Raw genomic sequence first — 70,671 nt, forward strand, 5'->3', positions numbered from 1 at the left:
CAAGGGTCCCTTTCCACGTGCCACAGGAATCCTGGGACTCCTATCAAGTTTCAGAAGGAGTCAGGCATCAACTCCTTTGGAGGCACTGATCTCTGCGTCCCTCTGGAGTTTTCAAAGAATGTGAGGCCTCCGGTCGCGATGAGGTGGGGAACTAGGTCTTTCTCTGTGGTCTCCACAGGGGATTCAGACATCCTTTCGACTTGGGAGATGCAAGATGAGCCTGCATTCAAGTCACTGCAGGGATATCCGGCCTTATTTCGAGTCAGGGCATCGCGGTGTCCATTCCACTTGAGGCCACAAACTCAGGGTCCCTCTCACATACCTAGAGCTGAGAGAAGCCTCCTCTTGAGGTGCTTGTGGTAAGGTGGTATTCCTCTGGAGTCGAAGCCAGGGACTAACCTCTCATCTCGAGTTGATTTTTGGTCCACGGAGCTCTTTCGTGTTGCTACAGCGACCTCAGGATCACTCTAGCCTTGAAACAGTGTTCTTGGGCTTTCTCTGGAGTGCCATCAAGGAAATCAAGGCTCCTTTCCTGTGTGATGTGCAACACGGCATTGCTCTGCACGCACTGCAGGGGAATCGGGCCTCATCTCGCGGCGAGGGGGAAGTCTCATGGTTTTTCCCAAGTTGCGGCGGGAACATGGGGTATATTCTCGAGTTATGACGGGGATGGCCCTTCCACACTCGTGTTTGTTCAGCGACCTCAGGACTCCGGCCTAGTTGCGAGGGACAACTCGGGATTCTCCTCGAGGCTTGGCAGGGCAATTGGGACGCCTCTCCAGCTGAGGCGGAAGACCAAGGGTCCCTTTCCATGTGCCACAGGAATCCTGGGTCTCCTATCAAGTTTCACGAGGAGTCAGGCATCGTCTCCTTAGGAGGCACTCATCTCCGCGTCCCTGTGAAATTTTCAAAGGATGTGAGGCCTCGGGTCTTGATGAGGTGGGGAACTAGGTCTTTCTCTGTGGTCTCCACAGGGGATTCAGACATCCTTAAGTCTTGGGAGATGCAAGACGAGCCTGCATTCAAGTCACTGCAGGGATATCCGGCCTTATTTCGAGTCAGGGCATCGCGGTGTCCATTCCACTTGAGGCCACAAACTCAGGGTCCCTCTCACATACCTAGAGCTGAGAGAAGCCTCCTCTTGAAGTGCTTGTGGTAAGGTGGTATGCCTCTGGAGTCGAAGAAAGGGACTAACCTCTCACCTCGAGTTGATTTTTGGTCCACGGAGCTCTTTCATGTTGCTACAGTGACCTCAGGATCCCTCTAACCTTGAAACAGTGTTCTTGGGGTTTCTCTGGAGTGCCATCAAGGAAATCTCGGCTCCTTTCCTGTGTGTTGTGCAACACGGCATTGCTCTGCACGCAGTGCAGGGGAATCGGGCCTCATCTCGCAGCGAGGGGGAAGTCTCATGGTTTTTCTCGAGTTGCGGCGGGAACCTGGGGTATATTCTCGAGTTACGACGGGGATGGCCCTTCCACACACGTGTTTGTTCAGCGACGTCAGGACTCCTGCCTAGTTGCGAGGGACAACTCGGGATTCTCCTCAAGGCTTGGCAGGGCAATTGGGACGCCTCTCCAGCTGAGGTGGGAGACCAAGGGTCCCTTTCCACGTGCCACAGGAATCCTGGGACTCCCATCACGTTTCACGAGGAGTCAGGCTTCGTCTCCTATGGAGGCACTGATCTCCGCTTCCTTCTGGAGTTTTCAAAGGATGTGAGGCCTCCGGTCGCGATGAGGTGGGGAACTAGGTCTTTCTCTGTGGTCTCCACAGGGGATTCAGACATCCTTTCGTCTTGGGAGATGCAATACGAGCCTGCATTCAAGTCACTGCAGGGATATCCGGCCTTATTTCGAGTCAGGGCATCGCGGTGTCCATTCCACTTGAGGCCGCAAACTCACGGTTCCTCTCACATATCTAGAGCTGAGAGAAGCCTCCTCTTGAAGTGCTTGTGGTAAGGTGGTATTCCTCTGGAGTCGAAGCCAGGGACTAACCTCTCATCTCGAGTTGATTTTTGATCCACGGAGCTCTTTCGTGTTGCTACAGTGACCTCAGGATCCCTCTAGCCTTGAAACAGTGTTCTTGGGCTTTCTCTGGAGTGCCATCAAGGAAATCAAGGCTCCTTTCCTGTGTGATGTGCAACACGGCATTGCTCTGCACACAGTGCAGGGGAATTGGGCCTCATCTCGCGGCGAGGGGGAAGTCTCATGGTTTTTCTCGAGTTGCGGCGGGAACCTGGGGTATATTCCCGAGTTACGACGGGGATGGCCCTTCCACACACGTGTTTGTTCAGCGACATGAGGACTCCTGCCTAGTTGCGAGGGACAACTCGGGATTCTCCTCGAGGCTTGGCAGGGCAATTGGGACGCCTCTCCAGCTGAGGCGGGAGACCAAGTGTCCCTTTCCACGTGCCACAGGAATCCTGGAACTCCTATCAAGTTTCACGAGAAGTCAGGCATCGTCTCCTTTGGAGGCACTGATCTCCGCGTCCCTCTGGAGTTTTCAAAGATGTGAGGCCTCCGTTCACAATGAGGTGGGGAACTAGGTCTTTCTCTGTGGTCTCCACAGGGGATTCAGACATCCTTTCATCTTGGGAGTTGCAGGACGAGCCTGCATTCAAGTCACTGCAGGCATATCCGGCCTTATTTCGAGTCAGGGCATCGCGGTATCCATTCCACTTGAGGCCGAAAACTCAGGGTCCCTCTCACATACCTGGAGCTGAGAGAAGCCTCCTGTTGAGGTGCTTGTGGTAAGGTGGTATGCCTCTGGAGTCGAAGAAAGGGACTAACCTCTCACCTCGAGTTGATTTTTGGTCCACGGAGCTCTTTCGTGTTGCTACAGTTACCTCAGGATCCCTCTAGCCTTAAAACAGTGTTCTTGGGCTTTCTCTGGAGTGCCATTAAGGAAATCAAGGTTCCTTTCCTGTGTGATGTGCAACACGGCATTGCTCTGCACGCAGTGCGGGGGATCGGGCCTCATCTCGCAGAGAGAGGGAAATCTCATGGTTTTTCTCGAGTTGCGGCGGGAACCTGGGGTATATTCTCGAGTTACGACGGGGATGGCCCTTCCACACACGTGTTTGTTCAGCGACGTCAGGACTCCTGCCTAGTTGCGAGGGACAACTCGGGATTCTCCTCGAGGCTTGGCAGGGCAATTGGGACGCCTCTCCAGCTGAGGCGGGAGACCAAGGGTCCCTTTCCACGTGCCACAGGAATCCTGGGACTCCTATCGAGTTTCACGAGGAGTCAGGCATCGTCTCCTTTGGAGGCACTGATCTCCGCATCCCGCTGGAGTTTTCCAAGGATGTGAGGCCTCCGGTCGCGATGAGGTGGGGAACTAGGTCTTTCTCTGTGGTCTCCACAGGGGATTCAGACATCCTTTCGTCTTGGGAGATGCAAGACGAGCCTGCATTCAAGTCACTGCAGAGATATCCGGCCTTATTTCGAGTCAGGGCATCGCGGTGTCCATTCCACTTGAGGCCGCAAACTCAGGGTCCCTCTCACATACCTAGAGCTGAGAGAAGCCTCCTCTTGAGGTGCTTGTGGTAAGGTGGTATTCCTCTGGAGTCGAAGCCAGGGACTAACCTCTCATCTCGAGTTGATTTTTGGTCCTCGGAGCTCTTTCGTGTTGCTACAGTGATCTCAGGATCCCTCTAGCCTTGAAACAGTGTTCTTGGGCTTTCTCTGGAGTGCCATCAAGGAAATCAAGGCTCCTTTCCTGTGTGATGTGCAACACGGCATTGCTCTGTACGCAGTGCAGGGGAATCGGGCCTCATCTCGCGGCGAGGGGGAAGTCTCATGGTTTTTCCCAAGTTGCGGCGGGAACATGGGGTATATTCTCGAGTTATGACGGGGATGGCCCTTCCACACTCGTGTTTGTTCAGCGACGTCAGGACTCCTGCCTAGTTGCGAGGGACAACTAGGGATTCTCCTCGAGGCTTGGCAGGGCAATTGGGACGCCTCTCCAGCTGAGGAGGAAGACCAAGGGTCCCTTTCCATGTGCCACAGGAATGCTGGGACTCCTATCAAGTTTCACGAGGAGTCAGGCATCGTCTCCTTTGCAGGCACTGATCTCCGCGTCCCAGTGGAATTTTCAAAGGATGTGAGGCCTCGGGTCTTGATGAGATGGGGAACTAGGTCTTTCTCTGTGGTCTCCACATAGGATTCAGACATCCTAAAGTCTTGGGAGTGGCAAGACGAGCCTGCATTCAAGTCACTGCAGGGATATCCGGCCTTATTTCGAGTCAGGGCATCTCGGTGTCCATTCCACTTGAGGCCACAAACTCAGGGTCCCTCTCACATACCTAGAGCTGAGAGAAGCCTCCTGTTGAGGTGCTTGTGGTAAGGTGGTATGCCTCTGGAGTCGAAGAAAGGGACTAACCTCTCACCTCGAGTTGATTTTTGGTCCACGGAGCTCTTTCGTGTTGCTACAGTGACCTCAAGATCCCTCTAACCTTGAAACAGTGTTCTTGGGGTTTCTCTGGAGTGCCATCAAGGAAATCTCGGCTCCTTTCCTGTGTGATGTGCAACACGGCATTCCTCTGCACGCAGTGCAGGGGAATCGGGCCTCATCTCGCAGCGAGGGGGAAGTCTCATGGTTTTTCTCGAGTTGCGGCGGGAACCTGGGGTATATTCTCGAGTTAAGACGGGGATGGCCCTTCCACACACGTGTTTGTTCAGCGACGTCAGGACTCCTGCCTAGTTGCGAGGGACAACTCGGGATTCTCCTCGAGGCTTGGCAGGGCAATTGGGACGCCTCTCCAGCTGAGGCGGGAGACCAAGGGTCCCTTTCCACGTGCCACAGGAATCCTGGGACTCCTATCAAGTTTCACGAGGAGTCAGGCATCGTCTCCTATGAAGGCACTGATCTCCGCTTCCTTCTGTAATTTTCAAAGGATGTGAGGCCTCCGGTCGCGATGAGGTGGGGAACTACGTCTTTCTCTGTGGTCTCCACAGGGGATTCAGACATCCTTTCGTCTTGGGAGATGCAAGACGAGCCTGCATTCAAGTCACTGCAGGGATATCCGGCCTTATTTCGAGTCAGGGCATCGCGGTATCCATTCCACTTGAGGCCGCAAACTCACGGTTCCTCTCACATACCTAGAGCTGAGAGAAGCCTCCTCTTGAAGTGCTTGTGGTAAGGTGGTATTCCTCTGGAGTCGAAGCCAGGGACTAACCTCTCATCTCGAGTTGATTTTTGGTCCACGGAGCTCTTTCGTGTTGCTACAGTGACCTCAGGATCCCTCTAGCCTTGAAACAGTGTTCTTGGGCTTTCTCTGGAGTGCCATCAAGGAAATCAAGGCTCCTTTCCTGTGTGATGTGCAACACGGCATTGCTCTGCACGCAGTGCAGGGGAATCGGGCCTCATCTCGCGGCGAGGGGGAAGTCTCATGGTTTTTCTCGAGTTGCGGCGGGAACATGGGGTATATTCTCGAGTTATGACGGGGATGGCCCTTCCACACTCGTGTTTGTTCAGCGACCTAAGGACTCCTGCCTAGTTGCGAGGGACAACTCGGGATTCTCCTCGAGGCTTGGCAGGGCAATTGGGACGCCTCTCCAGCTGAGGCGGGAGACCAAGGGTCCCTTTCCACGTGCCACAGGAATCCTGGAACTCCTATCAAGTTTCACGAGGAGTCAGGCATCGTCTCCTTTGGAGGCACTGATCTCCGCGTCCCTCTGGTGTTTTCAAAGGATGTGAGGCCTCCGTTCACAATGAGGTGGGGAACTAGGTCTTTCTCTGTGGTCTCCACAGGGGATTCAGACATCCTTTCGTCTTGGGAGTTGCAGGACGAGCCTGCATTCAAGTCACTGCAGGCATATCCGGCCTTATTTCGAGTCAGGGCATCGCGGTATCCATTCCACTTGAGGCCGAAAACTCAGGGTCCCTCTCACATACCAAGATCTGAGAGAAGCCTCCTCTTGAGGTGCTTGTGGTAAGGTGGTATTCCTCTGGAGTCGAAGCCAGGGACTAACCTCTCATCTCGAGTTGATTTGTGGTCCACGGAGCTCTTTCGTGTTGCTACAGTGAACTACGATCCCTCTAGCCTTGATAGAGTGTTCTTGGGGTTTCTCTGGAGTGCCATCAAGGAAATCAAGGCTCCTTTCCTGTGTGATGTGCAACACGGCATTGCTCTGCACGCAGTGCAGGGGAATCAGGCCTCATCTCGCGGCGAGGGGGAAGTCTCATGGGTTTTCTCGAGTTGCGGCGGGAACCTGGGGTATATTCTCAAGTTACGACGGGGATGGCCCTTCCACACACGTGTTTGTTCAGCCACGTCAGGACTCCTGCCTAGTTGCGAGGGACAACTCGGGATTCTCCTCGAGGCTTGGCAGGGCAATTGGGACGCCTCTCCAGCTGAGGCGGGAGACCAAGGGTCCCTTTCCACGTGCCACAGGAATCCTGGGACTCCTATCAAGTTTCACGAGGAGTCAGGCATCGTCTCCTTTGGAGGCACTGATCTCCGCGTCCCTCTGGAGTTTTCAAAGGATGTGAGGCCTCCGGTCGCGATGAGGTGGGGAACTAGGTCTTTCTCTGTGGTCTCCACAGGGGATTCAGACATCCTTTCGTCTTGGGAGATGCAAGACGAGCCTGCATTCAAGTCACTGCAGGGATATCCGGCCTTATTTCGAGTCAGGGCATCGCGGTCTCCATTCCACTTGAGGCCGCAAACTCAGGGTCCCTCTCACATACCTAGAGCTGAGAGAAGCCTCCTCTTGAGGTGCTTTTGGTAAGGTGGTATTCCTCTGGAGTCGAAGCCAGGGACTAACCTCTCATCTCGAGTTGATTTTTGGTCCAAGGATCGCTTTCGTATTGCTACAGTGACTTCAGGATCCCTCTAGCCATGAAACAGTGTTCTTGGGCTTTCTCTGGAGTGCCATCAAGGAAATCAAGGCTCCTTTCCTGTGTGATGTGCAACACAGCATTTCTCTGCACGCAGTGCAGGGGAATCAGGCCCCATTTCACGGCGAGGGGAAGTCTCATGGTTTTTCTCGAGTTAAGGCGGGAACCTGGGGTATATTCTCGAGTTACGACGGGGATGGCCCTTCCACACACGTGTTTGTTCAGCGACGTCAGGACTCCTGCCTAGTTGCGAGGGACAACTCGGGATACTCCTCGAGGCTTGGCAGGGCAATTGGGACGCCTCTCCAGCTGAGGCGGGAGACCAAGGGTCCCTTTCCACGTGCCACAGGAATCCTGGGACTCCTATCGAGTTTCACGAGGAGTCAGGCATCGTCTCCTTTGGAGGCACTGATCTCCGCATCCCGCTGGAGTTTTCCAAGGATGTGAAGCCTCCGGTCGCGATGAGGTGGGGAACTAGGTCTTTCTCTGTGGTCTCCACAGGGGATTCAGACATCCTTTCGTCTTGGGAGATGCAAGACGAGCCTGCATTCAAGTTACTGCAGGGATATCCGGCCTTATTTCGAGTCAGGGCATCGCGGTGTCCATTCCACTTGAGGCCGCAAACTCATGGTCCCTCTCACATACCTAGAGCTGAGAGAAGCCTCCTCTTGAGGTGCTTGTGGTAAGGTGGTATTCCTCTGGAGTCGAAGCCAGGGACTAACCTCTCATCTCGAGTTGATTTTTGGTCCACGGAACTCTTTCGTGTTGCTACAGTGACCTCAGGATCCCTCTAGCCTTGAAACAGTGTTCTTGGGCTTTCTCTGGAGTGCCATTAAGGAAATCAAGGCTCCTTTCCACTGTGATGTGCAACACAGCATTGCTCTGCACGCAGTGCAGGGGAATCGGGCTTCATCTCGCGGCGAGGGGGAAGTCTCATGGTTTTTCTCGAGTTGCGGCGGGAACGTGGGGTATATTCTCGAATTACGACGGGGATGGCCCTTCCACACTCGTGTTTGTTCAGCGACCTCAGGACTCCTGCCTAGTTGCGAGGGACAACTCGGGATTCTCCTCGAGGCTTGGCAGGGCAATTGGGACGCCTCTCCAGCTGAGGCGGAAGACCAAGGGTCCCTTTCCATGTGCCACAGGAATCCTGGGACTCCTATCAAGTTTCACGAGGAGTCAGGCATCGTCTCCTTAGGAGGCACTCATCTCCGCGTCCCTGTGAAATTTTCAAAGGATGTGAGGCTTCGGGTCTTGATGAGGTGGGGAACTAGGTCTTTCTCTGTGGTCTCCACAGGGGATTCAGACATCCTTAAGTCTTGGGAGTGGCAAGACGAGCCTGCATTCAAGTCACTGCAGGGATATCCGGCCTTATTTCGAGTCAGGGCATCGCGGTGTCCATTCCACTTGAGGCCACAAACTCAGGGTCCCTCTCACATACCTAGAGCTGAGAGAAGCCTCCTCTTGAAGTGCTTGTGGTAAGGTGGTATGCCTCTGGAGTCGAAGAAAGGGACTAACCTCTCACCTCGAGTTGATTTTTGGTCCACGGAGTTCTTTCATGTTACTACAGTGACTTCAGGTTCCCTCTAACCTTGAAACAGTGTTCTTGGGGTTTCTCTGGAGTGCCATCAAGGAAATCTCGGCTCCTTTCCTGTGTGTTGTGCAACACGGCATTGCTCTGCACGCAGTGCAGGGGAATCGGGCCTCATCTCGCAGCGAGGGGGAAGTCTCATGGTTTTTCTCGAGTTGCGGCGGGAACCTGGGGTATATTCTCGAGTTACGACGGGGATGGCCCTTCCACACACGTGTTTCTTCAGCGACGTCAGGACTCCGGCCTAGTTGCGAGTGACAACTCGGGATTCTCCTCGAGGCTTGGCAGGGCAATTGGGACGCCTCTCCAGCTGAGGCGGGAGACCAAGGGTCCCTTTCCACGTGCCACAGGAATCCTGGGACTCCTATCACGTTTCACGAGGAGTCAGGCTTCGTCCCCTATGGAGGCACTGATCTCCGCTTCCTTCTGGAGTTTTCAAAGGATGTGAGGCCTCCGGTCGCGATGAGGTGGGGAACTAGGTCTTTCTCTGTGGTCTCCACAGGGGATTCAGACATCCTTTCGTCTTGGGAGATGCAATACGAGCCTGCATTCAAGTCACTGCAGGGATATCCGGCCTTATTTCGAGTCAGGGCATCGCAGTGTCCATTCCACTTGAGGCCGCAAACTCACGGTTCCTCTCACATATCTAGAGCTGAGAGAAGCCTCCTCTTGAAGTGCTTGTGGTAAGGTGGTATTCCTCTGGAGTCGAAGCCAGGGACTAACCTCTCATCTCGAGTTGATTTTTGATCCACGAAGCTCTTTCGTGTTGCTACAGTGACCTCAGGATCCCTCTAGCCTTGAAACAGTGTTCTTGGGCTTTCTCTGGAGTGCCATCAAGGAAATCAAGGCTCCTTTCCTGTGTGATGTGCAACACGGCATTGCTCTGCACACAGTGCAGGGGAATCGGGCCTCATCTCGCGGCGAGGGGAAGTCTCATGGTTTTTCTCGAGTTGCGGCGGGAACCTGGGGTATATTCTCGAGTTACGACGGGGATGACCCTTTCACACACGTGTTTGTTCAGCGACATGAGGACTCCTGCCTAGTTGCGAGGGACAACTCGGGATTCTCCTCGAGGCTTGGCAGGGCAATTGGGACGCCTCTCCAGCTGAGGCGGGAGACCAAGGGTCCCTTTCCACGTGCCACAGGAATCCTGGGACTCCTATCAAGTTTCACGAGCAGTCAGGCATCGTCTCCTTTGGAGGCACTGATCTCCGCGTCCCTCTGGAGTTTTCAAAGATGTGAGGCCTCCGTTCACAATGAGGTGGGAAACTAGGTCTTTCTCTGTGGTCTCCACAGGGGATTCAGACATCCTTTCGTCTTGGGAGTTGCAGAACGAGCCTGCATTCAAGTCACTGCAGGCATATCCGGCCTTATTTCGAGTCAGGGCATCGCGGTATCCATTCCACTTGAGGCCGAAAACTCAGGGTCCCTCTCACATACCAAGAACTGAGAGAAGCCTCCTCTTGAGGTGCTTGTGGTAAGGTGGTATGCCTCTGGAGTCGAAGCCAGGGACTAACCTCTCATCTCGGGTTGATTTTTGGTCCACGGAGCACTTTCGTGTTGCTACAGTTACCTCAGATCCCTCTAACCTTGAAACAGTGTTCTTGGGGTTTCTCTGGAGTGCCATTAAGGAAATCACGGCTCCTTTCCTGTGTGATGTGCAACACGGAATTGCTCTGCACGCAGTGCAGGGGAATCGGGCCTCAACTCGTGGCGAGGGGGAAGTCTCATGGTTTTTCTCGAGTTGCAGCGGGAACATGGGGTATATTCTCGAGTTACGACGGGGATGGCCCTTCCACACACGTGTTTGTTCAGCGACGTCAGGACTCCGGCCTAGTTGCGAGGGACAACTCGGGATTTTCCTCGAGGCTTGGCAGGGCAATTGGGACGCCTCTCCAGCTGAGGCAGGAGACCAAGTGTCCCTTTCCACGTGCCACAGGAATCCTGGGACTCCTATCAAGTTTCACGAGGAGTCAGGCATCGTCTCCTTTTGAGGCAGTGATCTCCGCGTCCCTCTGGAGTTTTCAAAGGATGTGAGGCCTCCGGTCGCGATGAGGTGGGGAAATAGGTCTTTCTCTGTGGTCTCCACAGGGGATTCAGATATCCTTTCGTCTTGGGAGATGCAAGACGAGCCTGAATTCAAGTCACTGCAGGGATATCCGGCCTTATTTCGAGTCAGGGCATCGCGGTGTCCATTCCACTTGAGGCCGCAAACTCATGGTCCCTCTCACATACCTATATCTGAGAGAAGCCTCCTCTTGAGGTGCTTGTGGTAAGGTGGTATTCCTCTGGAGTCGAAGCCAGGGACTAACCTCTCATCTCGAGTTGATTTGTGGTCCACGGAGCTCTTTCGTGTTGCTACAGTGAACTACGATCCCTCTAGCCTTGATAGAGTGTTCTTGGGGTTTCTCTGGAGTGCCATCAAGGAAATCAAGGCTCCTTTCCTGTGTGATGTGCAACACGGCATTGCTCTGCACGCAGTGCAGGGGAATCGGGCCTCATCTCGCGGCGAGGGGGAAGTCTCATTGTTTTTCTCGAGTTGCGGCGGGAACCTGGGGTATATTCTCAAGTTAGGCGGGAATGGCCCTTCCACACACGTCTTTGTTCAGCGACGTCAGGACTCCTGCCTAGTTGCGAGGGACAACTCGGGATTCTCCTCGAGGCTTGGCAGGGCAATTGGGACGCCTCTCCAGCTGAGGCGGGAGACCAAGGCTCCCTTTCCACGTGGCACAGGAATCCTGGGACTCCTATCAAGTTTCACGAGGAGTCAGGCATCGTCTCCTTTGCAGTCACTGATCTTCGTGTCCCTCTGGAGTTTTCAAAGGATGTGAGGCCTCCGGTCGCGAAGAGGTGGGGAACAAGGTCTTTCTCTGTGGTTTCCACAGGGGATTCAGACATCCTTTCGTCTTGGGAGATGCAAGACGAGCCTGCATTGAAGTCACTGCAGGGATATCCGGCCTTATTTCGAGTCAGGGCATCGCAGTGTTCATTCCACTTGAGGCCGCAAACTCAGAGTCCCTCTCACATACCTAGAGCTGAGAGAAGCCTCCTCTTGAGGTGCTTGTGGTAAGGTGGTATTCCTCTGGAGTCGAATCCAGGGACTAACCTCTCATCTCGAGTTGATTTGTGGTCCACGGAGCTCTTTCGTGTTGCTACAGTGACCTCAGGAACCCTCTAGCCTTGAAACAGTGTTCTTGGGCTTTCTCTTGCGTGCCATCAAGGAAATCAAGGCTCCTTTCCTGTGTGATGTGCAACAAGGCATTGCTCTGCATGCAGTGCAGGGGAATCGGGCCTCATCTCGCGGCGAGGGGGAAGTCTCATGGTTTTTCTCGAGTTGCGGCGGGAACCTGGGGTATAATCTCGAGTTACGACGGGGATGGCCCTTCCACACACGTGTTTGTTCAGCATGTCAGGACTCCTGCCTAGTTGCGAGGGACAATTCGGGATTCTCCTCGAGGCTTGGCAGGGCAATTGGGACGCCTCTCCAGCTGAGGCGGGAGACCAAGGGTCCCTTTCCACGTGCCACAGGAATCCTGGGACTCCTATCAAGTTTCACGAGGAGTCAGGCATGGTCTCCTTTTTAGGCACTGATCTTCGTGTTCCTATGGAGTTTTCAAAGATGTGAGGCCTCCGGTCGCGATGAGGTGGGGAACTAGGTCTTTCTCTGTGGTCTCCACAGGGGATTCAGACATCCTTTCGTCTTGGGAGATGCAAGACGAGCCTGCATTCAAGTCACTGCAGGGATATCCGGCCTTATTTCGAGTCAGGGCATCGCGGTGTCCATTCCACTTGAGGCCGCAAACTCAGGGTCCCTCTCACATACCTAGAGCTGAGAGAAGCCTCCTCTTGAAATGCTTGTGGTAAGGTGGTATTCCTCTGGAGTCGAAGCCAGGGACTAACCTCTCATCTCGAGTTGATTTTTGGTCCACGGAGCTCTTTCGTGTTGCTACAGTGACCTCAGATTCCCTCTAGCCTTGAAACAGTGTTCTTGGGCTTTCTCTGGAGTGCCATCAAGGAAATCAAGGCTCCTTTCCTGTGTGATGTGCAACACGGCATTGCTCTGCACACAGTGCAGGGGAATCGGGCCTCATCTCGCGGCGAGGGGGAAGTCTCATGGTTTTTCTCGAGTTGCGGCGGGAACCTGGGGTATATTCTCGAGTTACGACGGGGATGGCCCTTCCACCCACGTGTTTGTTCAGCGACGTCAGGACTCCTGCCTAGTTCTAAGGGTCAACTCAGGATTCTCCTCGAGGCTTGGCAGGGCAATTGGGACGCCTCTCCAGCTGAGGCGGGAGACCAAGTGTCCCTTTCCACGTGCCACAGGAAACCTGGGACTCCTATCAAGTTTCACGAGGAGTCAGGCATCGTCTCCTTTGGAGGCACTGATCTCCGCTTCGCTCTGGAGTTTTCAAAGGATGTGAGGCCTCCGGTCGCGATGAGGTGGGGAACTAGGTCTTTCTCTGTGATCTCCACAGGGGATGCAGACATCCTTTCGTCTTGGGAGTTGCAAGACGAGCCTGCATTCAAGTTACTGCAGGGATATCCGGTCTTAATTCGAGTCAGGGCATCGCAGTGTCCATTCCACTAGAGGCCGCAAACTCAGGGTCCCTCTCACATACCTAGAGCTGAGAGAAGCCTCCTCTTGAGGTGCTTGTGGTAAGGTGGTATTCCTCTGGAGTCGAAGCCAGGGACTAACCTCTCATCTCGAGTTGATTTGTGGTCCACGGAGCTCTTTCGTGTTGCTACAGTGACCTCAGGATCCCTCTAGCCTTGAAACAGTGTTCTTGGGGTTTCTCTGGAGTGCCATCAAGGAAATCAAGGCTCCTTTCCTGTGTGATGTGCAACAAGGCATTGCTCTGCATGCAGTTCAGAGGAATCGGGCCTCATCTCGCGGCGAGGGGGAAGTCTCATGGTTTTTCTCGAGTTGCGGCGGGAACCTGGGGTATATTCTCGAGTTACGACGGGGATGGCCCTTCCACACACGTGTTTGTTCAGCAATGTCAGGACTCCTGCCTAGTTGCGAGGGACAATTCGGGATTCTCCTCGAGGCTTGGCAGGGCAATTGGGACGCCTCTCCAGCTGAGGCGGGAGACCAAGGGTCCCTTTCCACGTGCCACAGGAATCCTGGGACTCCTATCAAGTTTCACGAGGAGTCAGGCATGGTCTCCTTTTTAGGCACTGAGCTCTGCGTCCCTCTGGAGTTTTCAAAGGATGTGAGGCCTCCGGTCGCGATGAGGTGGGGAACTAGGTCTTTCTCTGTGGTCTCCACATGGGATTCAGACATACTTTCGTCTTGGGAGATGCAAGACGAGCCTGCATTCAAATCACTGCATGAATATCAGGCCTTAGTTCGAGTCAGGGCATCGCGGTGTCCATTTCACTTGAGGCCGCTAACTCAGTGTCCCTCTCACATACCTAGAGCTGAGAGAAGCCTCCTCTTGAGGTGCTTGTGGTAAGGTGGTATTCCTCTGGAGTCGAAGCCAGGGACTAACCTCTCATCTCGAGTTTATTTTTGGTCCACGGAGCTCTTTCATGTTGCTACAGTGACCTCAGGATCCCTCTAACCTTGAAACAGTGTTCTTGGGCTTTCTCTGGAGTGCCATCAAGGAAATCAAGGCTCCTTTCCTCTGTGATGTGCAACACAGCATTGCTCTGCACGCAGTGCAGGGGAATCGGGCTTCATCTCGCGGCGAGGGGGAAGTCTCTTGGTTTTTCTTGAGTTGCGGCGGGAACGTGGGGTATATTCTCGAGTTACGACGGGGGTGGCCGTTCCACACACGTGTTTGTTCAGCGACGTCAGGACTCCTGCCTAGTTGCGAGGGACAACTCGGGATTCTCCTCGAGGCTTGGCAGGGCAATTGGGACGCCTCTCCAGGTGAGGCGGGAGACCAAGGGTCCCTTTCCACGTGCCACAGGAATCCTGGGACTCCTATCAAGTTTCAGAAGGAGTCAGGCATCAACTCCTTTGGAGGCACTGATCTCTGCGTCCCTCTGGAGTTTTCACAGGATGTGAGGCCTCCGGTCGCGATGAGGTGGGGAACTAGGTCTTTCTCTGTGGTCTCCACAGGGGATTCAGACATCCTTTCGTCTTGGGAGATGCAAGACGAGCCTGCATTCAAGTCACTGCAGGGATATCCGGCCTTATTTCGAGTCAGGGCATTGCGGTGTCCATTCCACTTGAGGCCGCAAACTCAGGGTCCCTCTCACATACCTAGAGCTGAGAGAAGCCTCCTCTTGAGGTGCTTGTGGTAAGGTGGTATTCCTCTGGAGTCGAAGCCAGGGACTAACCTCTCATCTCGAGTTGATTTTTGGTCCAAGGATCGCTTTCGTATTGCTACAGTGACTTCAGGATCCCTCTGGCCATGAAACAGTGTTCTTGGGCTTTCTCTGGAGTTCCATCAAGGAAATCAAGGCTCCTTTCCTGTGTGATGTGCAACACAGCATTTCTCTGCACGCAGTGCAGGGGAATCAGGCCCCATTTCACGGCGAGGGGAAGTCTCATGGTTTTTCTCGAGTTGGGGCGGGAACCTGGGGTATATTCTCGAGTTACGACGGGGATGACCCTTCCACACTCGTGTTTGTTCAGCGACGTCAGGACTCCGGCCTAGTTGCGAGGGACAACTCGGGATTCTCCTCGAGGCTTGGCAGGGCAATTGGGACGCCTCTCCAGCTGAGACGGGAGAGGAGGGGCCCTTTCCACGTGCCACAGGAAACCTGGGACTCCTATCAAGTTTCACGAGGAGTCAGGCATCGTCTCCTTTGGAGGCACTGATCTCCGCTTCGCTCTGGAGTTTTCAAAGGATGTGAGGCCTCCGGTCGCGAAGAGGTGGGGAACTAGGTCTTTCTCTGTGATCTCCACAGGGGATGCAGACATCCTTTCGTCTTGGGAGTTGCAAGACGAGCCTGCATTCAAGTTACTGCAGGGATATCCGGTCTTAATTCGAGTCAGGGCATCGCAGTGTCCATTCCACTTGAGGCCGCAAACTCAGGGTCCCTCTCACATACCTAGAGCTGAGAGAAGCCTCCTCTTGAGGTGCTTGTGGTAAGGTGGTATTCCTCTGGAGTCGAAGCCAGGGACTAACCTCTCATCTCGAGTTGATTTGTGGTCCACGGAGCTCTTTCGTGTTGCTACAGTGACCTCAGGATCCCTCTAGCCTTGAAACAGTGTTCTTGGGCTTTCTCTTGAGTGCCATCAAGGAAATCAAGGCTCCTTTCCTGTGTGATGTGCAACAAGGCATTGCTCTGCATGCAGTGCAGGGGAATCGGGCCTCATCTCGCGGCGAGGGGGAAGTCTCATGGTTTTTCTCGAGTTGCGGCGGGAACCTGGGGTATATTCTCGATTTACGACGGGGATGGCCCTTCCACACACGTGTTTGTTCAGCAATGTCAGGACTCCTGCCTAGTTGCGAGGGACAATTCGGGATTCTCCTCGAGGCTTGGCAGGGCAATTGGGACGCCTCTCCAGCTGAGGCGGGAGACCAAGGGTCCCTTTCCACGTGCCACAGGAATCCTGGAACTCCTATCAAGTTTCACGAGCAGTCAGGCATCGTCTCCTTTGGAGGCACTGATCTCCGCGTCCCTCTGGTGTTTTCAAAGGATGTGAGGCCTCCGTTCACAATGAGGTGGGGAACTAGGTCTTTCTCTGTGGTCTCCACAGGGGATTCAGACATCCTTTCGTCTTGGTAGTTGCAGGACGAGCCTGCATTCAAGTCACTGCAGGCATATCCGGCCTTATTTCGAGTCAGGGCATCGCGGTATCCATTCCACTTGAGGCCGAAAACTCAGGGTCCCTCTCACATACAAAGATCTGAGAGAAGCCTCCTCTTGAGGTGCTTGTGGTAAGGTGGTATTCCTCTGGAGTCGAAGCCAGGGACTAACCTCTCATCTCGAGTTGATTTGTGGTCCACGGAGCTCTTTCGTGTTGCTACAGTGAACTACGATCCCTCTAGCCTTGATAGAGTGTTCTTGGGGTTTCTCTGGAGTGCCATCAAGGAAATCAAGGCTCCTTTCCTGTGTGATGTGCAACACAGCATTTCTCTGCACGCAGTGCAGGGGAATCAGGCCCCATTTCACGGCGAGGGGAAGTCTCATGGTTTTTCTCGAGTTGGGGCGGGAACCTGGGGTATATTCTCGAGTTACGACGGGGATGACCCTTCCACACTCGTGTTTGTTCAGCGACGTCAGGACTCCTGCCTAGTTGCGAGGGACAACTCGGGATTCTCCTCGAGGCTTGGCAGGGCAATTGGGACGCCTCTCCAGCTGAGACGGGAGAGGAGGGGCCCTTTCCACGTGCCACAGGAATCCTGGGACTCCTATCAAGTTTCACGAGGAGTCAGGCATCGTCTCCTTTGGAGGCACTGATCTCCGCGTCCCTCTGGAGTTTTCAAAGCATGTGAGGCCTCCGGTCGCGATGAGGTGGGGAACTAGGTCTTTCTCTGTGGTCTCCACAGGGGATTCAGACATCCTTTCGTCTTGGGAGATGCAAGACGAGCCTGAATTCAAGTCACTGCAGGGATATCCGGCCTTATTTCGAGTCAGGGCATCGCGGCGTCCATTCCACTTGAGGCCGCAAACTCAGGGTCCCTCTCACATACATAGAGCTGAGAGAAGCCTCCTCTTGAGGTGCTTGTGTTAAGGTGGTATTCCTCTGGAGTCGAAGCCAGGGACTAACCTCTCATCTCGAGTTGATTTTTGGTCCACGGAGCTCTTCCGTGTTGCTACAGGGACCTCAGGATCCCTCTAGCCTTAAAACAGTGTTCTTGGGCTTTCTCTGGAGTGCCATTAAGGAAATCAAGGTTCCTTTCCTGTGTGATGTGCAACACGGCATTGCTCTGCACGCAGTGCGGGGGATCGGGCCTCATCTCGCAGAGAGAGGGAAATCTCATGGTTTTTCTCGAGTTGCGGCGGGAACCTGGGGTATATTCTCGAGTTACGACGGGGATGGCCCTTCCACACACGTGTTTGTTCAGCGACGTCAGGACTCCTGCCTAGTTGCGAGGGACAACTCAGGATTCTCCTCGAGGCTTGGCAGGGCATTTGGGACGCCTCTGCAGCTGAGGCGGGAGACCAAGGGTCCCTTTCCACGTGCCATAGGAATCCTGGGACTCCTATCGAGTTTCACGAGGAGTCAGGCATCGTCTCCTTTGGAGGCACTGATTTCCGCATCCCGCTGGAGTTTTCCAAGGATGTGAAGCCTCCGGTCGCGATGAGGTGGGGAACTAGGTCTTTCGCTGTGGTCTCCACAGGGGATTCAGACATCCTTTCGTCTTGGGAGATGCAAGACGAGCCTGCATTCAAGTCACTGCAGGGATATCCGGCCTTATTTCGAGTCAGGGCATCGCGGTGTCCATTCCACTTGAGGCCGCAAACTCATGGTCCCTCTCACATACCTATATCTGAGAGAAGCCTCCTCTTGAGGTGCTTGTGGTAAGGTGGTATTCCTCTGGAGTCGAAGCCAGGGACTAACCTCTCATCTCGAGTTTATTTTTGTTCCACGGATCTCTTTCGTGTTGCTACAGTGACCTCAGGATCCCTCTAACCTTGAAACAGTGTTCTTGGGCTTTCTCTGGAGTGCCATTAAGGAAATCAAGGCTCCTTTCCTCTGTGATGTGCAACACAGCATTGCTCTGCACGCAGTGCAGGGGAATCGGGCTTCATCTCGCGGCGAGGGGGAAGTCTCTTGGTTTTTCTCGAGTTGCGGCGGGAACGTGGGGTATATTCTCGAGTTACGACGGGGTTGGCCGTTCCACACACGTGTTTGTTCAGCGACGTCAGGACTCCTGCCTAGTTGCGAGGGACAACTCGGGATTCTCCTCGAGGCTTGGCAGGGCAATTGGGACGCCTCTCCAGCTGAGGCGGGAGACCAAGGGTCCCTTTCCACATGCCACAGGAATCCTGGGACTACTATCAAGTTTCAGAAGGAGTCAGGCATCAACTCCTTTGGAGGCACTGATCTCTGCGTCCCTCTGGAGTTTTCAAAGAATGTGAGGCCTCCGGTCGCGATGAGGTGGGGAACTAGGTCTTTCTCTGTGGTCTCCACAGGGGATTCAGACATCCTTAAGTCTTGGGAGTGGCAAGACGAGCCTGCATTCAAGTCACTGCAGGGATATCCGGCCTTATTTCGAGTCAGGGCATCGCGGTGTCCATTCCACTTGAGGCCACAAACTCAGGGTCCCTCTCACATACCTAGAGCTGAGAGAAGCCTCCTCTTGAAGTGCTTGTGGTAAGGTGGTATGCCTCTGGAGTCGAAGAAAGGGACTAACCTCTCACCTCGAGTTGATTTTTGGTCCACGGAGTTCTTTCATGTTACTACAGTGACTTCAGGATCCCTCTAACCTTGAAACAGTGTTCTTGGGGTTTCTCTGGAGTGCCATCAAGGAAATCTCGGCTCCTTTCCTGTGTGTTGTGCAACACGGCATTGCTCTGCACGCAGTGCAGGGGAATCGGGCCTCATCTCGCAGCGAGGGGGAAGTCTCATGGTTTTTCTCGAGTTGCGGCGGGAACCTGGGGTATATTCTCGAGTTACGACGGGGATGGCCCTTCCACACACGTGTTTGTTCAGCGACGTCAGGACTCCGGCCTAGTTGCGAGGGACAACTCGGGATTCTCCTCGAGGCTTGGCAGGGCAATTGGGACGCCTCTCCAGCTGAGGCGGGAGACCAAAGGTCCCTTTCCACGTGCCACAGGAATCCTGGGACTCCTATCACGTTTCACGAGGAGTCAGGCTTCGTCCCCTATGGAGGCACTGATCTCCGCTTCCTTCTGGAGTTTTCAAAGGATGTGAGGCCTCCGGTCGCGATGAGGTGGGGAACTAGGTCTTTCTCTGTGGTCTCCACAGGGGATTCAGACATCCTTTCGTCTTGGGAGATGCAATACGAGCCTGCATTCAAGTCACTGCAGGGATATCCGGCCTTATTTCGAGTCAGGGCATCGCGGTGTCCATTCCACTTGAGGCCGCAAACTCACGGTTCCTCTCACATACCTAGAGCTGAGAGAAGCCTCCTCTTGAAGTGCTTGTGGTAAGGTGGTATTCCTCTGGAGTCGAAGCCAGGGACTAACCTCTCATCTCGAGTTGATTTTTGATCCACGGAGCTCTTTCGTGTTGCTACAGTGACCTCAGGATCCCTCTAACCTTGAAACAGTGTTCTTGGGCTTTCTCTGGAGTGCCATCAAGGAAATCAAGGCTCCTTTCCTGTGTGATGTGCAACACGGCATTGCTCTGCACACAGTGCAGGGGAATCGGGCCTCATCTCGCGGCGAGGGGAAGTCTCATGGTTTTTCTCGAGTTGCGGCGGGAACCTGGGGTATATTCTCGAGTTATGACGGGGATGACCCTTCCACACACGTGTTTGTTCAGCGACATGAGGACTCCTGCCTAGTTGCGAGGGACAACTCGGGATTCTCCTCGAGGCTTGGCAGGGCAATTGGGACGCCTCTCCAGCTGAGGCGGGAGACCAAGGGTCCCTTTCCACGTGCCACAGGAATCCTGGAACTCCTATCAAGTTTCACGAGCAGTCAGGCATCGTCTCCTTTGGAGGCACTGATCTCCGCGTCCCTCTCGAGTTTTCAAAGATGTGAGGCCTCCGTTCACAATGAGGTGGGGAACTAGGTCTTTCTCTGTGGTCTCCACAGGGGATTCAGACATCCTTTCGTCTTGGGAGTTGCAGAACGAGCCTGCATTCAAGTCACTGCAGGCATATCCGGCCTTATTTCGAGTCAGGGCATCGCGGTATCCATTCCACTTGAGGCCGAAAACTCAGGGTCCCTCTCACATACCAAGAACTGAGAGAAGCCTCCTCTTGAGGTGCTTGTGGTAAGGTGGTATGCCTCTGGAGTCGAAGCCAGGGACTAACCTCTCATCTCGGGTTGATTTTTAGTCCACGGAGCACTTTCGTGTTGCTACAGTTACCTCAGGATCCCTCTAACCTTGAAACAGTGTTCTTGGGCTTTCTCTGGAGTGCCATCAAGGAAATCAAGGCTCCTTTCCTCTGTGATGTGCAACACAGCATTGCTCTGCACGCAGTGCAGGGGAATCGGGCTTCATCTCGCGGCGAGGGGGAAGTCTCTTGGTTTTTCTCGAGTTGCGGCGGGAACGTGGGGTATATTCTCGAGTTACGACGGGGTTGGCCGTTCCACACACGTGTTTGTTCAGCGACGTCAGGACTCCTGCCTAGTTGCGAGGGACAACTCGGGATTCTCCTCGAGGCTTGGCAGGGCAATTGGGACGCCTCTCCAGCTGAGGCGGGAGACCAAGGGTCCCTTTCCACGTGCCACAGGAATCCTGGGACTCCTATCAAGTTTCAGAAGGAGTCAGGCATCGTCTCCTTTGGAGGCACTGATCTCTGCGTCCCTCTGGAGTTTTCAAAGAATGTGAGGCCTCCGGTCGCGATGAGGTGGGGAACTAGGTCTTTCTCTGTGGTCTCCACAGGGGATTCAGACATCCTTTCGTCTTGGGAGATGCAAGACGAGCCTGCATTCAAGTCACTGCAGGGATATCCGGCCTTATTTCGAGTCAGGGCATCGCGGTGTCCATTCCACTTGAGGCCACAAACTCAGGGTCCCTCTCACATACCTAGAGCTGAGAGAAGCCTCCTCTTGAGGTGCTTGTGGTAAGGTGGTATTCCTCTGGAGTCGAAGCCAGGGACTAACCTCTCATCTCGAGTTGATTTTTGGTCCACGGAGCTCTTTCGTGTTGCTACAGTGACCTCAGGATCCCTCTAGCCTTGAAACAGTGTTCTTGGGCTTTCTCTGGAGTGCCATCAAGGAAATCAAGGCTCCTTTCCTGTGTGATGTGCAACACGGCATTGCTCTGCACGCAGTGCAGGGGAATCGGGCCTCATCTCGCGGCGAGGGGGAAGTCTCATGGTTTTTCTCGAGTTGCGGCGGGAACTTGGGGTATATTCTCGAGTTATGACGGGGATGGCCCTTCCACACTCGTGTTTGTTCAGCGACCTCAGGACTCCTGCCTAGTTGCGAGGGACAACTCGGGATTCTCCTCGAGGCTTGGCAGGGCAATTGGGACGCCTCTCCAGCTGAGGCGGAAGACCAAGGGACCCTTTCCATGTGCCACAGGAATCCTGGGACTCCTATCAAGTTTCACGAGGAGTCAGGCATCGTCTCCTTTGGAGGCACTCATCTCCGCGTCCCTGTGAAATTTTCAAAGGATGTGAGGCCTCGGGTCTTGATGAGGTGGGGAAATAGGTCTTTCTCTGTGGTCTCCACATAGGATTCAGACATCCTTAAGTCTTGGGAGTGGCAAGACGAGCCTGCATTCAAGTCACTGCAGGGATATCCGGCCTTATTTCGAGTCTGGGCATCGCGGTGTCCATTCCACTTGAGGCCGTAAACTCAGGGTCCCTCTCACATACCAAGAACTGAGAGAAGCCTCCTCTTGAGGTGCTTGTGGTAAGGTGGTATGCCTCTGGAGTCGAAGCCAGGGACTAACCTCTCATCTCGGGTTGATTTTTAGTCCACGGAGCACTTTCGTGTTGCTACAGTTACCTCAGATCCCTCTAACCTTGAAACAGTGTTCTTGGGGTTTCTCTGGAGTGCCATCAAGGAAATCAAGGCTCCTTTCCTGTGTGATGTGCAACACGGAATTGCTCTGCACGCAGTGCAGGGGAATCGGGCCTCAACTCGTGGCGAGGGGGAAGTCTCATGGTTTTTCTCGAGTTGCAGCGGGAACATGGGGTATATTTTCGAGTTACGACGGGGATGGCCCTTCCACACACGTGTTTGTTCAGCGACGTCAGGACTCCTGCCTAGTTGCGAGGGACAACTCGGGATTCTCCTCGAGGCTTGGCAGGGCAATTGGGACGCCTCTCCAGCTGAGGCAGGAGACCAAGTGTCCCTTTCCACGTGCCACAGGAATCCTGGGACTCCTATCACGTTTCACGAGGAGTCAGGCTTCGTCCCCTATGGAGGCACTGATCTCCGCTTCCTTCTGGAGTTTTCAAAGGATGTGAGGCCTCCGGTCGCGATGAGGTGGGGAACTAGGTCTTTCTCTGTGGTCTCCACAGGGGATTCAGACATCCTTTCGTCTTGGGAGATGCAATACGAGCCTGCATTCAAGTCACTGCAGGGATATCCGGCCTTATTTCGAGTCAGGGCATCGCGGTGTCCATTCCACTTGAGGCCGCAAACTCACGGTTCCTCTCACATACATAGAGCTGAGAGAAGCCTCCTCTTGAAGTGCTTGTGGTAAGGTGGTATTCCTCTGGAGTCGAAGCCAGGGACTAACCTCTCATCTCGAGTTGATTTTTGATCCACGGAGCTCTTTCGTGTTGCTACAGTGACCTCAGGATCCCTCTAGCCTTGAAACAGTGTTCTTGGGCTTTCTCTGGAGTGCCATCAAGGAAATCAAGGCTCCTTTCCTGTGTGATGTGCAACACGGCATTGCTCTGCACACAGTGCAGGGGAATCGGGCCTCATCTCGCGGCGAGGGGAAGTCTCATGGTTTTTCTCGAGTTGCGGCGGGAACCTGGGGTATATTCTCGAGTTATGACGGGGATGACCCTTCCACACACGTGTTTGTTCAGCGACATGAGGACTCCTGCCTAGTTGCGAGGGACAACTCGGGATTCTCCTCGAGGCTTGGCAGGGCAATTGGGACGCCTCTCCAGCTGAGGCGGGAGACCAAGGGTCCCTTTCCACGTGCCACAGGAATCCTGGAACTCCTATCAAGTTTCACGAGCAGTCAGGCATCGTCTCCTTTGGAGGCACTGATCTCCGCGTCCCTCTCGAGTTTTCAAAGATGTGAGGCCTCCGTTCACAATGAGGTGGGGAACTAGGTCTTTCTCTGTGGTCTCCACAGGGGATTCAGACATCCTTTCGTCTTGGGAGTTGCAGAACGAGCCTGCATTCAAGTCACTGCAGGCATATCCGGCCTTATTTCGAGTCAGGGCATCGCGGTATCCATTCCACTTGAGGCCGAAAACTCAGGGTCCCTCTCACATACCAAGAACTGAGAGAAGCCTCCTCTTGAGGTGCTTGTGGTAAGGTGGTATGCCTCTGGAGTCGAAGCCAGGGACTAACCTCTCATCTCGGGTTGATTTTTAGTCCACGGAGCACTTTCGTGTTGCTACAGTTACCTCAGGATCCCTCTAACCTTGAAACAGTGTTCTTGGGCTTTCTCTGGAGTGCCATCAAGGAAATCAAGGCTCCTTTCCTCTGTGATGTGCAACACAGCATTGCTCTGCACGCAGTGCAGGGGAATCGGGCTTCATCTCGCGGCGAGGGGGAAGTCTCTTGGTTTTTCTCGAGTTGCGGCGGGAACGTGGGGTATATTCTCGAGTTACGACGGGGTTGGCCGTTCCACACACGTGTTTGTTCAGCGACGTCAGGACTCCTGCCTAGTTGCGAGGGACAACTCGGGATTCTCCTCGAGGCTTGGCAGGGCAATTGGGACGCCTCTCCAGCTGAGGCGGGAGACCAAGGGTCCCTTTCCACGTGCCACAGGAATCCTGGGACTCCTATCAAGTTTCAGAAGGAGTCAGGCATCGTCTCCTTTGGAGGCACTGATCTCTGCGTCCCTCTGGAGTTTTCAAAGAATGTGAGGCCTCCGGTCGCGATGAGGTGGGGAACTAGGTCTTTCTCTGTGGTCTCCACAGGGGATTCAGACATCCTTTCGTCTTGGGAGATGCAAGACGAGCCTGCATTCAAGTCACTGCAGGGATATCCGGCCTTATTTCGAGTCAGGGCATCGCGGTGTCCATTCCACTTGAGGCCACAAACTCAGGGTCCCTCTCACATACCTAGAGCTGAGAGAAGCCTCCTCTTGAGGTGCTTGTGGTAAGGTGGTATTCCTCTGGAGTCGAAGCCAGGGACTAACCTCTCATCTCGAGTTGATTTTTGGTCCACGGAGCTCTTTCGTGTTGCTACAGTGACCTCAGGATCCCTCTAGCCTTGAAACAGTGTTCTTGGGCTTTCTCTGGAGTGCCATCAAGGAAATCAAGGCTCCTTTCCTGTGTGATGTGCAACACGGCATTGCTCTGCACGCAGTGCAGGGGAATCGGGCCTCATCTCGCGGCGAGGGGGAAGTCTCATGGTTTTTCTCGAGTTGCGGCGGGAACATGGGGTATATTCTCGAGTTATGACGGGGATGGCCCTTCCACACTCGTGTTTGTTCAGCGACCTCAGGACTCCTGCCTAGTTGCGAGGGACAACTCGGGATTCTCCTCGAGGCTTGGCAGGGCAATTGGGACGCCTCTCCAGCTGAGGCGGAAGACCAAGGGACCCTTTCCATGTGCCACAGGAATCCTGGGACTACTATCAAGTTTCACGAGGAGTCAGGCATCGTCTCCTTTGGAGGCACTCATCTCCGCGTCCCTGTGAAATTTTCAAAGGATGTGAGGCCTCGGGTCTTGATGAGGTGGGGAAATAGGTCTTTCTCTGTGGTCTCCACATAGGATTCAGACATCCTTAAGTCTTGGGAGTGGCAAGACGAGCCTGCATTCAAGTCACTGCAGGGATATCCGGCCTTATTTCGAGTCTGGGCATCGCGGTGTCCATTCCACTTGAGGCCGTAAACTCAGGGTCCCTCTCACATACCAAGAACTGAGAGAAGCCTCCTCTTGAGGTGCTTGTGGTAAGGTGGTATGCCTCTGGAGTCGAAGCCAGGGACTAACCTCTCATCTCGGGTTGATTTTTAGTCCACGGAGCACTTTCGTGTTGCTACAGTTACCTCAGATCCCTCTAACCTTGAAACAGTGTTCTTGGGGTTTCTCTGGAGTGCCATCAAGGAAATCAAGGCTCCTTTCCTGTGTGATGTGCAACACGGAATTGCTCTGCACGCAGTGCAGGGGAATCGGGCCTCAACTCGTGGCGAGGGGGAAGTCTCATGGTTTTTCTCGAGTTGCAGCGGGAACATGGGGTATATTTTCGAGTTACGACGGGGATGGCCCTTCCACACACGTGTTTGTTCAGCGATGTCAGGACTCCTGCCTAGTTGCGAGGGACAACTCGGGATTCTCCTCGAGGCTTGGCAGGGCAATTGGGACGCCTCTCCAGCTGAGGCAGGAGACCAAGTGTCCCTTTCCACGTGCCACAGGAATCCTGGGACTCCTATCAAGTTTCACGAGGAGTCAGGCATCGTCTCCTTTGGAGGCACTGATCTCCGCGTCCCTCTGGAGTTTTCAAAGAATGTGAGGCCTCCGGTCGCGATGAGGTGGGGAAATAGTTCTTTCTCTGTGGTCTCCACAGGGGATTCAGATATCCTTTCGTCTTGGGAGATGCAAGACGAGCCTGAATTCAAGTCACTGCAGGGATATCCGGGCTTATTTCGAGTCAGGGCATCGCGGTGTCCATTCCACTTGAGGCCGCAAACTCAGGGTCCCTCTCACATACCTATATCTGAGAGAAGCCTCCTCTTGAGGTGCTTGTGGTAAGGTGGTATTCCTCTGGAGTCGAAGCCAGGGACTAACCTCTCATCTCGAGTTGATTTGTGGTCCACGGAGCTCTTTCCTGTTGCTACAGTGAACTACGATCCCTCTAGCCTTGATAGAGTGTTCTTGGGGTTTCTCTGGAGTGCCATCAAGGAAATCAAGGCTCCTTTCCTGTGTGATGTGCAACACGGCATTGCTCTGCACGCAGTGCAGGTGAATCGGGCCTCATCTCGCGGCGAGGGGGAAGTCTCATTGTTTTTCTCGAGTTGCGGCGGGAACCTGGGGTATATTCTCAAGTTACGACGGGAATGGCCCTTCCACACACGTGTTTGTTCAGCGACGTCAGGACTCCTGCCTAGTTGCAAGGGACAACTCGGGATTCTCCTCGAGGCTTGGCAGGGCAATTGGGACGCCTCTCCAGCTGAGGCGGGAGACCAAGGCTCCCTTTCCACGTGCCACAGGAATCCTGGGACTCCTATCAAGTTTCACGAGGAGTCAGGCATCGTCTCCTTTGCAGGCACTGATCTTCGTGTCCCTCTGGAGTTTTCAAAGGATGTGAAGCCTCCGGTCGCGAAGAGGTGGGGAACAAGGTCTTTCTCTGTGGTTTCCACAGGGGATTCAGACATCCTTTCGTCTTGGGAGATGCAAGACGAGCCTGCATTGAAGTCACTGCAGGGATATCCGGCCTTATTTCGAGTCAGGGCATCGCAGTGTCCATTCCACTTGAGGCCGCAAACTCAGAGTCCCTCTCACATACCTAGAGCTGAGAGAAGCCTCCTCTTGAGGTGCTTGTGGTAAGGTGGTATTCCTCTGGAGTCGAATCCAGGGACTAACCTCTCATCTCGAGTTGATTTGTGGTCCACGGAGCTCTTTCGTGTTGCTACAGTGACCTCAGGATCCCTCTAGCCTGGAAACAGTGTTCTTGGGCTTTCTCTGGAGTGCCATCAAGGAAATCAAGGCTCCTTTCCTGTGTGATGTGCAACACGGCATTGCTCTGCACACAGTGCAGGGGAATCGGGCCTCATCTCGCGGCGAGGGGGAAGTCTCATTGTTTTTCTCGAACTGCGGCGGGAACCTGGGGTATATTCTCGAGTTACGATGGGAATGGCCCTTCCACACACGTGTTTGTTCAGCGACGTCAGGACTCCTGCCTAGTTGCGAGGGACAACTCGGGATTCTCCTCGAGGCTTGGCAGGGCAATTGGGACGCCTCTCCAATAGAGGCGGGAGATCAAGGGTCCCTTTCCACGTGCCACAGGAATCCTGGGACTCCTATCAAGTTTCACGAGGAGTCAGGCATCGTCTCCTTTGGAGGCACTGATCTCCGCGTCCCTCTGGAGTTTTCAAAGGATGTGAGGCCTCCGTTCGCAATGAGGTGGGGAACTAGGTCTTTCTCTGTGGTCTCCACAGGGGATTCAGACATCCTTTCGTCTGGGGAGTTGCAAGACGAGCCTGCATTCAAGTCACTGCAGGGATATCCGGCCTTTTTTCGAGTCAGGGCATCGCGGTGTCCATTCCACTTGAGGCTGCAAAATCAGGGTCCCTCTCACATACCTAGATCTGAGAGAAGCCTCCTCTTGAGGTGCTTGTGGTAAGGTGGTATTGCTCTGTAATCGAAGCCAGGGACTAACCTCTCATCTCGAGTTGCTTTTTGGTCCACGGAGATCTTTCGTATTGCTACAGTGACCTCAGGATCCCTCTAGCCTTAAAACAGTGTTCTTGGGATTTCTTTGGACTGCCATCAAGGAAATCAAGGCTCCTTTCCTGTGTGATGTGCAACAAGGCATTGCTCTGCATGCAGTGCAGGGGAATCGGGCCTCATCTCCCGGCGAGGGGGAAGTCTCATGGTTTTTCTCGAGTTGCGGCGGGAACCTGGGGTATAATCTCGAGTTATGACGGGGATGGCCCTTCCACACACGTGTTTGTTCAGCGACGTCAGGACTCCTGCCTAGTTCTAAGGGTCAACTCAGGATTCTCCTCGAGGCTTGGCAGGGCAAATGGGACGCCTCTCCAGCTGAGGCGGGAGACCAAGTGTCCCTTTCCACGTGCCAAAGGAAACCTGGGACTCCTATCAAGTTTCACGAGGAGTCAGGCATCGTCTCCTTTGGAGGCACTGATCTCCGCGTCCCTCTGGAGTTTTCAAAGGATGTGAGGCCTCCGTTCGCAATGAAGTGGGGAACTAGGTCTTTCTCTGTGGTCTCCACAGGGGATTCAGACATCCTTTCGTCTTGGGAGTTGCAAAACGAGCCTGCATTCAAGTCACTGCAGGGATATCCGGCCTTATTTCGAGACAGGGCATCGCAGTGTCCATTCCACTTGAGGATGCAAAATCAGGGTCCCTCTCACATACCTAGAGCTGAGAGAAGCCTCCTCTTGAGGTGCTTGTGGTAAGGTGGTATTCCTCTGGAGTCGAAGCCAGGGACTAACCTCTCATCTCGAGTTGATTTTTGGTCCATGGAGCTCTTTCGTATTGCTTCAGTGACCTCAGGATCCCTCTAGCCTTGAAACAGTGTTCTTGGGCTTTCTTTGGAGTGCCATCAAGGAAATCAAGGCTCCTTTCCTGTGTGATGTGCAACACGGCATTGCTCTGCACACAGTGCAGGGGAATCGGGCCTCATCTCGCGGCGAGGGGGAAGTCTCATTGTTTTTCTCGAGTTGCGGCGGGAACCTGGGGTATAATCTCGAGTTACGGCGGGGATGGCCCTTCCACACACGTGTTTGTTCAGCGACGTCAGGACTCCTGCCTAGTTGCGAGGGACAACTCGGGATTCTCCTCGAGGCTTGGCAGGGCAATTGGGACGCCTCTCCAGCTGAGGCGGGAGACCAAGGATCCCTTTCCACGTGCCACAGGAATCCTGGGACTCCTATCAAGTTTCACGAGGAGTCAGGCATCGTCTCCTTTGGAGGCACTGATCTCCGCGTCCCTCTGGAGTTTTCAAAGGATGTGAGGCCTCCGGTCGCGATGAGGTGGGGAACTAGGTTTTTCTCTGTGGTCTCCACAGGGGATGCAGACATCCTTTCGTCTTGGGAGTTGCAAGACGAGCCTGCATTCAAGTCACTGCAGGGATATCCGGCCTTATTTCGAGTCAGGGCATTGCAGTGTCCATTCCACTTGAGGCCAAAAACTCAGGGTCCCTCTCACATACCTAGAGCTGAGAGAAGCCTCCTCTTGAGGTGCTTGTGGTAAGGTGGTATTCCTCTGGAGTCGAAGCCAGGGACTAACCTCTCATCTCGAGTTGATTATTGGATCCACGGAGCTCTTTCGTGTTGCTACAGTGACCTCAGGATCCCTCTAGCCTTGAAACAGTGTTCTTGGGGTTTCTCTTGAGTGCCATCAAGGAAATCAAGGCTCCTTTCCTGTGTGATGTGCAACAAGGCATTGCTCTGCATGCAGTGCAGGGGAATCGGGCGTCATCTCGCGGCGAGGGGGAAGTCTCATGGTTTTTCTCGAGTTGCGGCGGGAACCTGGGGTATATTCTCGAGTTACGACGGGGAAGGCCCTTCCACACACGTGTTTGTTCAGCAATGTCAGGACTCCTGCCTAGTTGCGAGGGACAATTCGGGATTCTCCTCGAGGCTTGGCAGGGCAATTGGGACGCCTCTCCAGGGGAGGCGGGAGACCAAGGGTCCCTTTCCACGTGCCACAGGAATCCTGGGACTCCTATCAAGTTTCACGAGGAGTCAGGCATGGTTTCCTTTTTAGGCACTGATCTTCGTGTCCCTATGGAGTTTTCAAAGGATGTGAGGCCTCCGGTCGCGATGAGGTGGGGAAGTAGGTCTTTCTATGTGGTCTCCACAGGGGATTCAGACATCCTTTCGTCTTGGGAGATGCAAGACGAGCCTGCATTCAAGTCACTGCAGGGATATCCGGCCTTATTTCGAGTCAGGGCATCGCGGTGTCCATTCCACTTGAGGCCGCAAACTCAGGGTCCCTCTCACATACCTAGAGCTGAGAGAAGCCTCCTCTTGAAATGCTTGTGGTAAGGTGGTATTCCTCTGGAGTCGAAGCCAGGGACTAACCTCTCACCTCGAGTTGATTTTTGGTCCACGGAGCTCTTTCCTGTTGCTACAGTGACCTCAGGATCCCTCTAGCCTGGAAACAGTGTTCTTGGGCTTTCTCTGGAGTGCCATCAAGGAAATCAAGGCTCCTTTCCTGTGTGATGTGCAACACGGCATTGCTCTGCACACAGTGCAGGGGAATCGGGCCTCATCTCGCGGCGAGGGGGAAGTCTCATTGTTTTTCTCGAGTTGCGGCGGGAACCTGGGGTATATTCTCGAGTTACGACGGGGATGGCCCTTCCATACACGTGTTTGTTCAGCGACGTCAGGACTCCTGCCTAGTTCTAAGGGTCAACTCAGGATTCTCCTCGATGCTTGGCAGGGCAATTGGGACGCCTCTCCAGCTGAGGCGGGAGACCAAGTGTCCCTTTCCACGTGCCAAAGGAAACCTGGGACTCCTATCAAGTTTCACGAAGAGTCAGGCATCGTCTCCTTTGGAGGCACTGATCTCCGCGTCGCTCTGGAGTTTTCAAAGGATGTGAGGCCTCCGGTCGCGATGAGGTGGGGAACTAGGTCTTTCTCTGTGATCTCCACAGGGGATGCAGACATCCTTTCGTCTTGGGAGTTGCAAGACGAGCCTGCATTCAAGTTACTGCAGGGATATCCGGTCTTAATTCGAGTCAGGGCATCGCAGTGTCCATTCCACTTGAGGCCGCAAACTCAGGGTCCCTCTCAAATACCTAGAGCTGAGAGAAGCCTCCTCTTGAGGTGCTTGTGGTAAGGTGGTATTACTCTGGAGTCGAAGCCAGGGACTAACCTCTCATCTCGAGTTGATTTGTGGTCCACGGAGCTCTTTCGTGTTGCTACAGTGACCTCAGGATCCCTCTAGCCTTGAAACAGTGTTCTTGGGGTTTCTCTTGAGTGCCATCAAGGAAATCAAGGCTCCTTTCCTGTGTGATGTGCAACAAGGCATTGCGCTGCATGCAGTGCAGGGGAATCGGGCCTCATCTCGCGGCGAGGGGGAAGTCTCATGGTTTTTCTCGAGTTGCGGCGGGAACCTGGGGTATATTCTCGAGTTACGACGGGGATGGCCCTTCCACACACGTGTTTGTTCAGCAATGTCAGGACTCCTGCCTAGTTGCGAGGGACAATTCGGGATTCTCCTCGAGGCTTGGCAGGGCAATTGGGACGCCTCTCCAGCTGAGGCGGGAGACCAAGGGTCCCTTTTCACGTGCCACAGGAATCCTGGGACTCCTATCAAGTTTCACGAGGAGTCAGGCATCGTCTCCTTTTTAGGCACTGATCTTCGTGTCCCTATGGAGTTTTCAAAGGATGTGAGGCCTTCGGTCGCGATGAGGTGGGGAAGTAGGTCTTTCTCTGTGGTCTCCACAGAGGATTCAGACATCCTTTCGTCTTGGGAGATGCAAGACGAGCCTGCATTCAAGTCACTGCAGGGATATCCGGCCTTATTTCGAGTCAGGGCATCGCGGTGTCCATTCCACTTGAGGCCGCAAACTCAGGGTCCCTCTCACATACCTAGAGCTGAGAGAAGCCTCCTCTTGAAATGCTTGTGGTAAGGTGGTATTCCTCTGGAGTCGAAGCCAGCGACTAACCTCTCATCTCGAGTTGATTTTTGGTCCAAGGATCGCTTTCGTATTGCTACAGTGACTTCAGGATCCCTCTAGCCATGAAACAGTGTTCTTGGGCTTTCTCTGGAGTTCCATCAAGGAAATCAAGGCTCCTTTCCTGTGTGATGTGCAACACGGCATTTCTCTGCACGCAGTGCAGGGGAATCAGGCCCCATTTCACGGCGAGGGGAAGTCTCATGGTTTTTCTCGAGTTGGGGCGGGAACCTGGGGTATATTCTCGAGTTACGACGGGGATGACCCTTCCACACTCGTGTTTCTTCAGCGACGTCAGGACTCCTGCCTAGTTGCGAGGGACAACTCGGGATTCTCCTCGAGGCTTGGCAGGGCAATTGGGACGCCTCTCCAGCTGAGGCGGGAGAGGAGGGGCCCTTTCCACGTGCCACAGGAATCCTGGGACTCCTATCAAGTTTCACGAGGAGTCAGGCATCGTCTCCTTTGGAGGCACTGATCTCCGCGTCCCTCTGGAGTTTTCAAAGCATGTGAGGCCTCCGGTCGCGATGAGGTGGGGAACTAGGTCTTTCTCTGTGGTCTCCACAGGGGATTCAGACATCCTTTCGTCTTGGGAGATGCAAGACGAGCCTGCATTCAAGTCACTGCAGGGATATCCGGCCTTATTTCGAGTCAGGGCATCGCGGTGTCCATTCCACTTGAGGCCGCAAACTCTGGTTCCCTCTCACATACCTAGAGCTGAGAGAAGCCTCCTCTTGAAGTGCTTGTGGTAAGGTGGTATTCCTCTGGAGTCGAAGCCAGGGACTAACCTCTCATCTCGAGTTGATTTTTGGTCCAAGGATCGCTTTCGTATTGCTACAGTGACTTCAGGATCCCTCTAGCCATGAAACAGTGTTCTTGGGCTTTCTCTGGAGTTCCATCAAGGAAATCAAGACTCCTTTCCTGTGTGATGTGCAACACAGCATTTCTCTGCACGCAGTGCAGGGGAATCAGGCCCCATTTCACGGCGAGGGGAAGTCTCATGGTTTTTCTCGAGTTGGGGCGGGAACCTGGGGTATATTCTCGAGTTACGACGGGGATGACCCTTCCACACTCGTGTTTGTTCAGCGACGTCAGGACTCCTGCCTAGTTGCGAGGGACAACTCGGGATTCTCCTCGAGGCTTGGCAGGGCAATTGGGACGCCTCTCCAGCTGAGACGGGAGAGGAGGGGCCCTTTCCACGTGCCACAGGAATCCTGGGACTCCTATCAAGTTTCACGAGGAGTCAGGCATCGTCTCCTTTGGAGGCACTGATCTCCGCGTCCCTCTGGAGTTTTCAAAGCATGTGAGGCCTCCGGTCGCGATGAGGTGGGGAACTAGGTCTTTCTCTGTGGTCTCCACAGGGGATTCAGACATCCTTTCGTCTTGGGAGATGCAAGAAAAGCCTGAATTCAAGTCACTGCAGGGATATCCGGCCTTATTTCGAGTCAGGGCATCGCGGCGTCCATTCCACTTGAGGCCGCAAACTCAGGGTCCCTCTCACATACATAGAGCTGAGAGAAGCCTCCTCTTGAGGTGCTTGTGTTAAGGTGGTATTCCTGTGGAGTCGAAGCCAGGGACTAACCTCTCATCTCGAGTTGATTTTTGGTCCACGGAGCTCTTTCGTGTTGCTACAGTGACCTCAGGATCCCTCTAGCCTTAAAACAGTGTTCTTGGGCTTTCTCTGGAGTGCCATTAAGGAAATCAAGGTTCCTTTCCTGTGTGATGTGCAACACGGCATTGCTCTGCACGCAGTGCGGGGGATCGGGCCTCATCTCGCAGAGAGAGGGAAATCTCATGGTTTTTCTCGAGTTGCGGCGGGAACCTGGGGTATATTCTCGAGTTACGACGGGGATGGCCCTTCCACACACGTGTTTGTTCAGCGACGTCAGGACTCCTGCCTAGTTGCGAGGGACAACTCAGGATTCTCCTCGAGGCTTGGCAGGGCAATTGGGACGCCTCTCCAGCTGAGGCGGGAGACCAAGGGTCCCTTTCCACGTGCCACAGGAATCCTGGGACTCCTATCGAGTTTCACGAGGAGTCAGGCATCGTCTCCTTTGGAGGCACTGATCTCCGCATCCCGCTGGAATTTTTCAAGGATGTGAAGCCTCCGGTCGGGATGAGGTGGGGAACTAGGTCTTTCTCTGTGGTCTCCACAGGGGATTCAGACATCCTTTCGTCTTGGGAGATGCAAGACGAGCCTGCATTTAAGTCACTGCAGGGATATCCGGCCTTATTTCGAGTCAGGGAATCGCGGTGTCCATTCCACTTGAGGCCACAAACTCAGGGTCCCTCTCACATACCTAGAGCTGAGAGAAGCCTCCTCTTGAGGTGCTTGTGGTAAGGTGGTATTCCTCTGGATTCGAAGCCAGGGACTAAGCTCTCATCTCGTGTTGATTTTTAGTCCACGGAGCTCTATGCTGTTGCTCCAGTGACCTCAGGATCCCTCTAGCCTTGAAACAGTGTTCTTGGGCTTTCTCTGGAGTGCCATCAAGGAAATCAAGGCTCCTTTCCTGTGTGATGTGCAACACGGCATTGCTCTGCACGCAGTGCAGGGGAATCAGGCCTCATCTCGCGGCGAGGGGGAAGTCTCATGGTTTTTCTCGAGTTGCGGCGGGAACATGGGGTATATTCTCGAGTTATGACGGGGATGGCCCTTCCACACTCGTGTTTGTTCAGCGACCTCAGGACTCCTGCCTAGTTGCGAGGGACAACTCGGGATTCTCCTCGAGGCTTGGCAGGGCAATTGGGACGCCTCTCCAGCTGAGGCGGAAGACCAAGGGTCCCTTTCCATGTGCCACAGGAATCCTGGGACTCCTATCAAGTTTCACGAGGAGTCAGGCATCGTCTCCTTAGGAGGCACTCATCTCCGCATCCCTGTGAAATTTTCAAAGGATGTGAGGCCTCGGGTCTTGATGAGGTGGGGAACTAGGTCTTTCTCTGTTGTCTCCAGATAGGATTCAGACATCCTTAAGTCTTGGGAGTGGCAAGACGAGCCTGCATTCAAGTCACTGCAGGGATATCCGGCCTTATTTCGAGTCAGGGCATCGCGGTGTCCATTCCACTTGAGGCCACAAACTCAGGGTCCCTCTCACATACCTAGAGCTGAGAGAAGCCTCCTCTTGAGGTGCTTGTGGTAAGGTGGTATTCCTCTGGAGTCGAAGCCAGGGACTAACCTCTCATCTCGAGTTGATTTTTGGTCCACGGAGCTCTTTCGTATTGCTACAGTGACCTCAGGATCCCTCTAGCCTTAAAACAGTGTTCTTGGGATTTCTTTGGAGTGCCATCAAGGAAATCAAGGCTCCTTTCCTGTGTGATGTGCAACACAGCATTGCTCTGCATGCAGTGCAGGGGAGTCGGGCCTCATCTCGCGGCGAGGGGGAAGTCTCATGGTTTTTCTCGAGTTGCGGCGGGAACCTGGGGTATAATCTCGAGTTACGACGGGGATGGCCCTTCCACACACGTGTTTGTTCAGCGACGTCAGGACTCCTGCCTAGTTCTAAGGGTCAACTCAGGATTCTCCTCGAGGCTTGGCAGGGCAATTGGGACGCCTCTCCAGCTGAGGCGGAGACCAAGTGTCCCTTTCCACGTGCCAAAGGAATCCTGGGACTCCTATCAAGTTTCACGAGGAGTCAGGCATCGTCTCCTTTGGAGGCACTGATCTCCGCGTTCCTCTGGAGTTTTCAAAGGATGTGAGGCCTCCGTTCGCAATGAAGTGGGGAACTAGGTCTTTCTCTGTGGTCTCCACAGGGGATTCAAACATCCTTTCGTCTTGGGAGTTGCAAGACGAGCCTGCATTCAAGTCACTGCAGGGATATCCGGCCTTATTTCGAGACAGGGCATCGCAGTGTCCATTCCACTTGAGGATGCAAAATCAGGGTCCCTCTCACATACCTAGAGCTGAGAGAAGCCTCCTCTTGAGGTGCTTGTGGTAAGGTGGTATTCCTCTGGAGTCGAAGCCAGGGACTAACCTCTCATCTCGAGTTGATTTTTGGTCCATGGAGCTCTTTCGTATTGCTACAGTGACCTCAGGATCCCTCTAGCCTTGAAATAGTGTTCTTGGGCTTTCTTTGGAGTGCCATCACGGAAATCAAGGCTCCTTTCCTGTGTGATGTGCAACACGGCATTGCTCTGCACACAGTGCAGGGGAATCGGGCCTCATCTCGCGGCGAGGGGGAAGTCTCATGGTTTTTCTCGAGTTGCGGCGGGAACCTGGGGTATAATCTCGAGTTACGACGGGGATGGCCCTTCCACACACGTGTTTGTTCAGCGACGTCAGGACTCCTGCCTAGTTGCGAGGGACAACTCGGGATTCTCCTCGAGGCTTGGCAGGGCAATTGGGACGCCTCTCCAGCTGAGGCGGGAGACCAAGGATCCCTTTCCACGTGCCACAGGAATCCTGGGACTCCTATCAAGTTTCACGAGGAGTCAGGCATCGTCTCTTTTGGAGGCACTGATCTCCGCGTCCCTCTGGAGTTTTCAAAGGATGTGAGGCCTCCGGTCGCGATGAGGTGGGGAACTAGGTCTTTCTCTGTGGTCTCCACAGGGGATTCAGACATCCTTTCGTCTTGGGAGTTGCAAGACGAGCCTGCATTCAAGTCACTGCAGGCATATCCGGCCTTATTTCGAGTCAGGGCATTGCAGTGTCCATTCCACTTGAGGCCACAAACTCAGGGTCCCTCTCACATACCTAGAGCTGAGAGAAGCCTCCTCTTGAGGTGCTTGTGGTAAGGTGGTATTCCTCTGGAGTCGAAGCCAGGGACTAACCTCTCATCTCGAGTTGATTATTGGATCCACGGAGCTCTTTCGTGTTGCTACAGTGACCTCAGGATCCCTCTAGCCTTGAAACAGTGTTCTTGGGCTTTCTCTTGAGTGCCATCAAGGAAATGAAGGCCCCTTTCCTGTGTGATGTGCATCACGGAATTGCTCTGCACGCAGTGCAGGGGAATTGGGCCTCATCTCGCGGCGAGTGGGAAGTCTCATGGTTTTTCTCGAGTTGGGGCGGGAACCTGGGGTATATTCTCAAGTTACGACGGGGATGGCCCTTCCACACACGTGTTTGTTCAGCGACCTCAGGACTCCTGCCTAGTTGCGAGGAGCAACTCGGGATTCTCCTCGAGGCTTGGCAGGGAAATTGGAACGCCTCTCCAGCTGAGGCGCGAGACCAAGGGTCCCTTTCCACGTGCCACAGGAATCCTGGGACTCCTATCAAGTTTCACGAGGAGTCAGGCATCGTCTCCTTTGGAGGCACTGATCTCCGCGTCCCTCAGGAGTTTTCAAAGGATGTGAGGCCTCCGGTGGCGATGAGGTGGGGAACTAGGTCTTTCTCTGTGGTCTCCACAGGGGATTCAGACATCCTTTCGTCTTGGGAGATGCAAGACGAGCCTGCATTCAAGTCACTGCAGGTATCTCCGGCCTTATTTCGAGTCAGGGCTTCGCGGTGTCCATTCCACTTGAGGCCGCAAAATCAGGGTCCCTCTCACATACCTAGAACTGAGAGAAGCCTCCTCTTGAGGTGCTTGTGGTAAGGTGGTATTCCTCTGGAGTCGAAGCCAGGGACTAACCTCTCATCTCGAGTTGATTTTTGGTCCACGGAGCTCTTTCGTGTTGCTACAGTGACCTCAGGATCCCTCTAGCCTTAAAACAGTGTTCTTGGGCTTTCTCTGGAGTGCCATCAAGGAAATCAAGGCTCCTTTTCTGTGTGATGTGCAACACGGCCTTGCTTTGCACGCAGTGCAGGGGAATCGGGCCTCCTCTCGCGGCGAGGGGGAAGTCTCATGGTTTTTCTCGAGATGCGGCGGGAACCTGGGGTATATTCTCGAGTTACGACGGGGATGGCCCTTCCACACACGTGTTTCTTCAGCGACGTCAGGACTACTGCCTAGTTCTGAGGGACAACTCGGGATTCTCCTCGAGGCTTGGCAGGACAATTGGGACGCCTCTCCAGGGGAGGCGGGAGACCAAGGGTCCCTTTCCACGTGCCACAGGAATCCTGGGACTCCTATCAAGTTTCACGAGGAGTCAGGCATGGTCTCCTTTTTAGGCACTGATCTTCGTGTCCCTATGGAGTTTTCAAAGGATGTGAGGCCTCCGGTCGCGATGAGGTGGGGAAGTAGGTCTTTCTCTGTGGTCTCCAAAGGGGATTCAGACATCCTTTCGTCTTGGGAGATGCAAGACGAGCCTGCATTCAAGTCACTGCAGGGATATCCGGCCTTATTTCGAGTCAGGGCATCGCGGTGTCCATTCCACTTGAGGCCGCAAACTCAGGGTCCCTCTCACATACCTAGAGCTGAGAGAAGCCTCCTCTTGAAATGCTTGTGGTAAGGTGGTATTCCTCTGGAGTCGAAGCCAGGGACTAACCTCTCACCTCGAGTTGATTTTTGGTCCACGGAGCTCTTTCTTGTTGCTACAGTGACCTCAGGATCCCTCTAGCCTGGAAACAGTGTTCTTGGGCTTTCTCTGGAGTGCCATCAAGGAAATCAAGGCTCCTTTCCTGTGTGATGTGCAACACGGCATTGCTCTGCACACAGTGCAGGGGAATCGGGCCTCATCTCGCGGCGAGGGGGAAGTCTCATTGTTTTTCTCGAGTTGCGGCGGGAACCTGGGGTATATTCTCGAGTTACGACGGGGATGGCCCTTCCATACACGTGTTTGTTCAGCGACGTCAGGACTCCTGCCTAGTTCTAAGGGTCAACTCAGGATTCTCCTCGATGCTTGGCAGGGCAATTGGGACGCCTCTCCAGCTGAGGCGGGAGACCAAGTGTCCCTTTCCACGTGCCAAAGGAAACCTGGGACTCCTATCAAGTTTCACGAGGAGTCAGGCATCGTCTCCTTTGGAGGCACTGATCTCCGCGTCGCTCTGGAGTTTTCAAAGGATGTGAGGCCTCCGGTCGCGATGAGGTGGGGAACTAGGTCTTTCTCTGTGATCTCCACAGGGGATGCAGACATCCTTTCGTCTTGGGAGTTGCAAGACGAGCCTGCATTCAAGTTACTGCAGGGATATCCGGTCTTAATTCGAGTCAGGGCATCGCAGTGTCCATTCCACTTGAGGCCGCAAACTCAGGGTCCCTCTCAAATACCTAGAGCTGAGAGAAGCCTCCTCTTGAGGTGCTTGTGGTAAGGTGGTATTACTCTGGAGTCGAAGCCAGGGACTAACCTCTCATCTCGAGTTGATTTGTGGTCCACGGAGCTCTTTCGTGTTGCTACAGTGACCTCAGGATCCCTCTAGCCTTGAAACAGTGTTCTTGGGGTTTCTCTTGAGTGCCATCAAGGAAATCAAGGCTCCTTTCCTGTGTGATGTGCAACAAGGCATTGCGCTGCATGCAGTGCAGGGGAATCGGGCCTCATCTCGCGGCGAGGGGGAAGTCTCATGGTTTTTCTCGAGTTGCGGCGGGAACCTGGGGTATATTCTCGAGTTACGACGGGGATGGCCCTTCCACACACGTGTTTGTTCAGCAATGTCAGGACTCCTGCCTAGTTGCGAGGGACAATTCGGGATTCTCCTCGAGGCTTGGCAGGGCAATTGGGACGCCTCTCCAGCTGAGACGGGAGAGGAGGGGCCCTTTCCACGTGCCACAGGAATCCTGGGACTCCTATCAAGTTTCACGAGGAGTCAGGCATCGTCTCCTTTGGAGGCACTGATCTCCGCGTCCCTCTGGAGTTTTCAAAGCATGTGAGGCCTCCGGTCGCGATGAGGTGGGGAACTAGGTCTTTCTCTGTGGTCTCCACAGGGGATTCAGACATCCTTTCGTCTTGGGAGATGCAAGACGAGCCTGCATTCAAGTCACTGCAGGGATATCCGGCCTTATTTCGAGTCAGGGCATCGCGGTGTCCATTCCACTTGAGGCCGCAAACTCTGGGTCCCTCTCACATACCTAGAGCTGAGAGAAGCCTCCTCTTGAAGTGCTTGTGGTAAGGTGGTATTCCTCTGGAGTCGAAGCCAGGGACTAACCTCTCATCTCGAGTTGATTTTTGGTCCAAGGATCGCTTTCGTATTGCTACAGTGACTTCAGGATCCCTCTAGCCATGAAACAGTGTTCTTGGGCTTTCTCTGGAGTTCCATCAAGGAAATCAAGACTCCTTTCCTGTGTGATGTGCAACACAGCATTTCTCTGCACGCAGTGCAGGGGAATCAGGCCCCATTTCACGGCGAGGGGAAGTCTCATGGTTTTTCTCGAGTTGGGGCGGGAACCTGGGGTATATTCTCGAGTTACGACGGGGATGACCCTTCCACACTCGTGTTTGTTCAGCGACGTCAGGACTCCTGCCTAGTTGCGAGGGACAACTCGGGATTCTCCTCGAGGCTTGGCAGGGCAATTGGGACGCCTCTCCAGCTGAGACGGGAGAGGAGGGGCCCTTTCCACGTGCCACAGGAATCCTGGGACTCCTATCAAGTTTCACGAGGAGTCAGGCATCGTCTCCTTTGGAGGCACTGATCTCCGCGTCCCTCTGGAGTTTTCAAAGCATGTGAGGCCTCCGGTCGCGATGAGGTGGGGAACTAGGTCTTTCTCTGTGGTCTCCACAGGGGATTCAGACATCCTTTCGTCTTGGGAGATGCAAGAAAAGCCTGAATTCAAGTCACTGCAGGGATATCCGGCCTTATTTCGAGTCAGGGCATCGCGGCGTCCATTCCACTTGAGGCCGCAAACTCAGGGTCCCTCTCACATACATAGAGCTGAGAGAAGCCTCCTCTTGAGGTGCTTGTGTTAAGGTGGTATTCCTCTGGAGTCGAAGCCAGGGACTAACCTCTCATCTCGAGTTGATTTTTGGTCCACGGAGCTCTTTCGTGTTGCTACAGTGACCTCAGGATCCCTCTAGCCTTAAAACAGTGTTCTTGGGCTTTCTCTGGAGTGCCATTAAGGAAATCAAGGTTCCTTTCCTGTGTGATGTGCAACACGGCATTGCTCTGCACGCAGTGCGGGGGATCGGGCCTCATCTCGCAGAGAGAGGGAAATCTCATGGTTTTTCTCGAGTTGCGGCGGGAACCTGGGGTATATTCTCGAGTTACGACGGGGATGGCCCTTCCACACACGTGTTTGTTCAGCGACGTCAGGACTCCTGCCTAGTTGCGAGGGACAACTCGGGATTCTCCTCGAGGCTTGGCAGGGCAATTGGGACGCCTCTCCAGCTGAGGCGGGAGACCAAGGGTCCCTTTCCACGTGCCACAGGAATCCTGGGACTCCTATCGAGTTTTACGAGGAGTCAGGCATCGTCTCCTTTGGAGGCACTGATCTCCGCATCCCGCTGGAATTTTTCAAGGATGTGAAGCCTCCGGTCGCGATGAGGTGGGGAACTAGGTCTTTCTCTGTGGTCTCCACAGGGGATTCAGACATCCTTTCGTCTTGGGAGATGCAAGACGAGCCTGCATTTAAGTCACTGCAGGGATATCCGGCCTTATTTCGAGTCAGGGCATCGCGGTGTCCATTCCACTTGAGGCCACAAACTCAGGGTCCCTCTCACATACCTAGAGCTGAGAGAAGCCTCCTCTTGAGGTGCTTGTGGTAAGGTGGTATTCCTCTGGATTCGAAGCCAGGGACTAAGCTCTCATCTCGTGTTGATTTTTGGTCCATGGAGCTCTATGCTGTTGCTCCAGTGACCTCAGGATCCCTCTAGCCTTGAAACAGTGTTCTTGGGCTTTCTCTGGAGTGCCATCAAGGAAATCAAGGCTCCTTTCCTGTGTGATGTGCAACACGGCATTGCTCTGCACGCAGTGCAGGGGAATCAGGCCTCATCTCGCGGCGAGGGGGAAGTCTCATGGTTTTTCTCGAGTTGCGGCGGGAACATGGGGTATATTCTCGAGTTATGACGGGGATGGCCCTTCCACACTCGTGTTTGTTCAGCGACCTCAGGACTCCTGCCTAGTTGCGAGGGACAACTCGGGATTCTCCTCGAGGCTTGGCAGGGCAATTGGGACGCCTCTCCAGCTGAGGCGGAAGACCAAGGGTCCCTTTCCATGTGCCACAGGAATCCTGGGACTCCTATCAAGTTTCACGAGGAGTCAGGCATCGTCTCCTTAGGAGGCACTCATCTCCGCGTCCCTGTGAAATTTTCAAAGGATGTGAGGCCTCGGGTCTTGATGAGGTGGGGAACTAGGTCTTTCTCTGTGGTCTCCAGATAGGATTCAGACATCCTTAAGTCTTGGGAGTGGCAAGACGAGCCTGCATTCAAGTCACTGCAGGGATATCCGGCCTTATTTCGAGTCAGGGCATCGCGGTGTCCATTCCACTTGAGGCCACAAACTCAGGGTCCCTCTCACATACCTAGAGCTGAGAGAAGCCTCCTCTTGAGGTGCTTGTGGTAAGGTGGTATTCCTCTGGAGTCGAAGCCAGGGACTAACCTCTCATCTCGAGTTGATTATTGGATCCACGGAGCTCTTTCGTGTTGCTACAGTGACCTCAGGATCCCTCTAGCCTTGAAACAGTGTTCTTGGGCTTTCTCTGCAGTGCCATCAAGGAAATCAAGGCTCCTTTTCTGTGTGATGTGCAACACGGCCTTGCTTTGCACGCAGTGCAGGGGAATCGTGCCTCATCTCGCGGCGAAGGGGAAGCCTCATGGTTTTTCTCGAGTTGCGGCGGGAACCTGGGGTATATTCTCAAGTTACGACGTGGATGGCCCTTCCACACACGTGTTTGTTCAGCGACCTCAGGACTCCTGCCTAGTGGCGAGGAACAACTCGGGATTCTCCTCGAGGCTTGGCAGGGCAATTGGGACGCCTCTCCAGCTGAGGCGGGAGATCAAGGGTCCCTTTCCACGTGCCACAGGAATCCTGGGACTGCTATCAAGTTTCACGAGGAGTCAGGCATCGTCTCCTTTGGAGGCACTAATCTCCGCGTCCCTCTGGAGTTTTCAAAGGATGTGAGGCCTCCGTTCGTAATGAGGTGGGGAACTAGGTCTTTCTCTGTGGTCTCCACAGGGGATTCAGACATCCTTTCGTCTTGGGAGTTGCAAGACGAGCCTGCATTCAAGTCACTGCAGGGATATCCGGCCTTTTTTCGAGTCAGGGCATCGCGGTGTCCATTCCACTTGAGGCTGCAAAATCAGGGTCCCTCTCACATACCTAGATCTGAGAGAAGCCTCCTCTTGAGGTGCTTGTGGTAAGGTGGTATTCCTCTGGAGTCGAAGCCAGGGACTAACCTCTCATCTCGAGTTGATTTTTGGTCCACGGAGCTCTTTCGTATTGCTACAGTGACCTCAGGATCCCTCTAGCCTTAAAACAGTGTTCTTGGGATTTCTTTGGAGTGCCATCAAGGAAATCAAGGCTCCTTTCCTGTGTGATGTGCAACACAGCATTGCTCTGCATGCAGTGCAGGGGAATCGGGCCTCATCTCGCGGCGAGGGGGAAGTCTCATGGTTTTTCTCGAGTTGCGGCGGGAACCTGGGGTATAATCTCGAGTTACGACGGGGATGGCCCTTCCACACACGTGTTTGTTCAGCGACGTCAGGACTCCTGCCTAGTTCTAAGGGTCAACTCAGGATTCTCCTCGAGGCTTGGCAGGGCAATTGGGACGCCTCTCCAGCTGAGGCGGAGACCAAGTGTCCCTTTCCACGTGCCAAAGGAATCCTGGGACTCCTATCAAGTTTCACGAGGAGTCAGGCATCGTCTCCTTTGGAGGCACTGATCTCCGCGTCCCTCTGGAGTTTTCAAAGGATGTGAGGCCTCCGTTCGCAATGAAGTGGGGAACTAGGTCTTTCTCTGTGGTCTCCACAGGGGATTCAGACATCCTTTCGTCTTGGGAGTTGCAAGACGAGCCTGCATTCAAGTCACTGCAGGGATATCCGGCCTTATTTCGAGACAGGGCATCGCAGTGTCCATTCCACTTGAGGATGCAAAATCAGGGTCCCTCTCACATACCTAGAGCTGAGAGAAGCCTCCTCTTGAGGTCCTTGTGGTAAGGTGGTATTCCTCTGGAGTCGAAGCCAGGGACTAACCTCTCATCTCGAGTTGATTATTGGATCCACGGAGCTCTTTCGTGTTGCTACAGTGACCTCAGGATCCCTCTAGCCTTGAAACAGTGTTCTTGGGCTTTCTCTTGAGTGCCATCAAGGAAATGAAGGCCCCTTTCCTGTGTGATGTGCATCACGGAATTGCTCTGCACGCAGTGCAGGGGAATTGGGCCTCATCTCGCGGCGAGTGGGAAGTCTCATGGTTTTTCTCGAGTTGCGGCGGGAACCTGGGGTATATTCTCAAGTTACGACGGGGATGGCCCTTCCACACACGTGTTTGTTCAGCGACCTCAGGACTCCTGCCTAGTTCTGAGGGACAACTCGGGATTCTCCTCGAGGCTTGGCAGGACAATTGGGACGCCTCTCCAGCTGAGGCTGGAGATCAAGGGTCCCTTTCCACGTGCCACAGGAATCCTGGGACTCCTATCAAGTTTCACGAGGAGTCAGGCATCGTCTCCTTTGGAGGCACTGATCTCCGCGTCCCTCTGGAGTTTTCAAAGGAAGTGAGGCCTCCGTTCGCAATGAGGTGGGGAACTAGGTCTTTCTCTGTGGTCTCCACAGGGGATTCAGACATCCTTTCGTCTTGGGAGTTGCAAGACGAGACTGCATTCAAGTCACTGCAGGGATATCCGGCTTTATTTCGAGACAGGGCATCGCAGTGTCCATTCCACTTGAGGATGCAAAATCAGGGTCCCTCTCACATACCTAGAGCTGAGAGAAGCCTCCTCTTGAGGTGCTTGTGGTAAGGTGGTATTCCTCTGGAGTCGAAGCCAGGGACTAACCTCTCATCTCGAGTTGATTTTTGGTCCATTGAGCTCTTTCGTATTGCTACAGTGACCTCAGGATCCCTCTAGCCTTAAAACAGTGTTCTTGGGCTTTCTTTGGAGTGCCATCAAGGAAATCAAGGCTCCTTTCCTGTGTGATGTGCAACACAGCATTGCCTTGCACACAGTGCAGGGGAATCGGGCCTCATCTTGCGGCGAGGGGGAAGTCTCATGGTTTTTCTCGAGTTGCGGCGGGAACCTGGGGTATATTCTCAAGTTACGACGGGGATGGCCCTTCCACACACGTGTTTGTTCAGCTACCTCAGGACTCCTGCCTAGTTGCGAGGAACAACTCGGGATTCTCCACGAGGCTTGGAAAGGAAATTGGGACGCCTTTCTAGCTGAGGCGCGAGACCAAGGGTCCCTTTCCACGTGCCACAGGAATCCTGGGACTCCTATCATGTTTCACGAGGAGTCAGGCATCGTCTCCTTTCGAGGCACTGATCTCCGCGTCCCTCTGGAGTTTTCAAAGGATGTGAGGCCTCCGGTCGCGATGAGGTGGGGAACTAGGTCTTTCTCTGTGGTCTCCACAGGGGATGCAGACATCCTTTCATCTTGGGAGTTGCAAGACGAGCCTGCATTCAAGTCACTGCAGGGATATCCGGCCTTATTTCGAGTCAGGGCATTGCAGTGTTCATTCCACTTGAGGCCACAAACTCAGGGTCCCTCTCACATACCAAGAGCTGAGAGAAGCCTCCTCTTGAGGTGCTTGTGGTAAGGTGGTATTCCTCTGGAGTCGAAGCCAGGGACTAACCTCTCATCTCGAGTTGATTATTGGATCCACGGAGCTCTTTCGTGTTGCTACAGTGACCTCAGAATCCCTTTAGCCTTGAAACAGTGTTCTTGGGCTTTCTCTTGAGCGCCATCAAGGAAATGAAGGCCCCATTCCTGTGTGATGTGCAACACGGAATTGCTCTGCACGCAGTGCAGGGGAATTTGGCCTCATCTCGCGGCGAGTGGGAAGTCTCATGGTTTTTCTCGAGTTGGGGCGGGAACCTGGGGTATATTCTCAAGTTACGACGGGGATGGCCCTTCCACACACGTGTTTGTTCAGCGACCTCAGGACTCCAGCCTAGTTGCGAGGAACAACTCGGAATTCTCCTCGAGGCTTGGCAGGGAAATTGGGATGCCTCTCCAGCTGAGGCGCGAGACCAAGGGTCCATTTCCGCGTGCCACAGGAATCCTGGGACTCCTATCAAGTTTCACGAGGAGTCAGGCATCGTCTCCTTTGGAGGCACTGATCTCCGCGTCCCTCTGGAGTTTTCAAAGGATGTGAGGCCTCCGGTGGCGATGAGGTGGGGAACTAGGTCTTTCTCTGTGGTCTCCACAGGGGATTCATACATCCTTTCGTCTTGGGAGTTGCAAGACGAGACTGCATTCAAGTCACTGCAGGGATATCCGGCTTTATTTCGAGACAGGGCATCGCAGTGTCCATTCCACTTGAGGATGCAAAATCAGGGTCCCTCTCACATACCTAGAGCTGAGAGAAGCCTCCTCTTGAGGTGCTTGTGGTAAGGTGGTATTCCTCTGGAGTCAAAGCCAGGGACTAACCTCTCATCTCGAGTTGATTTTTGGTCCATTGAGCTCTTTCGTATTGCTACAGTGACCTCAGGATCCCTCTAGCCTTAAAACAGTGTTCTTGGGCTTTCTTTGGAGTGCCATCAAGGAAATCAAGGCTCCTTTCCTGTGTGATGTGCAACACAGCATTGCTCTGCACACAGTGCAGGGGAATCGGGCCTCATCTTGCGGCGAGGGGGAAGTCTCATGGTTTTTCTCGAGTTGCGGCGGGAACCTGGGGTATATTCTCAAGTTACGACGGGGATGGCCCTTCCACACACGTGTTTGTTCAGCGACCTCAGGACTCCTGCCTAGTTGCGAGGAACAACTCGGGATTCTCCACGAGGCTTGGAAAGGAAATTGGGACGCCTTTCTAGCTGAGGCGCGAGACCAAGAGTCCCTTTCCACGTGCCACAGGAATCCTGGGACTCCTATCATGTTTCACGAGGAGTCAGGCATCGTCTCCTTTCGAGGCACTGATCTCCGCGTCCCTCTGGAGTTTTCAAAGGATGTGAGGCCTCCGGTCGCGATGAGGTGGGGAACTAGGTCTTTCTCTGTGGTCTCCACAGGGGATGCAGACATCCTTTCGTCTTGGGAGTTGCAAGACGAGCCTGCATTCAAGTCACTGCAGGGATATCCGGCCTTATTTCGAGTCAGGGCATTGCAGTGTTCATTCCACTTGAGGCCACAAACTCAGGGTCCCTCTCACATACCAAGAGCTGAGAGAAGCCTCCTCTTGAGGTGCTTGTGGTAAGGTGGTATTCCTCTGGAGTCGAAGCCAGGGACTAACCTCTCATCTCGAGTTGATTATTGGATCCACGGAGCTCTTTCGTGTTGCTACAGTGACCTCAGAATCCCTTTAGCCTTGAAACAGTGTTCTTGGGCTTTCTCTTGAGTGCCATCAAGGAAATGAAGGCCCCTTTCCTGTGTGATGTGCAACACGGAATTGCTCTGCACGCAGTGCAGGGGAATTTGGCCTCATCTCGCGGCGAGTGGGAAGTCTCATGGTTTTTCTCGAGTTGGGGCGGGAACCTGGGGTATATTCTCAAGTTACGACGGGGATGGCCCTTCCACACACGTGTTTGTTCAGCGACCTCAGGACTCCAGCCTAGTTGAGAGGAACAACTCGGGATTCTCCTCGAGGCTTGGCAGGGAAATTGGGACGCCTCTCCAGCTGAGGCGCGAGACCAAGGGTCCCTTTCCGCGTGCCACAGGAATCCTGGGACTCCTATCAAGTTTCACGAGGAGTCAGGCATCGTCTCCTTTGGAGGCACTGATCTCCGCGTCCCTCTGGAGTTTTCAAAGGATGTGAGGCCTCCGGTGGCGATGAGGTGGGGAACTAGGTCTTTCTCTGTGGTCTCCACAGGGGATTCATACATCCTTTCGTCTTGGGAGATGCAAGACGAGCCTGCATTCAAGTCACTGCAGGTATCTCCGGCCTTATTTCGAGTCAGGGCATCGCGGTGTCCATTCCACTTGAGGCCGCAAAATCAGGGTCCCTCTCACATACCTAGAACTGAGAGAAGCCTCCTCTTGAGGTGCTTGTGGTAAGGTGGTATTCCTCTGGAGTCGAAGCCAGGGACTAACCTCTCATCTCGAGTTGATTATTGGATCCACGGAGCTCTTTCGTGTTGCTACAGTGACCTCAGGATCCCTCTAGCCTGGAAACAGTGTTCTTGGGCTTTCTCTGGAGTGCCATCAAGGAAATCAAGGCTCCTTTCCTGTGTGATGTGCAACACGGCCTTGCTTTGCACGCAGTGCAGGGGAATTGGGCCTCCTCTCGCGGCGAGGGGGAAGTCTCATGGTTTTTCTCGAGTTGCGGCGGGAACCTGCGGTATAATCTCGAGTTACGACGGGGATGGCCCTTCCACACACGTGTTTGTTCAGCGACGTCAGGACTCCTGCCTAGTTGCGAGGGACAACTCAGGATTCTCCTCGAGGCTAGGCAGGGCAATTGGGACGCCTCTCCAGCTGAGGCGGGAGACCAAGGGTCCCTTTCCACGTGCCACAGGAATCCTGGGACTCCTATCAAGTTTCACGAGGAGTCAGGCATCGTCTCCTTTGGAGGCACTGATCTCCGCGTCCCTCTGGAGTTTTCAAAGGATGTGAGGCCTCCGGTCGCGATGAGGTGGGGAACTAGGTCTTTCTCTGTGGTCTCCACAGGGGATGCAGACATCCTTTCGTCTTGGGAGTTGCAAGACGAGCCTGCATTCAAGTTACTGCAGGGATATCCGGTCTTAATTCGAGTCAGGGCATCGCAGTGTCCATTCCACTTGAGGCCGCAAACTCAGGGTCCCTCTCACATACCTAGAGCTGAGAGAAGCCTCCTCTTGAGGTGCTTGTGGTAAGGTGGTATTCCTCTGGAGTCGAAGCCAGGGACTAACCTCTCATCTCGAGTTGATTTTTGGATCGATGGGGCTCTTTTGTGTTGCTACAGTGACCTCAGGATCCCTCTAGCCCTGAAACAGTGTTCTTGGGGTTTCTCTGGAGTGCCATCAAGGAAATCAAGGCTCCTTTTCTGTGTGATGTGCAACACAGCCTTGCTTTGCACGCAATGCAGGGGAATCGGGCCTCATCTCGCGGCGAGGGGGAAGTCTCATGGTTTTTCTCGAGTTGCGGCGGGAACCTGGGGTATATTCTCGAGTTACGACAGGGATGGCCCTTCCACACACGTGTTTGTTCAGCGACGTCAGGACTCCTGCCTAGTTGCGAGGGACAAGTCGGGATTCTCCTCGAGGCTTGGCAGGGCAATTGGGACGCCTCTCCAGATGAGGCGGAAGACCAAGGGTCCCTTTCCACGTGCCACAGGAATCCTGGGACTCCTATCAAGTTTCACGAGGAGTCAGGCATCGTCTCCTTTGGAGGCACTGATCTCCGCGTCCTTCTGGAGTTTTCAAAGGATGTGAGGCCTCCGGTCGCGATGAGGTGGGGAACTAGGTCTTTCTCTGTGGTCTCCACAGGGGATTCAGACATCCTTTCGTCTTGGGAGATGCAAGACGAGCCTGCATTCAAGTCACTGCAGGGATATCCGGCCTTATTTCGAGTCAGGGCATCGCGGTGTCCATTCCACTTGAGGCCGCAAACTGAGGGTCCCTTGCACATACCTAGAGCTGAGAGAAGCCTCCTCTTGAAGTGCTTGTGGTAAGGTGGTATTCCTCTGGAGTCGAAACCAGGGATTAACCTCTCATCTCGAGTTGATTTTTGGTCCACGGAGCTCTTTCGTATTGCTTCAGTGACCTCAGGATCCCTCTAGCCTTGAAACAGTGTTCTTGGGCTTTCTTTGGAGTGCCATCAAGGAAATCAAGGCTCCTTTCCTGTGTGATGTGCAACACGGCATTGCTCTGCACGCAGTGCAGGGGAATCGGGCCTCATCTCGCGGCGAGGCGGAAGTCTCATGGCTTTTCTCGAGTTGCGGCGGGAACCTGGGGTATATTCTCGAGTTACGACGGGGATGGCCCTTCCACACACGTGTTTGTTCAGCGACGTCAGGACTCCTGCCTAGTTGGGAGGGACAAATCGGGATTCTCCTCGAGGATTGGCAGGGCAATTGGGACGCCTCTCCAGCTGAGGCGGGAGACCAAGGGTCCCTTTCCACGTGCCACAGGAATCCTGGGACTCCTATCAAGTTTCACGAGGAGTCAGGCATCGTCTCGTTTGGAGGCACTGATCTCCGCGTCCCTCTGGAGTTTTCAAAGGATGTGAGGCCTCCGGTCGCGATGAGGTGGGGAACTAGGTCTTTCTCTGTGGTCTCCACAGGGGATTCAGACATCCTTTCGTCTTGGGAGATGCAAGACGAGCCTGCATTCAAGTCACTGCAGGGATATCCGGCCTTATTTCGAGTCAGGGCATCGCGGTGTCCATTCCACTTGAGGCCGCAAACTCAGGGTCCCTCTCACATACCTAGAGCTGAGAGAAGCCTCCTCTTGAGGTGCTTGTTGTAAGGTGGTATTCCTCTGGAGTCGAAGCCAGGGACTAACCTCTCATCTCAAGTTGATTTTTGTCCTCGGAGCTCTTTCGTGTTGCTACAGTGACCTCAGGATCCCTCTAGCCTTGAAACAGTGTTCTTGGGCTTTCTCTGGAGTGCCATCAAGGAAATCAAGGCTCCTTTTCTGTGTGATGTGCAACACGGCATTGCTTTGCACGCAGTGCAGGGGAATCGGGCCTCATCTCACGGCGAAGGGGAAGTCTCATGGTTTTTCTTGAGTTGCGGCGGGAACCTGGGGTATATTCTCGAGTTACGACGGGGATGGCCCTTCCACACACGTGTTTGTTCTGCAAAGTCAGGACTCCTGCCTAGTTGCGAGGGACAACTCGGGATTCTCCTCGAGGCTTGGCAGGGCAATTGGGACGCCTCTCCAGCTGAGGCGGGAGACCAAGGGTCCCTTTCCACGTGCCACAGGAATCCTGGGACTCCTATCAAGTTTCACGAGGAGTCAGGCATCGTCTCCTTTGGAGGCACTGATCTCGCATCCCTCTGGAGTTTTCTAAGGATGTGAGGCCTCTGGTCGCGATGAGGTGGGGAACTAGGTCTTTCTCTGTGGTCTCCACAGGGGATTCAGACATCCTTTCGTCTTGGGAGATGCAAGACTAGCCTGAATTCAAGTCACTGCAGGGATATCCGGCCTTATTTCGAGTCAGGGCATCGCAGTGTCCATTCCACTTGAGGCCGCAAACTCAGGGTCCCTCTCACATACCTAGAGCTGAGAGAAGCCTCCTCTTGAGGTGCTTGTGGTAAGGTGGTATTCATCTGGAGTCGAAGCCAGGGACTAACCTCTCATCTCGAGTTGATTTTTGGTCCACGGAGCTCTTTCGTGTTGCTACAGTGACCTCAGGATCCCTCTAGCCTTGAAACAGTGTTCTTGGTCTTTCTCTAGAGTGCCATCAAGGAAATCAAGGCTCCATTTCTGTGTGATGTGCAACACGGCATTGCTTTGCACGCAGTGCATGTTAATCGGGCCTCATCTCGCGGCGAGGGCGAAGTCTCATTGTTTTTCTCGAGTTGCGGCGGGAACCTGGGGTATATTCTCGAGTTACGACGGGGATGGCCCTTCCACACACGTGTTTGTTCAGCGACGTCAGGACTCCTGCCTAGTTGCGAGGGACAACTCGGGATTCTCCTCGAGGCTTGGCAGGGCAATTGGGACGCCTCTCCAGCTGAGGCGGGAGACCAAGGGTCCCTTTCCACGTGCCACAGGAATCCTGGGACTCCTATCAAGTTTCACGAGGAGTCAGGCATCGTCTCCTTTGGAGGCACTGATCTCCGCGTCCCGCTGGAGTTTTCAAAGGATGTGAGGCCTCCGGTCGCGATGAGGTGGGGAACTAGGTCTTTCTCTGTGGTCTCCACAGGGGATTCAGACATCCTTTCGTCTTGGGAGATGCAAGACGAGCCTGCATTCAAGTCACTGCAGGGATATCCGGCATTATTTCGAGTCAGGTCATCGCGGTGTCCATTCCGCTTGAGGCCAAAAACTCAGGGTCCCTCTCACATACCTAGAGCTGAGAGAAGCCTCCTCTTGAGGTGCTTGTGGTAAGGTGGTATTCCTATGGAGTCGAAGCCAGGGACTAACCTCTCATCTCGAGTTGATGTTTGGTTCACGGAGCTCTTTCGTGTTGCTACAGTGACCTCAGGATCCCTCTAGGCTTGAAACAGTGTTCTTGGGCTTTCTCTAGAGTGCCATCAAGGAAATCAAGGCTCCTTTCCTGTGTGATGTGCAACACGGCATTGCTCTGCACGCAGTGCAGGGGAATCGGGCCTCATCTCGCGGCGAGGGGAAAGTCTCATGGTTTTTCTCGAGTTGCGGCGGGAACCTGGGGTATATTCTCGAGTTACGACGGGGATGACCCTTCCACACACGTGTTTGTTCAGCGACGTCAGGACTCCTGCCTAGTTGGGAGGAACAAATCGGGATTCTCCTCGAGGCTTGGCAGGGCAATTGGGACGCCTCTCCAGCTGAGGCGGGAGACCAAGGGTCCCTTTCCACATGCCACAGAATCCTGCGACTCCTATCAAGTTTCACGATGAGTCAGGCATCGTCTCCTTTGGAGGCACTTATCTCCGCGTCCCTCTGGAGTTTTCAAAGAATGTGAGGCCTCCATTCGTGATGAGGTGGGGAACAAGGTCTTTCTCTGTGGTCTCCACAGGGGATTTAGACATCCTTTCGTCTCGGGAGATGCAAGACGAGCCTGCATTCAAGTCACTGCAGGGATATCCGGCCTTATTTCGAGTCAGGGCATCGTGTTGTCCATTCCACTTGAGGCCCCAAACTCACGGTCCCTCTCACTTACCAAGAACTGAGAGAAGCCTCCTCTTGAGGTGCTTGTGGTAAGGTGGTATGCCTCTGGAGTCGAAGCCAGGGACTAACCTCTCATCTCGAGTTGATTATTGGATCCACGGAGCTCTTTCGTGTTGCTACAGTGACCTCAGGATCCCTCTAGCCTTGAAACAGTGTTCTTGGGCTTTTTATGGAGTGCCATCAAGGAAATCAAGGCTCCTTTTCTGTGTGTTGTGCAACACGGCATTGCTCTGCACGCAGTGCAGGGGAATCGGGCCTCATCTCGCAGCGAGGGGGAAGCCTCATGGTTTTTCTCGAGTTGCGGCGGGAACCTGGGGTATATTCTCGAGTTACGACGGGGATGGCCCTTCCACACACGTGTTTGTTCAGCGACGACAGGACTCCTGCCTAGTTGCGAGGGACAACTCGGGATTCTCCTCGAGGCTTGGCAGGGCAATTGGGACGCGTCTCCAGCTGAGGCGGGAGACCAAGGGTCCCTTTCCACGTGCCACAGGAATCCTGGGACTCCTATCAAGTTTCACGAGGAGTCAGGCATCGTCTCCTTTGGAGGCACAGATCTCCGCGTCCCTCTGGAGTTTTCAAAGAATGTGAGGCCTCCGGTCGCGATGAGGTGGGGAACTAGGTCTTTCTCTGTGGTCTCCACAGGGGATTCAGACATCCTTTCGTCTTGAGTGATGCAAGACGAGCCTGAATTCAAGTCACTGCAGGGATATCCTGCCTTATTTCTAGTCAGGGCATCGTGGTGTCCATTCCACTTAAGGCCGCAAACTCACGGTCCCTCTCTCATACCTAGAGCTGAGACAAGCCTCCTCTTGAGGTGCTTGTGGTAAGGTGGTATTCCTCTGGAGTCGAAGCCAGGGACTAACCTCTCACCTCGAGTTGATTTTTGGTCTACGGAGCTCTTTCGTTTTGCTACAGTGACCTCAGGATCCCTCTAGTCTTTAAACAGTGTTCTTGGGCTTTCTCTGGAGTGCCATGAAGGAAATCAAGGCTCCTTTCCTGTGTGACGTGCAACATGACATTACTCTGCACGCAGTGCAGGGGAATCGGGCCTCATCTCGCGGCGAGGGGGAAGTCTCATGGTTTTTCTCGAGTTGCGGCGGGAACCTGGGGAATATTCTCGAGTTACGACGGGGATGGCCCTTCCACACACGTGTTTGTTCAGCGACGTCAGGACCCCTGCCTAGTTGCGAGGGACAACTCGGGATTCTCCTCGATGCTTGGCAGGGCGATTGGGACGCCTCTCCAGCTGAGGCGGGAGACCAAGGGTCCCTTTCCACGTGCCACCAGAATCCTGGGACTCCTATGAAGTTTCACGAGGAGTCAGGCATCGTCTCCTTTTGAGGCACTGATCTCCGCGTCCCTCTGGAGTTTTCAAAGGATGTGAGGCCTCCGGTCGCGATGACGTGGGGAACTAGGTCTTTCTCTGTGGTCTCCACAGGGGATGCAGACATCCTTTCGTCTTGGGAGATACAAGACGAGCCTGCATTCAAGTCACTGCAGGGATATCCGGCCTTATTTCAAGTCAGGGCATCCCGGTGTTCATTCCACGTGAGTCCGCAAACTCAGGGTCCCTGTCACATACCTAGAGCTGAGAGAAGCCTCCTCTTGAGGTGCTTGTGGTAAGGCGGTATTCCTCTGGAGTCGAAGCCAGGGACTAACCTCTCATCTCGAGTTGATTTGTGGTCCACGGAGCTCTTTCGTGTTGCTACAGTGACCTCAGGATCCCTCTAGCCTTGAAACAGTGTTCTTGGGCTTTCTCTGCAGTGCCATCAAGGAAATCAAGGCTCCTTTCCTGTGTGATGTGCAACACGGCATTGCTCTGCACGCAGTGCAGGGGAATCGGGCCTCATCTCGCGGCGAGGGGGAAGTCTCATGGTTTTTCTCGAGTTGCAGCGGGAACCTGGGGTATATTCTCGAGTTACGTCGGGGATGGCCCTTCCACACACGTGTTTGTTCAGCGACGTCAGGACTCCTGCCTAGTTGCGAGGGACAACTCGGAATTCTCCTCGAGGCTTGGCAGGGCAATTGGGACGCCTCTCCAGCTGAGGCGGGAGACCAAGTGTCCCTTTCCACGTGCCACAGGAATCCTGGGACTCCTATCAAGTTTCACGAGGAGTCAGGCATCGTCTCCTTTGGAGGCACTGATCTCCGCGTCCTTCTGGAGTTTTCAAAGGATGTGAGGCCTCCGGTCGCGATGAGGTGGGGAACTAGGTCTTTCTCTGTGGTATCCACAGGGGATTCAGACATCCTTTCGTCTTGGGAGATGCAAGACCATCCTGCATTCAAGTCACTGCAGGGATATCCGGCCTTATTTCGAGTCAGGGCATTGCGGTGTTCATTCCACTTGAGGCCGCAAACTCAGGGTCCCTCTCACATACCTAGAGCTGAGAGAAGCCTCCTCTTGAAGTGCTTGTGGTAAGGTGGTATTCCTCTGGAGTCGAAGCCAGGGACTAACCTCTCATCTCGAGTTGATTTTTGGTCCACGGAGCTCTTTCTTGTTGCTACAGTGACCTCAGGATCCCTCTAGCCTTGAAACAGTGTTCTTGGGCTTTCTCTGGAGTGCCATAAAGGAAATCAAGGCTCCTTTCCTGTGTGATGTGCAACACGGCATTGCTCTGCACGCAGTGCAGGGGAATCGGGCCTCATCTCGCGGCGAGGGGGAAGTCTCATGGTTTTTCTCGAGTTGCGGCGGGAACCTGGGGTATATTCTCGAGTTACGACGGGGATGGCCCTTCCACACACGTGTTTGTTCAGCGACGTCAGGACTCCTGCCTAGTTGCGAGGGACAACTCGGGATTCTCCTCGAGGCTTGGCAGGGCAATTGGGACGCCTCTCCAGGGGAGGCGGGAGACCAAGGGTCCCTTTCCACGTGCCACATGAATCCTGGGACTCCTATCAAGTTTCATGAGGAGTCAGGCATCGTCTCCTTTGGAGGCACTGATCTTCGTGTCCCTATGGAGTTTTCAAAGGATGTGAGGCCTCCGGTCGCGATGAGGTGGGGAACTAGGTCTTTCTCTGTGGTCTCCACAGGGGATTCAGACATCCTTTCGTCTTGGGAGATGCAAGACGAGCCTACATTCAAGTCACTGCAGGGATATCCGGCCTTATTTCGAGTCAGGGCATCGTGGTGTCCATTCCACTTGAGGCCGCAAACTCAGGGTCCCTCTCACATACCTAGAACTGAGAGAAGCCTCCTCTTGAGGTGCTTGTGGTAAGGTGGTATTCCTCTGGAGTCGAAGCGAGGGACTAACCTCTCATCTCGAGTTGATTTTTGGATCGACGGGGCTCTTTTGTGTTGCTACAGTGACCTCAGGATCCCTCTAGCCCTGAAACAGTGTTCTTGGGGTTTCTCTGGAGTGCCATCAAGGAAATCAAGGCTCCTTTTCTGTGTGATGTGCAACACAGCCTTGCTTTGCACGCAATGCAGGGGAATCGGGCCTCATCTCGCGGCGAGGGGGAAGTCTCATGGTTTTTCTCGAGTTGCGGCGGGAACCTGGGGTATATTCTCGAGTTACGACAGGGATGGCCCTTCCACACACGTGTTTGTTCAGCGACGTCAGGACTCCTGCCTAGTTGCGAGGGACAAGTCGGGATTCTCCTCGAGGCTTGGCAGGGCAATTGGGACGCCTCTCCAGATGAGGCGGAAGACCAAGGGTCCCTTTCCACGTGCCACAGGAATCCTGGGACTCCTATCAAGTTTCACGAGGAGTCAGGCATCGTCTCCTTTGGAGGCACTGATCTCCGCGTCCTTCTGGAGTTTTCAAAGGATGTGAGGCCTCCGGTCGCGATGAGGTGGGGAACTAGGTCTTTCTCTGTGGTCTCCACAGGGGATTCAGACATCCTGTCGTCTTGGGAGATGCAAGACGAGCCTGCATTCAAGTCACTGCAGGGATATCCGGCCTTATTTCGAGTCAGGGCATCGCGGTGTCCATTCCACTTGAGGCCGCAAACTCAGGGTCCCTCTCACATACCTAGAGCTGAGAGAAGCCTCCTCTTGAAGTGCTTGTGGTAAGGTGGTATTCCTCTGGAGTCGAAACCAGGGACTAACCTCTCATCTCGAGTTGATTTTTGGTCCACGGAGCTCTTTCGTATTGCTTCAGTGACCTCAGGATCCCTCTAGCCTTGAAACAGTGTTCTTGGGCTTTCTTTGGAGTGCCATCAAGATAATCAAGGCTCCTTTCCTGTGTGATGTGCAACACGGCATTGCTCTGCACGCAGTGCAGGGGAATCGGGCCTCATCTCGCGGCGAGGCGGAAGTCTCATGGCTTTTCTCGAGTTGCGGCGGGAACCTGGGGTATATTCTCGAGTTACGACGGGGATGGCCCTTCCACACACGTGTTTGTTCAGCGACGTCAGGACTCCTGCCTAGTTGGGAGGGACAAATCGGGATTCTCCTCGAGGATTGGCAGGGCAATTGGGACGCCTCTCCAGCTGAGGCGGGAGACCAAGGGTCCCTTTCCACGTGCCACAGGAATCCTGGGACTCCTATCAAGTTTCACGAGGAGTCAGGCATCGTCTCGTTTGGAGGCACTGATCTCCGCGTCCCTCTGGAGTTTTCAAAGGATGTGAGGCCTCCGGTCGCGATGAGGTGGGGAACTAGGTCTTTCTCTGTGGTCTCCACAGGGGATTCAGACATCCTTTCGTCTTGGGAGATGCAAGACGAGCCTGCATTCAAGTCACTGCAGGGATATCCGGCCTTATTTCGAGTCAGGGCATCGCGGTGTCCATTCCACTTGAGGCCGCAAACTCAGGGTCCCTCTCACATACCTAGAGCTGAGAGAAGCCTCCTCTTGAGGTGCTTGTGGTAAGGTGGTATTCCTCTGGAGTCGAAGCCAGGGACTAACCTCTCATCTCAAGTTGATTTTTGTCCTCGGAGCTCTTTCGTGTTGCTACAGTGACCTCAGGATCCCTCTAGCCTTGAAACAGTGTTCTTGGGCTTTCTCTGGAGTGCCATCAAGGAAATCAAGGCTCCTTTTCTGTGTGATGTGCAACACGGCATTGCTTTGCACGCAGTGCAGGGGAATCGGGCCTCATCTCACGGCGAAGGGGAAGTCTCATGGTTTTTCTTGAGTTGCGGCGGGAACCTGGGGTATATTCTCGAGTTACGACGGGGATGGCCCTTCCACACACGTGTTTGTTCTGCAAAGTCAGGACTCCTGCCTAGTTGCGAGGGACAACTCGGGATTCTCCTCGAGGCTTGGCAGGGCAATTGGGACGCCTCTCCAGCTGAGGCGGGAGACCAAGGGTCCCTTTCCACGTGCCACAGAAATCCTGGGACTCCTATCAAGTTTCACGAGGAGTCAGGCATCGTCTCCTTTGGAGGCACTGATCTCGCATCCCTCTGGAGTTTTCTAAGGATGTGAGGCCTCTGGTCGCGATGAGGTGGGGAACTAGGTCTTTCTCTGTGGTCTCCACAGGGGATTCAGACATCCTTTCGTCTTGGGAGATGCAAGACTAGCCTGAATTCAAGTCACTGCAGGGATATCCGGCCTTATTTCGAGTCAGGGCATCGCAGTGTCCTTTCCACTTGAGGCCGCAAACTCAGGGTCCCTCTCACATACCTAGAGCTGAGAGAAGCCTCCTCTTGAGGTGCTTGTGGTAAGGTGGTATTCCTCTGGAGTCGAAGCCAGGGACTAACCTCTCATCTCGAGTTGATTTTTGGTCCACGGAGCTCTTTCGTGTTGCTACAGTGACCTCAGGATCCCTCTAGCTTGAAACAGTGTTCTTGGTCTTTCTCTAGAGTGCCATCAAGGAAATCAAGGCTCCTTTTCTGTGTGATGTGCAACACGGCATTGCTTTGCACGCAGTGCATGTTAATCGGGCCTCATCTCGCGGCGAGGGCGAAGTCTCATTGTTTTTCTCGAGTTGCGGCGGGAACCTGGGGTATATTCTCGAGTTACGACGGGGATGGCCCTTCCACACACGTGTTTGTTCAGCGACGTCAGGACTCCTGCCTAGTTGCGAGGGACAACTCGGGATTCTCCTCGAGGCTTGGCAGGGCAATTGGGACGCCTCTCCAGCTGAGGCGGGAGACCAAGGGTCCCTTTCCACGTGCCACAGGAATCCTGGGACTCCTATCAAGTTTCACGAGGAGTCAGGCATCGTCTCCTTTGGAGGCACTGATCTCCGCGTCCCGCTGGAGTTTTCAAAGGATGTGAGGCCTCCGGTCGCGATGAGGTGGGGAACTAGGTCTTTCTCTGTGGTCTCCACAGGGGATTCAGACATCCTTTCGTCTTGGGAGATGCAAGACGAGCCTGCATTCAAGTCACTGCAGGGATATCCGGCATTATTTCGAGTCAGGTCATCGCGGTGTCCATTCCGCTTGAGGCCAAAAACTCAGGGTCCCTCTCACATACCTAGAGCTGAGAGAAGCCTCCTCTTGAGGTGCTTGTGGTAAGGTGGTATTCCTATGGAGTCGAAGCCAGGGACTAACCTCTCATCTCGAGTTGATGTTTGGTTCACGGAGCTCTTTCGTGTTGCTACAGTGACCTCAGGATCCCTCTAGCCTTGAAACAGTGTTCTTGGGCTTTCTCTAGAGTGCCATCAAGGAAATCAAGGCTCCTTTCCTGTGTGATGTGCAACACGGCATTGCTCTGCACGCAGTGCAGGGGAATCGGGCCTCATCTCGCGGCGAGGGGAAAGTCTCATGGTTTTTCTCGAGTTGCGGCGGGAACCTGGGGTATATTCTCGAGTTACGACGGGGATGACCCTTCCACACACGTGTTTGTTCAGCGACGTCAGGACTCCTGCCTAGTTGCGAGGGACAACTCGGGATTCTCCTCGAGGCTTGGCAGGGCAATTGGGACGCCTCTCCAGCTGAGGCGGGAGACCAAGGGTCCCTTTCCACATGCCACAGAATCCTGCGACTCCTATCAAGTTTCACGATGAGTCAGGCATCGTCTCCTTTGGAGGCACTTATCTCCGCGTCCCTCTGGAGTTTTCAAAGAATGTGAGGCCTCCATTCGTGATGAGGTGGGGAACAAGGTCTTTCTCTGTGGTCTCCACAGGGGATTTAGACATCCTTTCGTCTTGGGAGATGCAAGACGAGCCTGCATTCAAGTCACTGCAGGGATATCCGGCCTTATTTCGAGTCAGGGCATCGTGTTGTCCATTCCACTTGAGGCCCCAAACTCACGGTAACTCTCACTTACCAAGAACTGAGAGAAGCCTCCTCTTGAGGTGCTTGTGGTAAGGTGGTATGCCTCTGGAGTCGAAGCCAGGGACTAACCTCTCATCTCGAGTTGATTATTGGATCCACGGAGCTCTTTCGTGTTGCTACAGTGACCTCAGGATCCCTCTAGCCTTGAAACAGTGTTCTTGGGCTTTTTATGGAGTGCCATCAAGGAAATCAAGGCTCCTTTTCTGTGTGTTGTGCAAAACGGCATTGCTCTGCACGCAGTGCAGGGGAATCGGGCCTCATCTCGCAGCGAGGGGGAAGCCTCATGGTTTTTCTCGAGTTGCGGCGGGAACCTGGGGTATATTCTCGAGTTACGACGGGGATGGCCCTTCCACACACGTGTTTGTTCAGCGACGACAGGACTCCTGCCTAGTTGCGAGGGACAACTCGGGATTCTCCTCGAGGCTTGGCAGGGCAATTGGGACGCGTCTCCAGCTGAGGCGGGAGACCAAGGGTCCCTTTCCACGTGCCACAGGAATCCTGGGACTCCTATCAAGTTTCACGAGGAGTCAGGCATCGTCTCCTTTGGAGGCACAGATCTCCGCGTCCCTCTGGAGTTTTCAAAGAATGTGAGGCCTCCGGTCGCGATGAGGTGGGGAACTAGGTCTTTCTCTGTGGTCTCCACAGGGGATTCAGACATCCTTTCGTCTTGAGTGATGCAAGACGAGCCTGAATTCAAGTCACTGCAGGGATATCCTGCCTTATTTCTAGTCAGGGCATCGTGGTGTCCATTCCACTTAAGGCCGCAAACTCACGGTCCCTCTCTCATACCTAGAGCTGAGACAAGCCTCCTCTTGAGGTGCTTGTGGTAAGGTGGTATTCCTCTGGAGTCGAAGCCAGGGACTAACCTCTCACCTCGAGTTGATTTTTGGTCCACGGAGCTCTTTCGTTTTGCTACAGTGACCTCAGGATCCCTCTAGTCTTGAAACAGTGTTCTTGGGCTTTCTCTGGAGTGCCATGAAGGAAATCAAGGCTCCTTTCCTGTGTGACGTGCAACATGACATTGCTCTGCACGCAGTGCAGGGGAATCGGGCCTCATCTCGCGGCGAGGGGGAAGTCTCATGGTTTTTCTCGAGTTGCGGCGGGAACCTGGGGAATATTCTCGAGTTACGACGGGGATGGCCCTTCCACACACGTGTTTGTTCAGCGACGTCAGGACCCCTGCCTAGTTGCGAGGGACAACTCGGGATTCTCCTCGATGCTTGGCAGGGCGATTGGGACGCCTCTCCAGCTGAGGCGGGAGACCAAGGGTCCCTTTCCACGTGCCACCAGAATCCTGGGACTCCTATGAAGTTTCACGAGGAGTCAGGCATCGTCTCCTTTTGAGGCACTGATCTCCGTGTCCCTCTGGAGTTTTCAAAGGATGTGAGGCCTCCGGTCGCGATGACGTGGGGAACTAGGTCTTTCTCTGTGGTCTCCACAGGGGATGCAGACATCCTTTCGTCTTGGGAGATACAAGACGAGCCTGCATTCAAGTCACTGCAGGGATATCCGGCCTTATTTCAAGTCAGGGCATCGCGGTGTTCATTCCACGTGAGTCCGCAAACTCAGGGTCCCTGTCACATACCTAGAGCTGAGAGAAGCCTCCTCTTGAGGTGCTTGTGGTAAGGCGGTATTCCTCTGGAGTCGAAGCCAGGGACTAACCTCTCATCTCGAGTTGATTTGTGGTCCACGGAGCTCTTTCGTGTTGCTACAGTGACCTCAGGATCCCTCTAGCCTTGAAACAGTGTTCTTGGGCTTTCTCTGCAGTGCCATCAAGGAAATCAAGGCTCCTTTCCTGTGTGATGTGCAACACGGCATTGCTCTGCACGCAGTGCAGGGGAATCGGGCCTCATCTCGCGGCGAGGGGGAAGTCTCATGGTTTTTCTCGAGTTGCAGCGGGAACCTGGGGTATATTCTCGAGTTACGTCGGGGATGGCCCTTCCACACACGTGTTTGTTCAGCGACGTCAGGACTCCTGCCTAGTTGCGAGGGACAACTCGGAATTCTCCTCGAGGCTTGGCAGGGCAATTGGGACGCCTCTCCAGCAGAGGCGGGAGACCAAGTGTCCCTTTCCACGTGCCACAGGAATCCTGGGACTCCTATCAAGTTTCACGAGGAGTCAGGCATCGTCTCCTTTGGAGGCACTGATCTCCGCGTCCTTCTGGAGTTTTCAAAGGATGTGAGGCCTCCGGTCGCGATGAGGTGGGGAACTAGGTCTTTCTCTGTGGTATCCACAGGGGATTCAGACATCCTTTCGTCTTGGGAGATGCAAGACCATCCTGCATTCAAGTCACTGCAGGGATATCCGGCCTTATTTCGAGTCAGGGCATTGCGGTGTTCATTCCACTTGAGGCCGCAAACTCAGGGTCCCTCTCACATACCTAGAGCTGAGAGAAGCCTCCTCTTGAAGTGCTTGTGGTAAGGTGGTATTCCTCTGGAGTCGAAGCCAGGGACTAACCTCTCATCTCGAGTTGATTTTTGGTCCACGGAGCTCTTTCGTGTTGCTACAGTGACCTCAGGATCCCTCTAGCCTTGAAACAGTGTTCTTGGGGTTTCTCTGCAGTGCCATCAAGGAAATCAAGGCTCCTTTCCTGTGTGATGTGCAACACGGCATTGCTTTGCACACAGTGCAGGGGAATCGGCCCTCATCTCGCGGCGAGGGGGAAGTCTCATGGTTTTTCTCGAGTTGCGGCGGGAACCTGGGGTATATACTCGAGTTAGGACGGGGATGGCCCGTCCACACACGTGTTTGTTCAGCGACGTCAGGACTCCTGCCTAGTTGCGAGGGACAACTCGGGATTCTCCTCGAGGCTTGGCAGGGAAATTGGGACGCCTCTCCAGCTGAGGCGGGACACCAAGGGTCCCTTTCCACGTGCTACAGGAATCCTGGGACTCCTATCAAGTTTCACGAGGAGTCAGGCATCGTCTCCTTTGGAGGCACTGATCTCCGCGTCCTTCTGGAGTTTTCAAAGGATGTGAGGCCTCCGGTCGCGATGAGGTGTGGAACTAGGTTTTTCTCTGTGGTCTCCACAGGGGATGCAGACATCCTTTCTTCTTGGGAGTTGCAAGACGATCCTGCATTCAAGTCACTGCAGGGATATCCGGCCTTATTTCCAGTCAGGGCATCGCGGTGTCCATTCCACTTGAGGCCACAAACTCAGGGTCCCTCTCACATACCTAGAGCTGAGAGAAGCCTCCTCTTGAGGTGCTTGTGGTAAGGTGGTATTCCTCTGGAGTCGAAGCCAGGGACTAACCTCTCATCTCGAGTTGATTTTTGGTCCACGGAGCTCTTTCTTGTTGCTACAGTGACCTCAGGATCCCTCTAGCCTTGAAACAGTGTTCTTGGGCTTTCTCTTGAGTGCCATAAAGGAAATCAAGGCTCCTTTTCTGTGTGATGTGCAACACGGCATTGCTCTGCACGCAGTGCAGGGGAATCGGGCCTCATCTCGCGGCGAGGGGGAAGTCTCATGGTTTTTCTCGAGTTGCGGCGGGAACCTGGGGTATATTCTCGAGTTACAACGGGGATGGCCCTTCCACACACGTGTTTGTTCAGCGACGTCAGGACTCCTGCCTAGTTGCGAGGGAGAACTCGAGATTCTCCTCGAGGCTTGGCAGGGCAATTGGGACGCCTCTCCAGGGGAGGCGGGAGACCAAGGGTCCCTTTCCACGTGCCACAGGAATCCTGGGACTCCTATCAAGTTTCATGAGGAGTCAGGCATCGTCTCCTTTGGAGGCACTGATCTTCGTGTCCCTATGGAGTTTTCAAAGGATGTGAGGCCTCCGGTCGCGATGAGGTGGGGAACTAGGTCTTTCTCTGTGGTCTCCACAGGGGATTCAGACATCCTTTCGTCTTGGGAGATGCAAGTCGAGCCTACATTCAAGTCACTGCAGGGATATCCGGCCTTATTTCGAGTCAGGGCATCGTGGTGTCCATTCCACTTGAGGCTGCAAACTCAGGGTCCCTCTCACATACCTAGAACTGAGAGAAGCCTCCTCTTGAGGTGCTTGTGGTAAGGTGGTATTCCTCTGGAGTCGAAGCGAGGGACTAACCTCTCATCTCGAGTTGATTTTGGATCGACGGGGCTCTTTTGTGTTGCTACAGTGACCTCAGGATCCCTCTAACCCTGAAACAGTGTTCTTGGGGTTTCTCTGGAGTGCCATCAAGGAAATCAAGGCTCCTTTTCTGTGTGATGTGCAACACAGCCTTGCTTTGCACGCAATGCAGGGGAATCGGGCCTCATCTCGCGGCGAGGCGGAAGTCTCATGGCTTTTCTCGAGTTGCGGCGGGAACCTGGGGTATATTCTCGAGTTACGACGGGGATGGCCCTTCCACACACGTGTTTGTTCAGCGACGTCAGGACTCCTGCCTAGTTGGGAGGAACAAATCGGGATTCTCCTCGAGGATTGGCAGGGCAATTGGGACGCCTCTCCAGCTGAGGCGGAAGACCAAGGGTCCCTTTCCACGTGCCACAGGAATCCTGGGACTCCTATCAAGTTTCCCGAGGAGTTAGGCATCGTCTCGTTTGGAGGCACTGATCTCCGCGTCCCTCTGGAGTTTTCAAAGGATGTGAGGCCTCCGGTCGCGATGAGGTGGGGAACTAGGTCTTTCTCTGTGGTCTCCACAGGGGATTCAGACATCCTTTCGTCTTGGGAGATGCAAGACGAGCCTGCATTCAAGTCACTGCAGGGATATCCGGCCTTATTTCGAGTCAGGGCATCACGGTGTCTATTCCACTTGAGGCAACAAACTCAAGGTCCCTCTCACATACCTAGAGCTGAGAGAAGCCTCCTCTTGAGGTGCTTGTGGTAAGGTGGTATTCCTCTGGAGTCAAAACCAGGGACTAACCTCTCATCTCGAGTTGATTTTTGGTCCTCGGAGCTCTTTCTTGTTGCTACAGTGACCTCAGGATCCCTCTAGCCTTGAAACAGTGTTCTTGGGCTTTCTCTGGAGTGCCATCAAGGAAATCAAGGCTCCTTTCCTGTGTGATGTGCAACACGGCATTGCTCTGCACGCAGTGCAGGGGAATCGGGCCTCATCTCGCGGCGAGGGGGAAGTCTCATGGTTTTTCTCGAGTTGCGGCGGGAACCTGGGGTATATTCTCGAGTTACGACGGGGATGGCCATTCCACACACGTGTTTGTTCAGCGACGTCAGGACTCCTGCCTAGTTGCGAGGGAGAACTCGGGATTCTCCTCGAGGCTTGGCAGGGCAATTGGGACGCCTCTCCAGCTGAGGCGGGAGACCAAGTGTCCCTTTCCACGTGCCACAGGAATCCTGGGACTCCTATCAAGTTTCACGAGGAGTCAGGCATCGTCTCCTTTGGAGGCACTGATCTCCGAGTCCTTCTGGAGTTTTCAAAGGATGTGAGGCCTCCGGTCGCGATGAGGTGGGGAACTAGGTCTTTCTCTGTGGTATCCACAGGGGATTCAGACATCCTTTCGTCTTGGGAGATGCAAGACCATCCTGCATTCAAGTCACTGCAGGGATATCCGGCCTTATTTCGAGTCAGGGCATTGCGGTGTTCATTCCACTTGAGGCCGCAAACTCAGGGTCCCTCTCACATACCTAGAGCTGAGAGAAGCCTCCTCTTGAAGTGCTTGTGGTAAGGTGGTATTCATCTGGAGTCGAAGCCAGGGACTAACCTCTCATCTCGAGTTGATTTTTGGTCCACGGAGCTCTTTCGTGTTGCTACAGTGACCTCAGGATCCCTCTAGCCTTGAAACAGTGTTCTTGGTCTTTCTCTGCAGTGCCATCAAGGAAATCAAGGCTCCTTTCCTGTGTGATGTGCAACACGGCATTGCTTTGCACACAGTGCAGGGGAATCGGCCCTCATCTCGCGGCGAGGGGGAAGTCTCATGGTTTTTCTCGAGTTGCGGCGGGAACCTGGGGTATATACTCGAGTTACGACGGGGATGGCCCGTCCACACACGTGTTTGTTCAGCGACGTCAGGACTCCTGCCTAGTTGCGAGGGACAACTCGGGATTCTCCTCGAGGCTTGGCAGGGAAATTGGGACGCCTCTCCAGCTGAGGCGGGACACCAAGGGTCCCTTTCCACGTGCTACAGGAATCCTGGGACTCCTATCAAGTTTCACGAGGAGTCAGGCATCGTCCCCTTTGGAGGCACTGATCTCCGCGTCCTTCTGGATTTTTCAAAGGATGTGAGGCCTCCGGTCGCGATGAGGTGTGGAACTAGGTTTTTGTCTGTGGTCTCCACAGGGGATGCAGACATCCTTTCTTCTGGGGAGTTGCAAGACGAGCCTGCATTCAAGTCACTGCAGGGATATCCGGCCTTATTTCGAGTCAGGGCATCGCGGTGTCCATTCCACTTGAGGCCGCATACTCAGGGTCCCTCTCACATACCTAGAGCAGAGAGAAGCCTCCTCTTGAGGTGCTTGTGGTAAGGTGGTATTCCTCTGGAGTCGAAGCCAGGGACTAACCTCTCATCTCGAGTTGATTTCTGGTCCACGGAGCTCTTTCGTGTTGCTACAGTGAACTACGATCCCTCTAGCCTTGATAGAGTGTTCTTGGGGTTTCTCTGGAGTGCCATCAAGGAAATCAAGGCTCCTTTCCTGTGTGATGTGCATCACGGCATTGCTCTGCACGCAGTGCAGGGGAATCGGGCCTAATCTGGCGGCGAGGGGGAAGTCTCATGGTTTTTCTCGAGTTGCGGCGGGAACATGGGGTATATTCTCAAGTTACGACGGGAATGGCCCTTCCACACACGTGTTTGTTCAGCGAAGTCAGGACTCCTGCCTAGTTGCGAGGGACAACTCGGGATTCTCCTCGAGGCTTGGCAGGGCAATTGGGACGCGTCTCCAGCTGAGTCGGGAGACCAAGGGTCCCTTTCCACGTGCCACAGGAATCCTGGGACTCCTATCAAGTTTCACGAGGAGTCAGGCATCGTCTCCTTGGCAGGCACTGATCTCCGCGTCCCTCTGGAGTTTTCAAAGGATGTGAGGCCTCCGGTCACGATGAGGTGGGGAACTAGGTCTTTCTCTGTGGTCTCCACAGGGGATTCAGACATCCTTTCGTCTTGGGAGTTGCAAGACGAGCCTGCATTCAAGTCACTGCAGGGATATCCAGCCTTATTTCGAGTCAGGGCATCGCAGTGTCCATTCCACTTGAGGCTGCAAACTCAGGGTTCCTCTCACATACATAGAGCTGAGAGAAGCCTCCTCTTGAGGTGCTTGTGGTAAGGTGGTATTCCTCTGGAGTCGAAGCCAGGGACTAACTTCTCATCTCGAGTTGATTTTTGGTCCACGGAGCTCTTTCGTGTTGCTACAGTGACCTCAGGATCCCTCTAGCCTTGAAACAGTGTTCTTGGGCTTTCTCTTGAGTGCCATCAAGGAAATCAAGGCCCCTTTCCTGTGTGATGTGCAACACGGAATTGCTCTGCACGCAGTGCAGGGGAATCGGGCCTCATCTCGCGGCGAGGGGGAAGTCTCATGGTTTTTATCGAGTTGCGGCGGGAACATGGGGTATTATCTCGAGTTACGACGGGGATGGCCCTTCCACACACGTGTTTGTTCAGCGACGTCAGGACTCCGGCCTAGTTGCGAGGGAAAACTCGGGATTCTCCTCGAGGCTTGGCAGGGCAATTGGGACACCTCTCCAGCTGGGGCGGGAGACGAAGTGTAACTTTCCACGTGCCACAGGAATCCTGGGATTCCTATCAAGTTTCACGAGGAGTCAGGCATCGTCTCCTTTGGAGGCACTGATCTCCGCTTCCCTCTGGAGTTTTCAAAGGATGTGAGGCCTCCGGTCGCGATGAGGTGGGGAACTAGGTCTTTCTCTGTGGTCTCCACAGGGGATTCAGACATCCTTTCGTCTTGGGAGATGCAAGACGAGCCTGCATTCAAGTCACTGCAGGCATATCCGGCCTTATTTCGAGTCAGGGCATTGCGGTGTTCATTCCACTTGAGGCCGCAAACTCAGGGTCCCTCTCACATACCTAGAGCTGAGAGAAGCCTCCTCTTGAAGTGCTTGTGGTAAGGTGGTATTCCTCTGGAGTCGAAGCCAGGGACTAACCTCTCATCTCGAGTTGATTTTTGGTCCACGGAGCTCTTTCGTGTTGCTACAGTGACCTCAGGATCCCTCTAGCCTTGAAACAGTGTTCTTGGGCTTTCTCTGGAGTGCCATCAAGGAAATCAAGGCTCCTTTCCTGTGTGATGTGCAACACGGCCTTGCTTTGCACGCAGTGCAGGGGAATCGGGCCTCATCTCGCGGCGAGAGGGAAGTCTCATGGTTTTTCTCGAGTTGCGGCGGGAACCTGGGGTATATTCTCGAGTTACGACGGGGATGGCCCTTCCACACACGTGTTTGTTCAGGGACTTCAGGACTCCTGCCTAGTTGCGAGGGACAACTCGGGATTCTCCTCGAAGCTTGGCAGGGCAATTGGGACGCCTCTCCAGCTGAGGCGGGAGACCAAGGGTCCCTTTCCACGTGCCACAGGAATCCTGGGACTCCTATCAAGTTTCACGAGGAGTCAGGCATCGTCTCCTTTGGAGGCACTGATCTCCGCGTCCTTCTAGAGTTTTCAAAGGATGTGAGGCCTCCGGTCGCGATGAGGTGGGGAACTAGGTCTTTCTCTGTGGTCTCCACAGGGGATTCAGACATCCTTTCGTCTTGGGAGATGCAAGACGAGCCTGCATTGAAGTCACTGCAGGGATATCCGGCCTTCTTTCGAGTCAGGGCATCTCGGTGTCCATTCCACTTGAGGCCGCAAACTCAGGGTCCCTCTCACATACCTAGAACTGAGAGAAGCCTCCTCATGAGGTGCTTGTGGTAAGGTGGTATTCCTCTGGAGTCAAAGCCAGGGACTAACCTCTCATCTCGAGTTGATTTGTGGTCCACGGAGCTCTTTCGTGTTACTACAGTGACCTCAGGATCCCTCCAGCCTTGAAACAGTGTTCTTGGGCTTTCTCTGGAGTACCATCAAGGAAATCAAGGCTCCTTTTCTGTGTGATGTGCAACACGGTCTTGCTTTGCAGGCAGTGCAGGGTAATCGGGCCTCATCTCGCGGCGAGGGGGAAGTCTCATTGTTTTTCTCGAGTTGCGGAGGGAACATGGGGTATATTCTCGAGTTACGACGGGGATGGCCCTCCCACACACGTGTTTGTTCAGCGACGTCAGGACTCCTGCCTAGTTGGGAGGGACAACTCGGGATTCTCCTCGAGGCTTGGCAGGGCAATTGGGACGCCTCGCCAGCTGAGGCGGGACACCAAGGGTCCCTTTCCACGTGCCACAGGAATCCTGGGACTCCTATCAAGTTTCACGAGAAGTCAGGCATCGTCTCCTTTGGAGGCTCTGATCTCCGAGTCCCTCTGGGGTTTTCCAAGGATGTGAGGCCTCCGGTCGCGATGAGGTGGGGAACTAGGTCTTTCTCTGTGGTCTCCACAGGGGATTCAGACATCCTTTCGTCTTGGGAGATGCAAGACGAGCCTGCATTCAAGTCACTGCAGGGATATCCGGCCTTATTTCGAGTCAGGGCATCGCGGTGTCCATTCCACTTGAGGCCACAAACTCAGGGTCCCTCTCCCATACCTAGAGCTGAGAGAAGCCTCCTCTTGAGGTGCTTGTGGTAAGGTGGTATTCCTCTAGAGTCGAAGCCAGGGAATAACCTCTCATCTTGAGTTGATTTTTGGTACACGGAGCTCTTTCGTGTTGCTACGGTGAACTACGATCCCTCTATCCTTGATAGAGTGTTCTTGGGGTTTCTCTGGAGTGCCATCAAGGAAATCAAGGCTCCTTTCCTGTGTGATGTGCATCACGGCATTGCTCTGCACGCAGTGAAGAGGAATCGGGCCTAATCTGGCCGCGAGGGGGAAGTCTCATGGTTTTTCTCGAGTTGCGGCGGGAACCTGTGGTATATTCTCAAGTTACGACGGGAATGGCCCTTCCACACACGTGTTTGTTCAGCGAAGTCAGGACTCCTGCCTAGTTGCGAGGGACAACTCGGGATTCTCCTCGAGGCTTGGCAGGGCAATTGGGACGCCTCTCAGCTGAGGCGGGAGACCAAGGGTCCCTTTCCACGTGCCACAGGAATCCTGGGACTCCTATCAAGTTTCACGAGGAGTCAGGCATCGTCTCCTTGGCAGGCACTGATCTCCGCGTCCCTCTGGAGTTTTCAAAGGATGTGAGGCCTCCGGTCACGATGAGCTGGGGAACTAGGTTTATCTCTGTGGTCTCCACAGGGGATGCAGACATCCTTTCGTCTTGGGAGTTGCAAGACGAGCCTGCATTCAAGTCACTGCAGGCATATCCAGCCTTATTTCGAGTCAGGGCATCGCAGTGTCCATTCCACTTGAGGCTGCAAACTCAGGGTCCCTCTCACATACCTAGAGCTGAGAGAAGCCTCCTCTTGAAGTGCTTGTGGTAAGGTGGTATTCCTCTGGAGTCGAAGCCAGGGACTAACCTCTCATCTCGAGTTGATTTTTGGTCCACGGAGCTCTTTCGTGTTGCTACAGTGACCTCAGGATCCCTCTAGCCTTGAAACAGTGTTCTTGGGCTTTCTCTTGAGTGCCATCAAGGAAATCAAGGCTCCTTTCCTGTGTGATGTGCAACACAGCATTACTCTGCACGCAGTGCAGGGGAATCGGGCCTCATCTTGCGGCGAGGGGGAAGTCTCATGGTTTTTCTCGAGTTGCGGCGGGAACATGGGGTATAATCTCGAGTTACGACGGGGATGGCCCGTCCACACACGTGTTTGTTGAGCGACGTCAGGACTCCGGCCTAGTTGCGACAGACAACTCGGGATTCTCCTCGAGGCTTGGCAGGGCAATTGGGACGCCTCTCCAGCTGAGGCGGGAGACGAAGTGTCCCTTTCCACGTGGCACAGGAATCCTGGGACTCCTATCAAGTTTCACGAGGAGTCAGGCATCGTCTCCTTTGGAGGCACTGATCTCCGCATCCCTGTGGAATTTTCAAAGGATGTGAGGCCTCGGGTCTTGATGAGGTGGGGAACTAGGTCTTTCTTGTGGTCTCCACATGGGATTCAGACATCCTTTGGTCTTGGGAGTTGCAGGACGAGCCTGCATTCAAGTCCCGGCAGGGATATCCGGCCTTATTTCGAGTCAGGGAATCGCGGTGTCCATTCCACTTGAGGCCGCAAACTCAGGGTCCCTCTCACATACCTAGAGCTGAGAGAAGCCTCCTCTTGAGGTGCTTGTGGTAAGGTGGTATTCCTCTGGAGTCGAAGCCAGTGACTAACCTCTCATCTCGAGTTGATTTTTGGTCCACGGAGCTCTTTCGTGTTGCTACAGTGAACTACGATCCCTCTAGCCTTGATAGAGTGTTCTTGGGGTTTCTCTGGAGTGCCATCAAGGAAATCAAGGCTCCCTTCCTGTGTGATGTGCATCACGGCATTGCTCTGCACGCAGTGCAGGGGAATCGGGCCTAATCTGGCGGCGAGGGGGAAGTCTCATGGTTTTTCTCGAGTTGCGGCGGGAACCTGGGATATATTCTCAAGT

This window comes from Cervus elaphus, chromosome 32 (genome assembly GCF_910594005.1).
Source record: "Cervus elaphus chromosome 32, mCerEla1.1, whole genome shotgun sequence".
NCBI classification, from domain to species: domain Eukaryota; kingdom Metazoa; phylum Chordata; class Mammalia; order Artiodactyla; family Cervidae; genus Cervus; species Cervus elaphus.